General features: G+C 40.1%; 1 protein-coding gene across 1 annotated transcript; it reads left to right on the top strand.

Annotated features, from left to right (window-relative positions):
• The first annotated feature begins 22,835 nt into the window (after positions 1–22,835).
• On the top strand, positions 22,836–28,620 carry LOC147616886 (homeobox-leucine zipper protein PROTODERMAL FACTOR 2-like). The gene is made up of 11 exons (XM_086776529.1): positions 22,836–23,350; positions 23,524–23,726; positions 23,877–23,994; positions 24,141–24,326; positions 24,420–24,878; positions 24,972–25,073; positions 25,411–25,620; positions 25,856–26,018; positions 26,406–26,680; positions 26,825–26,914; positions 27,635–28,620. Exons 1-11 carry the CDS (start codon positions 23,147–23,149, stop codon positions 28,028–28,030), a joined length of 2,406 nt encoding a protein of 801 aa, XP_086632655.1. The 5' UTR covers positions 22,836–23,146; the 3' UTR covers positions 28,031–28,620.
• Positions 28,621–58,638: the final 30,018 nt, after the last annotated feature.

Raw genomic sequence — 58,638 nt, forward strand, 5'->3', positions numbered from 1 at the left:
AAACTGGTGTAAAACACCTCACGCCGTGAACTGGTCCAAAGTGCTTCACGTCATGAAACCGTTACTTTTTTCGAACCAATCGTAGGACAACACGTGGCATTCTTCATTAAGGCAGCCGCCCAATCCGACGGCTGCGCCATAAATTCGAAATTCTTTCCTTTTTTCGTCATTTTGCAATCGCCTTTCATCATGTGCTCAAACGTAATCGCGCCTTCTTTGCATCGCATCCCTCATCACTTCTTCGAATTCAAATCGAAACTTACGTATTGAGGTGGGAGATTGGGCCCTTCTTTGTTTTTTCTTTTCTTTTCATCTTTTCAAACTTTGATCATAATCAATTAAATGTCTCGGGCACACAAAGTCTTTGCATGTCGAACAAACTTCTTGCATTTTCAAAAAAGGACCTTTTTTCATCATTATTCATTGCTTTGTGATCGATCATCCTTACACTAAACTCCGCTAGGCGATCTGATCCAATCATGCATTAATCAAGTTTACAAAAAAAAAAACATAAATACTTCACGACCAAACCTGCAGTCTCACGGAAAAGGCCAAAACCTGCACTCTCACGAAACTAAACCTCAAGGATTTCCTTCTCAAGGAAATCCATCTCACGGAATTCCTTCTCACAAATCCGTCTCACGTAACTAACTCTCTTCATCATTCACGAAATTAAACCTCACAAATTTCCTTCTCACGGGAATCCATCTCACGGATTTCCTTCTCACACAGAAATCCGTCTCACGCAACTAACTCTCACGAAACTAAACCTCACGAATTTCCTTGTCACAGAAATCCATCTCACAGAAATCCGTCTCATGAAACTAACTCTCACAAAACTAAACCTCACGGAAATCCATCTCACACAACTAACTCTCACGGATTTCCATCCCATGGACATCCATCTCACAGGTTTTCCCCGGTTCATGGGATTACCCCTCATGACCTGCACTTACGATTTTAACACCTGCACTTTCACGTTACATAATTTGACCTTTTTAATATCTAATTTGACCTTTTTAATATCATAACTAACACACCTCGTTTATTGCTCACACCACTAACACCCTTCTCATCACAATTAACCTTCTTGCCATTTTTTAAAAAAAGAAAAAAAAAGACCAACGAGTGGCACATGCCCCACCAGTCTATAGACTAATCTTTTTTACATGTACAAATATCGACCTCAAACCCATAAGCCGCAAAGACAATGTTGCGGTAACATAGGACAGTGCTACGGGATCCCCGATGAGCCAAAAGAAAAGGCCAACACGGGGCCCAAAGATGAACTACCTGAGTCCATACGCCCAAGACTTCCATGGTGCCATCATCAGCCAAAAGGAGATCCACACGGCACATGGAAAGACGGTGTTGCAGTATCACAGCCCAAAGTGCCTTCAGATTCTGGAAGAGGTAGACGTGAAGGACAAGCTGGAGAAGGTGGGGCTCAGCAGGATGGCATAGGTTCTCCCTAGGAATATAAACACGGAGCTTTGTGCCGAACACATAAAGACATATGACAAAGCCACCAAGCAGGGTACAGTAACAAAAGCCGATGACACCACAGAACAAGTCTTCATCACTGAAGATCTAATTCGTGAAGCTCTACAGCTCCCACCACCAGAACCAACAGAGCAAATGCAATTGGCACTCCTCCCAGAGCAACGAGCACTGACTACTGTAAAGATACAAAAAGGGCAAGCTGTCCTCATGGAAACAAAGGCAATAATGAAGGATATCAAGAGAAGAAGAAAAAAGAAGACAGAAAGGAAGATGAGAGGCATCATACCAAATGTGGCTGAGGAAACACAAAGGATTGAGGCTGAGCTCGTAGAAGAGATCAAGTACCAAGAAGTACTTGAGCAGCAAGAAGCCACTGTTAGCGAGGCCACACTAGAAGAAACACAGCATATGACTCCTTCTCAAAGCCCAACTCAGCTAATATTCAAAAACCTGTCTCCACTCAAAAATTCTACTATGTTTGACACACCTGCGGGGATGCAACCAGAGACTGGAGCAGAAGCAGTGCCAGCTGAAGAACTCCAAGAGCTTGAAGAAGCAACATCACTCCCGGTGCAAGTTCCAACAGCGCCATTGGATACAGATAAAAGGCCAAGAGATGAAGATACAACCATTCCAAGCAAAAGAAGGCATATGGAGGACAAAGAGATGATACCAGAGCCATCATTTCTACAGAATCTAGATTATGAAAATTTCTTTCAGGAAACGGTGGAAGGATTGGATAAGCTACTGAATCTGCTACATGCAAAACTGGAAGGGGCAGCAACCACAAATGCATCACTGTGCGAGCAGGAGCAATGAGTATGGAGGCGCCATCTCCTCATAACACATATGCTTTATGATTGTAATGCTACACTCTGGAAGCAAATTCGAGAGTCCAACAAAGTACAGACCTTGCAAGAACACCTGACAACAGCAGAGGCCACACATAGGGATGTGATTATGAAGAGTTTAAAGGCCACCGAGGAGCAAAAGGCCAGGTACCAAGTAATGGAAAACAATAATTTGGTTCTCAGCAAAACTATTGTCCAAAGAATTAAAGAGAATACGGATCTAAGTAGGCTAAAGAGTAACTTCAGTAAGGAATTTACCCATAACCACAAGCCAGCCATCCATGCCCACAGCAAGTACAAGAGCTCTAGCATACGTCCCTAGCCAAAGAATATGCCTTGATATGTAGACTTCTAGCCATCCATGGCTTATAATCTGGTGAGTATGTAGACTTCTAGCCATCCATGGCTTATAATCTGATACCATTAAGTTGAGATGCAGAGAATGGTGATTGCACACCAAGAGGCAATGATGCAAGTCACCCAACAGATACAAGACAGTCAAAGATTGGCTGCTGAAAGACTTCAAAGAATCACAGAAGCTTAGGGAAGGGAGGCTATCCTAGGTGCACAAGAGGAAGCAACAAGGCACTTCGAGGAGTTAGATTCTACAAGGATGGTCAGAGAAACAACCATATCAAACCTCCTCAGTACTAATGACTCCCGTATACAAGAATTAGAATGACAACTAGACATACAGGACCAAAGTAAAAAATAAGAACCTACAGATGAATGCGCCTACTTCTTGAGCAAGCTTCGGGGATAGGTCAGTTGTTGCCAGTAACTCCTCGGGCCCCTCCTCAAACTATTACTCTTTTTTTGTCTACACTAACCCTCTCATTGCTTCAATATGATATAAATCTGTTTGAGGACCTTAGCCTAGGTGAACTAACCCTCATTAAGCAAAATACTGAGCATGATGTGGAATTTTGCATAGGGATGTAGTATTAACTAATCCACAAGATATTTACTTTTATCCATTGCACCCCATTGTGCCAAACCTTTGTAGTTGGTGTGAGGTGCTCTAAAACTTTGAAATCTTAGACAACAGTGTCGAAAATTAGACTTGTTTGTTCCAGATGATATTCCCAAAACATCGACCAACTACGAGGTGGTAGCACAAAGTTATCAATGGATTATAAGCCATGGATGGCTAGAAGTCTACATACTCACCAGCACTTAAACTAATGTGAATCTTCCTTATAATCACCCTTTTGGTATTATAAAACTATACCATAATATCTACAAACATTTAGAATCCGTGTTAACCAATGTCCTCTACACTTTTGATAAAACACATATCGAATATCCTAACATAAGTTCTGAGGACATCACTGAGCTCCAAGATTTTATGAAACTCCACAAGCCTAGCCACCCACCCCCCCAGCTTAGGTCATGGTCAAGAAGAGACATCCAATACATCATCTAACCCTAATTACCCTATGTATTCTAATGTAGCCAGCAAATTACTTAATCCGTATCCTAATGCTCCGCCTACTGATAAGTCTCAAGTAGAGTGCATTTTTTCTACTCTCTCTTCTCAACATATAGAATTTCCCACTAACCCTCTCGCCCCCCAGCACTGACCGGTCTCCTCCACGGCAAACTCAGGAAGTACGACATACTCTCCCATAAGACAATATTCAAGCTTTTACTGATGATACTAATTTGGAGTCCTTGAATGGTGCAGAGCATGAAGGCTTCATAGTTGGCAATCCACTACTAAAGCCAACACTAATACAAATAACACCATTTGAGCCAACTCTTGAGCCAACTCAAATGATTTTGCCAGAGGCCTACTCCGATGTCACACCAACAAAGCAATATTATGTATCGTACCCTCTCCGAGCACCTCACCCAAATTTAGAATTACTGCTACCTTTGGCTAGAGAGGGCACCTTGTGGTCTAACGTGGCACGACAGACCAAATTAGCCAATCCACAATATGCTGACCTGCTGGAAATCAGAGTGGTAACATTTATGTTCAGTTATTGCTTCTGCAGCAGCAGGTGGAGGAAAGCTCACCCAGTCCACACAAGAGGGGGCTATGCAACAATTATCACAGATAATGTACATCCCAAGTTAGAAGATTTTGGAATACAGCCAGACTAGAAAAAGGAATTCCTAACAATTCCAGAATACAGCCATGTATATATGTGTGCGCCACCAACTCAACGAGTTGATCCCTTGTACATGCCACTAAAGACGAGATGGACACCTTTGGAATTTCAAGAGGCCAAGCAGCAAGATTCGCATGTCTGTTATAACTTTCCAATCTTCATGCCAGCCACATTTACAAACATAAGGGAATAAAGAAAACAGATGCTGAATTGGATACATACATGGCGCTGTATCCTGGACCTAGCAATAGTGGCCAGTTTTAGATTCTTAAAATTGCTCGCGGTCTTGATCGATCAACCCAAGGAACAATATGATGGGTATGAGGCTGAAAAACTACAATTCGACATGAATCAAGGTCCATTTAACAGAGGCATGATATTGTACTATCATTGCCTAAGGTGTCTTCTCGCCTACTTGCATGTCACATCATTCAGAAGAACCCTCAAAAAGCTTCAATCCCGTTGAAACTTCTACCGTCATGAGTTCGACGACCAGGTCTTTTGACCTCAGTAATAACAGGTTCTGAGGACAGAACCTACATAAGGTAGGGGGGATGTTAATCCCATTTTGGATTAACAAGTATGTTCCTCCAATTTGAGACATTAATAAGTGTCATGTAAAGGCACTATAAAAGTTGTACATTATGAGTTATTGGCCACCCAAGGCCTTAGTTAAGTAAGCTTTGGGCGCCCAAGTATGAATAAGGGCCAAATGTATATAAGGCATTTTCTCATAATGAATGGACACAATCCCCCTTTGTGCTATTGAGAGCTCTTCTTTGTGTCTTGAGAGAGAACATTCAAGCACTTGTGCTCTTCTATGCTTATATATTGCATGCTTGTGTTGGAGAGTGAGAGAGAGTGATTGCCTTATGCAACGATACGAGCGACTCTACGGTGACAGCATGGAGGTGGAGCTTAACAAGTGAGCTTGGAGGCCTCAAGGGACTCAAGTTTGAAGCATTGGTAAGTGCCCTATGACAGTTGTGTTCTATTACTCTTCCCTTAGGTGAATGCATTGAGTTCCCTCTTGGAGGTGTGGTAGCCCATAACAATTGAGCCAGCAATTCACTTTCTAGTTGAGTAAAACTCAACTCATTTATCATGGGTGTTGGGTCATTAGCACATTTTCCTTTTAACTGAGCCAACAATTCACTTTCTAGTTGAGTAAAACTCAACTCATTTATCAGGGGTACTTGACTTAGAGCATCTGCCACACGAAAGTAAATTTTCTTTTTCTATATCTGATTTGAAAATCAAACTCTTGTAGGATTTCAAGTAAAATTAAACTCTTCAACTACCCCTAGAAGGGGGCGCCCTCTTACATATTTGAGATTTCATTGGGCGCCCTCTTACACTTTTGGGCTTCCATTGTGCACCATTTTACGCCCTCTTCTGTGTCCCTTGGGCTTCCATGGTACACCACTTACTTCCCTTTTTACTTTAACTTTTATGCTTATTAACCATTGCTTAAGTATTTTGCATTTGAAATCCCTTGAACCTTATTTATCTGCAAACCTTTTACATATAAATAATCTTTCCTAGTCTTATCTTTTAGGGTTTCCTATCAGTCTCATAACACCAAGTATGTGTGTCAGACTCTAAGATCATGACCAAGTCAATTCCATGGCTTTCACATATGGTCTTTGGCTTTTGCAAACTTCTCAATAGTAGTTTGTACATTCTCTTCTACTTTGGGCTTCTTTTTAGGTGGGGAGGAGTTGTGGAGTTTGCTTGTGTCTTGTTGGGGGGGGGGAGGGTCTAAGTACAGGTTTGCTCTTCTATAAGTCTTTCCATTGGTTTGGGTAGCTACTATTGGAGGGCTTTTAGTCCCAAATATATAATGTGTATGAGCAAGAGACCTCCACCTAAGTATTGTCCTATGCCCCTAAGGAATTACTTAAGAGAGTGATTAAGTCAATTCATCAAGGTGACAAGTTCCCTTTCTGGAGTGACTCTCACATGTAATTACTCTAAAAAGTGCCATTCCACCCCTATATTTGGGGCATAGTACCTAGATTTCCAGCCCTTTCTTGAGTGATTCCAGCATGTAACTACTGTAAAAAGTGCTCTTTTATCTCTATATTTAGGGCCTAGTGCCTAGATTTCTAGCCCACGTTATGTATTTGCCTTTTCCATCATTATGAAAATGACCCTTTTCTAATTTTTAAATTTTGGAGAGAAAAGGTGTCATCTCTCTTCTCCCTCCCTCCCCCACACTACCTCCCCCCCTCTCTCTCTCTCACTCGCTCACTTCCCACCATTTCTTCTCCCTCTTCTTTTGTCCATAGCTATCATTGACTCCCCCACACTACCCCCTCTTTATCTCTCACTTCTCCCACCATTTCTTTTGTGCTTCCCCTAGCTACTTTTGTATGTGTGTGTGTGTGTGTGTGTGTGTGAGAGAGAGAGAGAGAGAGAGAGAGAGAGAGAGAGAGAGAGAGAGAGAGAATGAATTTAAATTATATAAATTTAGTTAACAAGGATATATTTTATCATAAAAAGATATAATACACATGTATGAATATGTGTGTGTTGGGGGCCATGGGGGTGGGGTGGGGTGAGGGGCTCATGTAAGATTGAGTATTGAAATTATATACCATTTAGGTAGATTTGAACTTCGTAACCCGGTACTTTGCTTTGGGAGACATGAGCGTGGGATAAAGCGCGAGGGGCAAGTTCCCCGATTAAAATAAAATAAAAAACGAGGCGATTAGATTTATATTAAAATTAAGTGAGTGCAAAATTGATTAAAGAAGCATAACTTCTATCTCGGGACCAAAGCAAAGATGAAAATCTATAGTTGCCTTGACTATAGATAATTCCTTGGTGTAATTAACCAGTGATGTCTCCTGCTAAATAAACTCTATCTCTTCATCCACAACTTCTGAGGTCTTTCTGCCATCTCTTCTTGATCACTTCAACTATCTAGTCGTACTCCTCATGACCTTTAATGATTTGGAGAATCTCCTCAGTGTATCATTATCAGTTGGGGCTTTGTATGGCCTCCACTGTCATTTTCATCAACAGATGCAACCCATCTCTCACTTCGATGGTTTGGAGCATCTCATCAGTGGGCTTTAAAGTAGGCTTTGAAAGAGATACCCACCATCATTTTCATATGCACATGCAATTCACCTTTTAGACCCCACATCATGTACATTATTAAAGACCTTTTGATTTCTCTTTAACTAGATTACCCATAGATATTCAGACGTGATGGTATTCTCTATAGACGAGGAGCACCCAACATAGGATTTCTTCCTAATAAATTCATGTTTTTGCATAAGGTAAATGCATTAATGTAAAAAGATTATTGCAAGGATATGAGATAAACAAGTGGCAATTGTTTCCTCTACTTTCTAGAATTTGAGACATATTCCATCTCCAATTTTGAATCTTTTTACTTTGCTATTTGTGCACAAGGCCTTGTGTATAATGAACCACATTAAGGTTGATTTATTTAGGGGGATGATGGGTGACCAAAGCTTCAAAAACCTAAAGTTCCATTACTTCATGTCCACTAGCATGATGTGCCATATGTTATTCAGTTTACAATGAAGAGTTCTTTCAAGGGGGAGTGGGGGGGATGGGTAGGATCTTTTCCCTATCTTTCAATTGATTGTGCACAACTACAACTTACCTCTGATTTAGATCAACTGTGCATTATGGTCATCCAACATGGCTATCCTCCTCATAATAGCCTACACATCTTAATTGTCCATTCTCAACCTAGTTTTATGTTTCGCTTCTTGCAACCATCTTTGTTGGTCATGTAGTAGATGTCTGCCTATTTGTTTATGCCCTTTTTGAGAGTTATGAGCTCTTTTAAATTTAGCAAGTGGGATTGAATTTTTTAGGGCCGGTGAGAACCAGATTGAGTCCATGTGTAGCATCCCTACTTAAATCTACTCTATACAATTAGCCTAAGATTGCCTTTGATTCTATTCCATGCTTTTCAGAATGACTTGTTTACCAAGGCGCTCCCTATAGGATTGACCCAGAGGTCACTAAAGAAAAGGGAAAGGAAAGGCATATTTTTCCATCTCAAAAGACCCTTACTGCTAAATCTCAGAAGGTCCTTATTTAAGAGGATTTCACTGTCCTCTCATGAGAATGCATAACACTTTTGATAATCCATTTTATAGATATTCTATTTGTAATGTTCAGTATACTTGGTAGCCTTAGTCCTCCATTGTCCTTGGATAATGTACATATGTTCCAAGCAACTTTGGGGATTTTTGTAAGCCCCGGTATCTCCCAACCAAAAGAAGCTCATGCATATGGCTTCGAGTGCCTTCAGGTTGCTATAGAGGGTCTTTGATACGATAGAAAAAAATGAATGTGCTTTAAGACCATACATCTGCTTGCTAACCCTTGCTGCACACCTCTCAACTTATCAAACTTCTTTTGCACTCAATTCATGACCCATTGCCATCTTTGGTTTGGAGTGACCCCAAATCCCATTGGGATGACCCCAAATCCCATTGGGATGCCCCTCAAATGGAAGATTTATCCCTCTTATAGGGCCTTGCATCTCTAATTGAGTAGCCATCGAGGGAAAGTTTTGATGCCTTCAAATGATTTATCACTCATCAAGAGGCAATCCAAAACACATGCAGACAATTCTAAAAAGCATAGATGGACTCATCATCATTATGTAACAAGCTATTGTTGGTGTTGTCACCAAATCGTTCGGAGATTTAGCCTTTTTTGTTTGGCATAACTATGCCTTTTTAAAAGCCTTGAACCATGGTATCATGCATCAACCATCCCAATGCATTTGTATCAATTGTCAAAAGAAGAAAAGAGAGGGGGCATCTTGCACTAGCCATCCCAACGCATTTGGATCAATTGTCAAAAGAAGAGGGCCTTGCCCAATAGATCTCCTAAGATCAAAGCATTCAGTCAAAATACCATCTTACAAACACTCGAGCTTTAGCATTTCCAAACAAAGTTCTAACACTTTTAATAAATAGTGGCCCCAACCCCATGTCTTGTACACGACCATAGAATGAAGTCCCATTCTAGCCTGTCATATGATTTATCAACGCTAATTTTAAAGAAGATATAGTATTTATCAGTCTGTTGGCCTTCCCAAATAGCTATTATTAATGGCATCTAAAATGAAGTTGCCCTTGATGAATCTCTTTTGATCAAGGGCCTTAAAAATTTGATATATGAAAAAAATATTAGATTTATCAATATCCAAATAAGCACCAACCCCATGTCTTGTATAAGACCATAGAACCCATTCTAGCCTGTCATATGATTTATCAACGTTAATTTTAAAGAAGATATAGTCTTGATCGGTCTTTTGGCCTTCCCAAATAGCTATTATTAATGGCATCTAAAATGAAGTTGCCCTTGATGATTCTGTTTTGATCCAACCTTGCAAGGGCCTTAAAAAATTGATATATGAAAAAAATTATTCACAGAGCTCTCGCATGAACGACGCGTAAGAGCCGTTTGAGTACAGGTGTCGTTCATGCACCCCCTTCCTTGCATGCTGAAGCTTCCATCTCCCCCTCTCTGTATTCCAGCTCTGGTTTTCCTGCTGAGCCGTTCTTCGCTTTACTCGCTCCCCCCGAGAGGGGGGAACTCTGTACTGTGATGTCTCTTCAGGACATCGTCCTCGCCGGAGCTTCTTCGTCCTCTCAGGCAATACGCGAAGGTGCTGGCCCCTCGTCCCTTGTCCTCCATCAAGCGCCTACGAGGCTCCTCGGTGGCTCACTCTCCGCGAGCAAGTCGTCTGCTCCGCCCTTCCATTAGCAACACGGTTCTGGAGGCCGTCGTGATTCTGAAGGTGCTCTTGTGTCGCATCGTGATGTCGCCTCTCAGGGGCATCTTGGCCCTGCTGTCAACGGTGACCCAACATCCTTTGCTGATGCTGTCTGACTCCCTGCAGCCACACGGTCGCTCTCAGGTCATGGTCAAGCATCGATTCCCCCCAGGTTTGATCATTTGATTAATTTGTCGCAGAACCCGACATTTGAAGAAAAAACTGGTGAGTTTGATGTTAATTCAGATGGTGTTGTAATTTGTGATGATGAGGAGTTGGAGGCATGGCAGAACCATCTGTCTTCCCATGCTTTGATTGGTCTTTGTCATGGGGCCAGACCCCCGGTCGATACTTTGAAATTCTGGATTAAATCTAATTGGGAACAGAAAGGGATTAAGGTAGCTTCTGTTCAGCATCTTCCAAATTCTTATTATATGTTCCACTTTGAGGATACTTTAAGTGCGTCTTTTGTTATCAACAGCGGCGAGTGGATAATTAGAAACACGCCCCTTTCGTTCTTCAGATGGTATGACTCCTTTGATCCCAAAGGCCCCAAACCCACCAAAATCCCTGTTTGGGTTGAATTGACTGATATGCCCACTAAGTACTCCATATGGGCCAAGAGGATTGGGGGTGCTGTAGGGAAAGTCCTAGGTCAAAAACCTTTTCAAGTCGCCAATCCCCAATGGGCGCATCAAATGCTAATTGAAGTAGACACCGCCAAACCCCTTAAAGAGAAAGTCCCCCTGAAAAACAGAGAGGGCCAGATAATTTATGAGCAAACCCTGACCTATAAGAACCTTCCGAACGCCTGTTTTAACTGCAATAAGCAAGGGCATTTGATCAGGGACTGCCCTGAGCTCCAGCAGCCAGCCGTTAGTGAGAAAACCCCGGCCAAAGATGAGACCTTTGTTCTGCCCCAGAAAAAACATGTGTCCAAGTCCAAAAACAACAAAGCTAATTGGCATATCCCAGCCAACAGATATGCCCCCCTCCTAGCAGAGGTGCAAGATGGTCTTAGCATTCAGTTTCAGGTCAAGGAGGCCCCGACCTCAGCCCCTATAGGTGCTGATCTACCCTCCCCGGGAAGGGTCCCTAACAAGGACCGTGTGATTTTCAGCCAAGATCTTGATTCCCCTATGGAATCAGATGAGGATTTCATTGATAAAACTCAAAGTATTGATGAAGCTTTCAAAGCTCAACTTGACGAAGAAGATGCTGCTATGATGAAGAGGATGTCCCTCTCACCTATGAAACATCAAGAGGAGGGTGACTTCTCTCCCCTTCTCTTGGGTTCAAAAATGAAGAGGAAAAAGGATAAAAGTCAAGAAGCCCTTAGAACCTCCGTGTCCGCGGGCAAACCTTCCAAAACCATTAAAAAATGATGTCTAGTAAATTGCTCTCCTTCAACTGTAAGGGGCTAAGAACCCGGAAAGGGCTGTAGCCATCAATAATTGGTTAAAGGACTTAGCCTTTGATTTCGACCTTCTTTGTTTACAAGAGCTAAAAATCGGGGGTCCTCAGCTGCATATGAACCTTCAAAGAATCTCCAATAATGCTCGGTGGTTTTTTTACCAACCATCACTCTGGGAGAGGTGGGGCAGCTATTGGCATTCACACGAAGTGGGAACATGCTATTTTAGATGCTTGGTCTGATGTTAATCACTGTTGGACTGCGGTGAGACTGGGCAACCCTTTCAACTGCACTCTTGTTTCTGTTTATGCCCCATGCTTGGCCAACTTGAGAGCGTCTACCTGGCAGTCTATCATTGAGATTGAGGGTCCCATGTTACTTGTTGGTGATTTTAACATGGTTGAATCCCAGGGGGACAGAAATAGGTTTCTGGGTAGAACCATCAGTGGCCATGAAAAGGTTCAATGGGATTTGCTCAAGGTTGATAAAGATCTCTCGGACCTTTCTATCAAAACTGGTTTCTCCTGGTCTAACAATCAAAAAGGTTCCTATCACAGAGCTGCTAGATTGGACAGACTGTATGCCTCGGGTAGCCTGATTGATATGTGCTTAAAGATCAATTGCACCACTGATTCCTCCCTGACCATCTCTGATCACCTCCCTCTGATTTGCAAGCTGTCTCTAGGCCAGGCCAAAGGTAGGGCTGGTTGGCCTCATCTTGACCCCTCTCTCTTCCGTCTCCCGTGTATCCAACAAATGATTAAAGGATCCATCACTGAGGCCTTCAGTCTTTTCTCCTCCCCCTCCAAGGGATGGGAATGTCTTGTCAATACGGTTCATTCTATCTGCAAGGAGCATAAGCTTAAAGTTTTATCGATTCGGCTGAATCGAAGAGTCCAGATCAGGAACCAGATCCAGGACTTATATCTTTCTAAAAAAGGGGTTTTAGATCAATCCTTGATCGAGCTTAAGAATCAACTCAGACTTGAGGAGTTGTTGGCGGCTAAGGCCACAAGATTGTGGTACAGAGAGGTGTGGGCTGAAAGGTTTCTCCAACTTTAATAAAAAAACAAATGAGGATGCTCATTTTGCTACAAGGATACAAGGTTCCAAAAGAGATATTCAAAGGTGGTCTCCACTTCATCAACAATTTTCAACCTTCCATTTATGGAATAAGGCATGCAAAGTCTACCTTCCCTTTTTTGTAATAAAGAAACAAAATATCAAAGCTTGGTATTATCTCAAGATTTTCTTTGGTGGAGAAACCCATCACTTCTAGAAACATCCATGAGGATTCACTAAGCCTCTACACACCATCTACATATCCGTGGAGAGGCTCATTTTGGAGAATTACTTGGAGAGATCTTAGCTCATGTAACCCCAACTCACCTTGGATATCCAAAGTATCTCCATCTATCAAAATATCCTCATCTGCAATAGTGAGTTAGGGCACAGTCAAAAGTGAGTCAGGCCACACGCAATAGTGAGAGATTAATTTCATACATGAGAAAAAATATCTTTTTCATGCATTCATATGCTCTCTCTCTCTCTCTCTCTCTCTCTCTCTCTCTCTCTCTCTCTCTCTCTCTCTCTCTCTCTCTCTCTCTCTCTCTCTCTCTCTCTCTCTCTCTCTCTCTCTCTCTCTCTCTCTCTCTAAAGTACTGTTTCATTATGGCGCCATAGTTGTTTCACTTGTGCTTTGGGCCAACAATAGCAGTAAGGGTGTAGCGAGGAGTATGGCTAAAGAACTTTTTTTCTTTTGTGGAGGCTAGAAATTTGTCTTGTCTATCATGGCTAAGGTTCAAGTTTGTTACACACTCACTAGCTACTTAAAAGAGGTTTGTGGATCAACCTTGTAGATGGAAATTGTGGACGCTGATTTCTACATCCAGGCTTCGGAAAGCTTATGAGGGGTTCCGTAATCCCTCTAGGGCGTAGTTTGCTGTTCATAATGTTTTATCAGCTCCCCTCAGTGAATAAAAGCCAGTCTTTCTTCATCTGGGCCTTTCTGGCCGCAGCCTAGGTTTTCAGGATGTACATAAAGTCGTGTTTCTTTAACCGGCTCTTCAAACTCTGTTTCAGTTTTGGTTTATTGGTTCAGTTCTGTTTCTAACGTCAAGAAGGTTTAAAGTTTTCCCCTTCACCTGCAAGGTTTAACAGTCCGAGGCGTCTACCCATGGACCTTCCTCATGGGAACTTGTAACCTTACCCTTTTTTAATATATTCCGCTGTTTTAACTAAAAATAAATAAAAAATAAAAAAAATTAGATTTATCAATATCCAAATAAGCCAAATATCCTGTTGACACCCTGAAATTCTGGATTAAATCGAATTGGGATCAAAAGGGAATTAAAGTAGCCTCTGTTCAACATCTGCCTAATGCGTACTATATGTTCCTGTTTGAAGACCAGGTAAGCGCCTCTTCTGTTATCAACAGCGGACAGTGGATTATCAGAAATACCCCCCTTTCTTTTTTTAGATGGTATGATTCATTTGATCCCAAAGGACCCAAACCCACCAAAATCCCTGTCTGGGTGGAATTTACAGATATGCCAACAAAGTATTCTATATGGGCTAAGAGGATAGGGGGTGCTGTAGGTAAGGTTCTAGGACAAAAACCTTTTCAAGTTGTTAATCCTCAATGGGCGCACCAAATGCTCATTGAGATTGACACCGCCAAACCCCTCAAAGAGAAAGTTCCCTTGAAAAACAGAGAGGGCCAGATTATTTATGAGCAAACTGTAGGTAAGGTTCTAGGACAAAAACCTTTTCAAGTTGTTAATCCTCAATGGGCGCACCAAATGCTCATTGAGATTGACACCGCCAAACCCCTCAAAGAGAAAGTTCCCCTGAAAAACAGAGAGGGCCAGATTATTTATGAGCAAACTCTGACCTATAAGAACCTCCCGAACGCTTGTTTTAATTGCAATAAGCAAGGGCATCTTATCAGGGATTGCCCTGATCTCCATCAACCAGCTACTAATGATAAAACCCCAGCCAAAGAGGAGGCTTTTGTCCTGCCCCAGAGAAAACATGTGTCCAAGGCTAAAAACAATAAATCTAATTGGCATATCCCAGCCAACAGATATGCCCCCCTCTTAGCTGAGGTGCAAGACGGTCTAGAAGTGCAATTTCAGGCCAAAGAGGCTAGTAGCTTAGCCCTTATAGGGGCTGATCAACCATCCCCGGGAAGGGTCCCCAACAAGGACCGTGTTTTCGTTAGTCGAGATCTTGATTCCCCTATGGAATCAGATGAGGATTTCATTGACAAAACTCAGCGTATTGATGAAGTTTTCAAAGCCCAACTGGACGAAGAAGATGCTTCTTTGATGAAGAGGATGTCCCTCTCACCAATGAAACAGCATGATGAGGAGGACTTCTCTCCCCTTCTTATGGGTTCGAAAATGAAGAGGAAAAAGGAAAAAAGCCAAGATGTCCTAAGAACCTCCGTGTCTACGGGGAAACCGTCAAAAAACAAGTAAAAAATGAATTCTCTTAACCTTCTCTCGTTCAACTGTAAAGGGCTCACAAACCCGGAAAGGGCTGTAGCCATTAATATGTGGTTAAGGGACTTAACTTTTGAATTTGACCTTCTCAGTCTTCAAGAGCTCAAAATTGGGGGTCCTCAGCTTCACATGAACCTTCAAAAAATCTCTAGGAATGCTCGGTGGTTTTTTACCAATCATCACTCTGGGAAAGGTGGGGCTGCGATTGGCATCCACATGAAGTGGGAACATGCCATTTTAGATGCTTGGTCTGATGTTAACCACTCTTGGACCGCTGTTAGGATGGGCAACCCTTTCAACTTCACTGTGGTTTCGGTGTATGCCCCCTGCTTGGCCAGCTTGAGAGCTGCTACCTGGCAGTCTATCACTCAGGTTGTGGGACCCATCTTGCTCATTGGTGACTTTAACATGGTAGAGGCCCAGGTTGACAGAAGTAGACTTCTGGGCAGTACCATTAGTGGTTATGAAAAGCTTAAATGGGATGGGTTAAAGGGGGAGAAAGACCTCTCTGACCTTTCTATGAAAACTGGATTCTCTTGGTCTAACAATCAAAAAGGCTTCTATCACAGAGCTGCCAGATTGGACAGACTGTATGCCTCGGGGAGCTTGATTGATATGTTCTTAAAAACCAAAGTTACCACGGACCCCTCCCTAACCATCTCAGATCACATCCCTCTGATCTGCAACCTTTCCTTAGGCCAGGCAAAAGGTAGGGCTGGATGGCCCCATCTTGACCCCTCCCTCTTCCGTCTCCCTTGTATCCAACAGATGATCAAAGCCTCCATTGCTGATGCCTTCAATCAGTTCGTTTCCCCATCCAAGGGATGGGAAAGTCTGGTTAACAAGGTTCATTCTATCTGCAAGGAGTATAAGCTGCAAGTTTCTACGATCCGTCTGAATCGTAGAGTTCAAATCAGGAACCAGATTCAGGACATTTATCTGTCTAAAAATGGTGCTGTTAACCACTCTTTGGTTGAGCTAAAAAATCAGCTCAGACTTGAGGAGTTGTTAGCGGCTAAGGCCACTAGATTGTGGTACAGAGAGGTTTGGGCTGGGAAAATTGATACTCCTCACCCTAAGATGTTTGCTCTCCTTAAAAGGAAAAAAGGTAGAGATCTCATCCCTATGGTCAAGAAGCCCAATGGTCACCTTGCTTTAGATGATGTGGAAAACTTACAGGTTATTAAGGACCACTTTTTTAACTTGTTCTCCACAGCCCTCCCTCCCTCTCACGAAGTTTCTGCTGCTAGGGCCAAAATTGCCAGCATTAGGAGGAAGGTTGTTAACCCCTCTTTAGCCCTTAAGCTTGACTCCCCCTTCACTGAAAAGGAGGTCAAGGAGGCTATCTCTCATCTCAAAAAATGCAAATCTCTGGGTGAAGATGGGATTCCCAACGAATTCTTTCTTGTTTTTAAAGATGAACTGACCCCTCACATCCTTGACATCTGGAGGGAAGCCATGAGGAAGGGAGGTTTAGCTGGAAAGACAAATATGGGGGTTATCAAGCTGATTCACAAAAAGGATGTGAAAGAAGATCTTGGTAATTGGAGACCCATAACATGTCTCTCGTCCCTTTACAAAGTTTTTGCTCATATCCTGACTAGCAGAATCAACCCCTATATGGATGAGTGGATCCTCAAGGAGCAAAAGGGCTTTATAAAGGGAAGGTATATTCTTGATGTTATCATTAGTCTTTGGGAGGGTATGGAGCATGCTGAAAACTCTGGTCAGAACTACGTCTTCCTCAAAATAGACTTTGATAAAGCCTATGATAGAATAGACTGGTCGTTCCTCTTCCAATCCCTTCAAGATATTGGCCTCAATAGGAAATTCATAAAGTATGTCCAAACCTTGCTGGGGAATGCTTCTTCCAAGGTGGCTGTCAATGGGTCTCTCACTGATGCCTTTCCTCTGAGGAAATCTATAAGGCAAGGTTGTCCCCTGTCCCCTCTTCTTTTTGCTATTGTTGCGGATGCTCTGGGGTGGCTTGTTAACAAGGAGATAACTAACAATAATATCAAGGGTATTGAGATCCCCAACAGGGCTGATCCTTTATGCCTGCAGCTTTTTGCTGATGACACGAATGTGCTGCTCCGGAATGAAGTGCAGACTGCTGCCCACTTCATGACCTGCCTGGAAACCTTCTGCCTTGCCAGTGGCTCGCAAATAAACCACTCCAAGACCAGCTTCAGAGATTTTGAAGGGGTTCCCCCTCCCTCGATCCTGTCCGCTGGTTGTAAGAGTATCCCGGATGGTGTTGTGTTTAGGCTTCTAGGAATCCCCATGGGCTTCAATATCTCTTCCAAACAAAGGTGGGACTATGTGCTTGATAAACTCAAGAATCAGGTCAAGAAATGGAGTCACATCAACACAGGGGTGGCATCAAGAGCCTTTGTCCTCAATCACTTCATTATCCCCTCTGTTGTTTACTTCCTGGCCTGTTGGAGACCCTCTGAGACCCAACTCCAATCCCTTAACTCGATCATGGGGAATTATCTGTGGGGGGGATCTCTGGAAAGGAAGAGGATCAGCAAAGTAGCTTTTCAGGCATGTTGCTTGGAAAAAGAGCAAGGGGGTCTTGGCATCATCAACATTGGGTTGCTTGCTGAGAAGCTTGCAGCTAAATGGGTGCAAAGAGCCATCTTGTCTAATGATGTTTGGGCAGACTTGCTCAAAAGGGATATTAATAAATTTTGGCTCAAAGGTAAAAGATCTTGGAAGGGTTTCTCTCTCAATGAAGTTTTGTTCTCAAAGGCCTATCTATCCCCTATAGGCAGTAAACTGTGCTGTAAGATGTGGGAGTCTTGGATGAAATACAAAAAGCTCTTCTGTTTCTAAACCTTCACTAAGAGAGGTAGGTATGCTTATGCTGCTGACTCTGTGTGGTTTGGGCATCTCATGTCTCCGATCTCCAATGAACAGGTCCAGATCAGTCTTTCTTGTTTCAAAGCTGGTATTAAGGTTTGGGGTGACTTATGTGACTCAACTGGCATGTTAAACAGGGAACAAATCTGCAATAAATTCATCTTGTCCCGTGGTGGAGTTGAGTTGGTCATTCAGAGGTGTAATGCTCTTAAGGTCTCCATTCCCCCGGGGCTGATTTGTGACTGTATTACCTTTTCTAAATCCATCTGGTGGGGCGGCTCCAGTAATCTTGTCAAGTTACCTAACACTTTTCATGCAAGAAATCTGATTCTTAAGCTTAACAAGAGATGGTCCTTGGCCTGGAACAAACATCAATGGGCCTTCCGATTTAAGCTTATTTGGGCCTTCTGAAAGAAAACACGCCATTTTGGCCTGGCTAGTCATGCACAAAGTGACCTGGACCCTGGAGAAGGCTCTGAAGTTTGGACATGGGAATGGTCTTTGTCCCCGCTATAATACCAAGCTGGAAACTGTCCCCCATCTCTTCTTCTCTTGCCCAGACACTAGACAATTCTTGGATGTTCTGAACAAGGCCTTTAAGAAAATTAGGAAAATCCCTCTGAGTTGGAAAGAAGTCCTCCTAGGAGAATGCCACTCTCTGGACCCCTTAACGTGGCAGTCCGTCAGAATTTTGTTTCTTTGGCATGTATGGAAGCAACGTAATGAAGCGCTATATGAAATTAAAACTAATCACCACTTTTATATTTTTCTTGACAGTGTACTCAAGCTAATCCATCAGCTTCAGCCGAGTGGTGTTCCCATGGAGGTGGACCGTTGACAAGACCTACCTTGGAGGAAATGGAAGAGATTCCATGGCTCCTCGCATGGCCAAACAAAGGAAATTATGATACAAGGGCTGCATCTGGAATGTCAAAGAAGGCTACAGAATTCCGAGTACTACGTCCAGGCATCGGAAAGCTTCTGTGGGGTTCCTTAAGCCCTCATGGTCTCAATCTTTTGCTCATGATGTTTTACCATCCTCTCTCCCGGAATAAAGACAGTCAAGCTCCAACTGGGGCTGGTTGGCCTCTGCCGAGTGCTTCAGACTGGTCATCAGGATTTGTCTTTCGAACTAGTACATCAGAGTTTTTCTGCTACAGTGTTGCTGTTGTTCCTTTTTTCTGAAGATCCTTACCTTTACTGGTGCTGGCTGGCCGAACTGTTCATCATGATATGATTTAGCACAGTTTCTGTTTTGTTGCACGTACCTTCGAAGTTTCAGAGTTTTTACCCCTTTTTCTGAAGGGTTCATCAGGTCGTAGTGTCTCCCCATGGACCTTCCGCATGGGATCTTGTAACCACATTTTTTTAATATATTCCACCGTTTTAACAAAAAAAAATATATCCATACTTTGTTGACGGGTTAGAAGCGTAAGCATTAATTAGGAGGCATTCCACCTCAAATTAACCACATGAAATCTCGTGCGCCTCAAGTTAAATGCTTAAGAAAAGTTTACGGCAAACTTTTAAGGCTTCTCTGCCATGGCCTCAACTCCTGAGTCCCGAGTGAGTCCTTGCAAAATGGAAAGGTCAATTCGGGAGATCACGCTGTATTAAGTGCTGTAATTTTTGCGGAGAAGTGAAGTTCTCGATAAAGAGAGACAGCATTAAGTCGTTGATTTGAAAGGCTAATCTAGGTGTAATAAGGCTCTCTACCAAGAGGAGCTTTTTGGCATTAGAGAGAAGTAAAGAGTGACATAACCGTCAGGGCGTTAATGCGGTACAAAAGTAGCTGAGGGTCACATGAATTTATTTGCGAGGGGATGGATGGATGCAGGCTAGGTGGGTGCAGGCTAGCCTCAAGAAGGGGGTGTGCACTGTGGACTGTGGAGCCATTGCCAATGCCCGTGTGCAGATAAAATTGTGTGAAAAAATGGTAAATCAGGAAGACCAAGATGGCCAGCTCGGACAAGGTTATCTAGATTCTACAGACGTAAGGCTAAGAGTGGAGGTTGGTGTTGTGAGCGTCAATTTTCGTACTCTACTTTTAGAAATTTAGATAAATACTAGTAATTCAGGAGCGCTCCTTAACCCTTTTGTGTGTTGAAGGCGATTTTGAAGAGTTACTGCATGTGGGCTCATTAATCGAAGGATGACTCAAAATTCGCTGGCCAGCCCATTAAGCTAGAGTCTATGATTTGCCTACAGCCCCCATCAATGCTGGTTATATCTCACTCAAATCATGGAAATTTGAAATATATATATATATACACTCAATTAATTCATGGGAATTTGCAATATTTAATAACGCTGAGGCCCTCTCCTAAAACGCTCCTGCTCTTCAAGACTAAGCGCTTGTTAATTAGTTCTGATTATAGTTGTAATTAGGAATTTAGGGTTGTGTATAGTCTATAGAAGAAGAAGAGACAGTGGCATTATTGTTTTTTTTTGAAAAAAGATTGGAATTATATTAGAAAATAGAAGAAAAGAAACGTTACATTAAGCCTTTTGCCTTAAGATATCAATTAGACAAGGGTGCATTAGTAGCATTATTGTTCTGTGATTATTATCGTTAGTTTTTATTTCATTGTTTCAATTGACGTGGGGTGGCAGCATGGGGAGTGACGTGGCAAGTTTTTGAATATTTAATATTTTCCCGTAAAGCTCGGCATTATTTGAACCGCGAAGTTGAACGGGAGACGAAAATTAACCAAAAAGCAGGAAATGCGCCGGCTGAGAGGACTGTGCTAATGGCGACTTTCCAGCAAAGTCTTCGGGAAAAGGGCAAGAAGAGCTGCTGTAATTAAGATAACTTACAGGTGCGAAGTTTATTTAATTGCGAAACGAGAAAGGTCGGCTACATAGTAGAATAAAAAGAAAGGATTAAGAGCTACAATTAACAGGAGCAGCGACGGATTAGGTGATTACCAATACGAGGAAAGAAGCCAGTGGATTCACTCCAGTGGTGTTGTTAAGGGAGTAAGAGCTGGCTTAATTAAAGTAATTAACAGTACGCATACACACACCACTGTCACACACACACACGCAAAACCGCCCATCGAGGGTGGTGAAAAAGTCTGTGGCCATGTGGAGGCGGGAGAGGGGAATTTTGGGTGTTGGCAGCAGGGCCTTAAAACCTAGCAAATCTTTGCTTGATTGAATCCCTTTAATGCAGGAGAGACAAGACAAGGAGGCCGGAGGCGAGTTAATGAGGCAGGAGTTACGGGTCCAGCGAGAGTTTAATTAGGATAGGCTGACGGGCCACGGCTCACAACAGGGCAGAATCCAGATTCACAAGCTCTTTTCTTTTTTAAAAGAATTTAACACAAACCCAATATGCATATTCCAGATAAAACCAATAATTAGAAGCTTAAAACTAATAATTGCGAGCGAAAAACTCTTTGATATCTTGAGCGAATCTGGTATCCGAGGCCCTTTTGTCTGCCTGGGTTTTTATTTTGAGTGCCTAATCATAGGGCGCATCCAAGATTTGCCATTCAATTAAAAGTCGCCCCGTGGCGTTTTTTGGCGAGCCTCCAAAAACCATTCACCGTCCACGCCCTTCTCAACGTGTTTTGCCAACCCTCGTTAAATTATCTTTTTGGCCATTTTTTTGACCTATATACATATATATTTTGGCCAATTTCTATATATTATATTCACGTTTCACACTTTCTTCTTCACTTCTACATATTTGTCCATTTTTTCTTTCCCCTGAAATTTTCCTTAATTTTTCATTATTTTTTTGAATAAATTTTCATATATATATATATAAAGTTTGGGCAATTAAAAATTACAACTCATACACCCAATATTTTTTGTCCTTCTACAAAACCTTTTACATCTTCTTATTTGACCTTCTGAGAATATAATCAATCTATAATGATATTATAGACCCCTTTAAAAAATATTATGGACCCCCGAGTATTTTCCTTAATTTTTCATATTTTTTAAGCCCTGCAAAATATAATCAATGAATAACTTTTGTAAAATAATTCAATAATGATATTATATCTTTCATCCTCACTAGTTTTTCTCCTTGCTACTATATCATCTTGAATTATGTTTCAAGCAAAGTTTTTCAAATATATTGTTTCAGATTCCTGAAGTTCTAATTTTTTTAAAGAGAAAGAAAAGGTACATGAAGAAGTTAAACTTCTGCAGAAGACTACGCACATGAAACCATTTATGCACTAACATGGGCTTGAAATTCCACTAGCATTCCTGTGGATAGTTCTAAACTTGTATTTTTTTTTTCTTTTCGAATATAAACGCTGCTTTAAAAAAAGAATTTCCACTAATATAATTCCTATGTTAAATGAATTATATACAATAAACACATTGGAAATAAGAGAATGTCTAAAATAAAACCGATGTTTGGTTACAAATTTTTTTAATCAATAATAATTATATACATTAACTGAAGCTGTTTACACATTTTCTACACCCTAGGAACTAGGTTACCATCCAAAGATTGTGAAATTTAATCATCCATCTTCACGAGGGGCCACCACGTCTGGACCAGAATAGCCCTTACTTAATTGTGATATAATAATGAGATAGTGAGGGTGCATGGATATTCTTTAACTATGTTGGAAGACAAAGGCCTTAGGATTAGTAAGAGATTTAAATAAATAATAACTAAAGCAGCGATTTAGGATGTCACCATCTGATATTATTAAGGGTCGTAAGCTTAGCCTTATGAATTAAAATTAATTAAGTTTGGGCATCCCTCTCATTTATTAGGCTCTGCAAGCACTCCCCACTATTATTATCATCCCTTGGACCTCTCATCGTCCCCATCCCTTTCTTGACTTGCACATCAACAGACTAGAATCGCTGCGTGTGCGCAAAGAGCCAGGCTCTTCCCTCCTCTGCTCTGCTCTTACACTGCCACATAACGCTTACATATATCTCCTCCTGATTGATGTATAGCAGAATAATTAACTGACTGCGGAGTCCTCCCCTTGTGAGCACACTCAGTGATTAGTGCAGATTGTGTATAGCTAGTTTGTGTTCGTAACCTGCGCTGAGTTACCATCACCAATACAATGGCAAAGAGCTGCTAACTCACGCTCCCTTGGGTTGGTGGTGAGGTCAAGCGCGTGATGAAGCTTGGGGGTTTTGGCATCGCAGGAGCTAGTAACAGTGGGCCAGGAGCTAAAGGATTTAGCGAATCTGCAAGCAGAGCGTTTTGCGAGACGGCAAGCATGCCTGTTGGATCTATTGCAGCTCCCACCATCACTGGCCCGAGCCTGTTGTCGCGCCAAGCCAGGAACGTTTACACAACGTCCGGTTTATCCCTTGCCCTGGTAAATCGCAATCTAGCAGCACTCTTCTACTTAACGATAACGTTTGCCTGTGATTTCTTTGGGTCTGATGTTTTTTTGCCGTCAATTATGATGTATTGCACTAACGAGCTGTTCAGTCACTAATCATGTTTTTACGACTCGGTTTTTGGTGCTTTGCTTGGGTGTTGTATTAGAGCCACGGCTTGGAAGGGCAGCGTGACATTAGCAGGATGGGTGATAACGAAGCTGTGAAGGCCAAGGAGGAAGGTTACGAGAGCCGGTCTGGGAGTGACAACATGGAGGGAGCTTCTGGCGACGAGCAAGACCCCGAGCTAGCTCGACCTAACAAGAAACGATACCATCGACATGCCCCCGCGGTTATCCAAGAACTCGAAGCGTAAGGGCCAGACACGTGTGCGTTTTTTGATCAATCACGACGCTGTGCGCTATTATCAAAGGATATCTTCAGCAGAGTCTGACCTGTTGTCTTATTTAGGCATGGTGGTATGTGACTTGTGATGAGCCAGCGTTTGGAACATTTTCGCAGGTTTTTTAAAGAGTGCCCACATCCCGATGAGAAGCAGAGACAGGAGTTGAGCAGGCGTTTGAACTTAGCGACACGGCAAGTGAAATTCTGGTTTCAGAATCGCCGCACGCAGATGAAGGTTGAGTTTTTTGACCACAACTGTAGAGTTGCCGGTCTCATGGTGTGTCTATGGTAGCATGTTGGAGTGAGGAAGACTTCCTACGCAGGAGGTGCAGTATTCTTCGGCTTCTAAGCAGTGGCGTGCCTTTGTTTTCGTATGTGTAGGCGCAGCAAGAGCGCCATGAGAACAACATTCTCAGGCAAGAAAATGAGCGACTCAGGGCGGAGAATTTTACCATCCGCGAGGCTATGAGGAGCGCATCGTGCCCGACATGCGGAGGTCCTACCGCCATTGAGATGTCCCTTGAAGAGCAGCAGATTAGGTTCGAGAATGCGCGCATGAGAGAAGAGGTTAGTATGGCAAATCATATTGAGAGTCGTAATCGGTATTAAACTGAAATGCTCTTGAACAAAGCATAATCAGCCGTTAGTCATTTGAAGCAGCTGGAGCGCCTTTATTCTCTCGGTGGGAGGTCGTTTGGAGGGAAGGTGGTTTCTAATGCTACCACGGCGCTACCTTACGTTACTGCAGCTGCTCCCACCGATGCTCTAGTAGGGGTGGCAAGCACCCTTGGTATCTTTCAGAGTGGTGCCTGCCGTGACCTGCTTGCGGGGTCTGCAATCCCTGAGCAGCCTAATTTCCTCACACAGTTAGAGAAAAATATGATCACTGAGCTTGCCGTAGTTGCTATGGAAGAGTTCATGAAGATGGTATACGCTAGTGAACCTTTGTGGGTCATCTCACCTGAGACCGGCAAGGAGACGTTAGATTTCAACGAGTATTTGAATCAGTTTCCACGAGGTATCGGGCCCAAGCCCGACGGTTACCGCTCAGAGGCTACCAGAGAAACAGGCGTCGCCATGGTGGACGCCCACTTCCTTGTTGAATCTTTTATCGATGTGGTATGACCGCTTGCTTTGCTTTGGCAATGCCTTATATTGAGTCTATTAGAGCATTGTTTTTGTTCTGACCTATGTGAGGCTTTGGTTCCTCAGAACCGCTGGATGGATCTCTTCCCTTGCATTGTCACTAAAGGAGATATAGGAGAGGTCATCACTGTTGGCACCCCCGTTTCTCGCAATGGCGCGTTACAGCTGGTAAGCTTCCATGAGCGGATCTGGCTAGCATATAATTATGCATTTGTGCCTGCATGCTGGCAGTCACTCTAGATCATATATATTTTTGAGTTACTTAAAGTCTGATCTAATTGACATGCATGATGATCTAAGTGACATGCATGATGGAACATGTAATGGTATGCATGATAGGAATTGGTACGTAGGGCTTATGTGGTCATGGATTATGCTCATGCATTTTGCTTGGCTTGGCACTGAAAAGTTACTTCTAGCTAGTAGAGGACATGATTTATCAACTAACCAATAATTTCCTACTTTGTGCTGATGCCTAGTGGATTTTCGTTGCTTGTGGCTACAGATGTTCGCCGAGCTTCAAGTGCCTTCACCGTTGGTACCAACGAGACAGCTCTACTTTCTGCGCTTCTGTAAGATGTTCGGAGAAGGTACATGGGCAGTTGTGGACGTGTCAGTTGATAACCTTAGAGGGGATTCTCCCCCTGCAGCGAGCAAATACAGGAGGCGGCCATCTGGTTGTCTGATTCAGCAGCTACCGAATGGGTTCTCCAAGGTAAGAAAAATAAGAATTTGGCTTTGATCTTAACATAGATAGTAGTAGGCTTCATATTTTACCTATCGTACGACCTGGAGAGGTTAATGATCTAATTAGGGTCGGGTTTGGCTTTGGTCTTAACATAGATAGTAGTAGGCTTCATATTTTACTCATCGTACGACCTGGAGTATAGAATATAGGTTGTGGCCGCAGAGGTTAATGATCTAATTAGGGTCATCATGTGGGTTAACAGGTGAGTTGGGTGGAGCATTCTGAGTTCGATGATAGTACCCATCACCATCTCTACAGACCCTTGGTGATAAGCGGAATGGCTTTTGGAGCCCATCGGTGGGTGTCAACATTAAGAAGACAATGCGAGCGGCAGGCAGTGTTGATGGCGAATAGTCGAGCTGGAGGTGCGTAAAACGTTGGGAGCAACCGCCCATTTAAGAGAAGTAAATTGGATAGTAAAAGCCTGGCCCTGAATCTGTTTCTGATGAACTCCCTCTGCATGTTACTCTTCTGCTTGCTTCTTATGTACATTTAATGTATGATGAAAGGATTTATGATGCGATAAGGGTACAGTGAGTGGGTCAAGCCTGCCTGTTTCGCAGAACTCATGCTGATGGTAGTGTACGCATTTGGTTAAAGCTTTATGTACTGTTCAGCGCCATCATCATCAGCTTGCTGATGCGAAGTATTCTCAATACCAGAGCAAACGTTCTGTGTTTTAATACTGCTTTGTGACTGTTTACGGTGCTTACGCCCAACATGCATTGTAAAAGGGTATATGTGCCGTGCAGGGCTTTCAAGCGAAGAGGTTAGCAAGATGGGCCTGCTGAAGCTCGCGCAGCGCATGACAGCGCAGCTTTGCAACAGCGTGAGCGCCTCGTCGATCTGGACAACGTTATCTGGAAGCAATGGTGAGGATGAGGTGAGGGTGATGACGCGCGAGAGTTCCTCTGTCAGCCCGTATGAGCCCTCCGGCATGGTCCTCAGCGCCGCTACGTCCATCTGGTTGCCGGTCTCTCCACAGCGGGTCTTCGATTTCCTCACAAACCCCAACGCACGCAAACAGGTGACATGCAGTTTTCTCACTATCTATGCGTTTTAAGGATCATCTTTCTTAAACAACGAACCCAAGCTCTCAAGATCTAAGCAACGTCTGTCTCCTCCGGCTGAGCTAAGTCTCGTGCGCTGTGATGTTTTTTTCCCTTTGCAGTGGGATGTTCTCTCTCTTAATGGCCCCATGGACGAGCTGGTGAGCGTCTCTAAAGGTCAAGAGCCTGGAAACTACGTTTCGCTATTGCGGGTAAGCACGACGCGTTTAGAGAGGTTTAACTAGTTAGCACTAACAATATTTACGCTAGCTATCCGAGAGTCAATAATATTTATTGTAAATAGGGACCTACAAACTTACAATGAGAAGAAAATCCATTACATTTCAATTTATTTAATAGAACCGACTTCTAAATAAATTCGAAAGCATTTGAAGTAGGCAGTGCCTTTAGGGGATAGTCACGATTAATTTTTTTAAAAAAACTAGCCACTAATTTGTAACCTTCCCAGTGAATGTGAGGTAACTTCTGTAGTTTAAAACACAATAAAAGATGATGTATTTTAAAACACAATAAAGATGAAGTTGCCAGGCGGGGATGTATATTGGAACATTTGTTTTTTTATAAAAAAGAAATAATATTCTGCCAATTCAAGTACAAGGTCATATTGCAATTCCCAACTTCTAAGGCGTCATCAATGTACAATTGACCAACCACGTTAACCACCTTTGAAGATAATTGAAGACTATCGACCATGGTGGTGCAGTAACCGTCTTTTAGTTAATTTTTGAACAGGCTAAAATTCAAAAATGTCTTTTTTTCCTGTAGAACTGCTGCAGTGCATCTATAGCGAACAACAAACCCAAAAAATAGAGTTAATTACGAAATCATATTTATAAAAAACAACTGCTTAAAGAAAAATTGTGGACTATTAATGAATGATTTCTCTTAACTGTTTTTTTTTTTGCATGCAGCCCATGAAAGGTGGTGGCAACATGCTCATCTTCCAGGAGTGCTGCAGCGACGCCTCTGGCTCCTCCTTCGTTTATGCACCGGTGGACATCGCGTACATGGACGCAGTGATGAGTGGCGGGGACCCGAGCTTCTCATCGGTGCCCTTCCTGCCCTCCGGCTTTGTCATCATGCCAGATGGGCCCGAGTGCAGGCCACGTGGCCTGTTGGACGAGAATGGGCGCCCCTCGAGGGTGGGGGGGTCTCTTGTCACCGTGGCATTCCAGCTCCTCGTCAACAGCATGCCTAAATCTAAGCTAACTCTAGAATCTATCAACATTGTCAACACTCTCGTATGCAACACAGTCCACAACATCAAGAGCGTTCTTTTCCCGAGTGAAGAGACTAACAACCCATGACAGCAGTCACAGCATGTGGTGAAAGGGGATCTCTGTCTGTGTGTGTGTGTGTGTGTGTGTGTGTCTCTCTCTCTCTCTCTCTCTCTCTCTCTCTCTCGCCTTGCGCAGTCGCAGAGATGCCCCGTGCATGCAGTGCCAACCTGCGTAATGTCTTCTTTTTTGCTACTACCTTGAGGGAAATCAACATCGTCAATCTCTGCACTGGAGAACGGTGTTGATTCGTCCCTCAGCAGTATGCCTTAACAACAGTGCGCCCCCCCGTCTCCCCCCCCGCCGCGCACAGTCTCATGCCAACTTGTACTGGCGCTTACCCAGACACGATGTAGGGAGAAGGAAGTCAAGAACGCACCACAACACTGCACCCTTGCGAAGTGGTAAACATCAAGGTTGAACTCAGGTATATACCCAACCAAGGCTATGTATACAACCACCTAAGTATTTTTTTCTGTTTTGTAAAGCACAGGCACCGAAGCAGATTTTTGCATGTGCTTTACCACGTCGCAAGGGTAGTGGTTCGGGCATTGACTTCTCCCACTCCACAATGCTTTATTAATATCAACTTTTTCCCATATTCATTTTGATGGATGCTTGTAACTCTACCCTAATGATAATTAGGGATCCCCCCAGTGTTTTGGCCGCAACTATCTAAGTTTTGCGTGGAATTCACACCTTTTTAATCCTTCTAAATTCATGAATAGACTGGTACATCGTGGATCTAGGTTGTCATTGTGGTTCTGAGTTATCGATTTCTCGTGACTGTTCTGTGCGGAGTAATACTAAACATGCCTTGCCCTTCATTGGATTCTGCCTTGTCATTGCGGTTTGGTTCTCTGTCTCTTCTATCCCGCTGAAGAGTTTTATGTCATTGTTGTTTTGAGCTGTTGATTCTGGCTATACATCTTTAACTAATGGTCAAAGTCTATTGCCCTCTTCGCGCATTGCGTTTTGATGCTGCTATCGTGGCCTCCCAAGAAAGGTGGGTCATTCATGTCGTTCTATGTAGAGGATAAGACTGATACAGAGGGTTAGTGAACTTATATCCTTTGAATAGCATAATGATTAGAGGTTGCATGGCGGTTATTGGGTGTACGTCCAGAGGGGCCACTAGTTCCAGACCATGTCTCCAAGTACGAGATCTCTTCATTTGTATATCAGTACAAGTTTAATGGAGACCTATGAATGAAAGGGTAGAAGGAGCCAAAGGCAGGAAAAGCCTATCCAAAGAAAATAGTCGTTCCTAATCTTTGGCGATTCTCTTTTGTTTATTTACAACAGTAAAAAAATAAATAGAGAAAATTTCCCCTCATGTTTAACCACCACATCGAAAAAAATGAATAGAGAACTTGTCTTCTAGAAGATGGGATAGAGAACTCAATTTCATGATATATGAATGACGCTAAATTCGAAAGTATCCTATAAAACAAAAGGTTGGTGCCTTTAAGGGAAATGCTTCTCTAATCCAAGTACAAGAAAAGCTTCATTTCATTATCAAAATTTGGATAGACCAATCGAAGATCAATAAATTTGGCAGAAGGTCTTTTAAATGGCAATGTTGCCTCTTGATTTGAGAACAAGAAATTCTGGTCCTTGTTCATTCACATAATTTGTGGACGAGCTCGTAGCAAAATGCCCTTAAGTTTCTTTTTGCAATCCCAATCCAAGAAATGGCCAAATAATTATGATGGAGAAATTAATTACTCTTTTAGACTAAACTATTAATGTTTTATTTGATTTCTCTTTTAGATCAAATAAATTATATTAGAAGTAGGAATGGTTGTGCATGTAAAGGTGCATATACTTGAAATAAAATGGTCGGATAAGTGATATTTTAAGTGAAGCATATTAGTTCAGAATATGTTTAAGTGAAGCATACTACTTCAGAATAGGAAGTCGTCAGCATTTCATAAGTGTAGTAGAAATAGTTGTGCATGTGATTGTAAATACTTGAAATAAAATGGTCGGATAAGGGATGTTTAAATGAAGCATACTGGTTCAAAATATGAAGCCTCCGCATTTGTAAGCTCCAAACAAAAGTAGGGCTCATTAGAGATGGTGAAGAACTCGTGTCTTTCTTGTAGCCTACTTTACTTAGCTTCATGCATTTCAAGAGTAGTCATTTTATTGATGTAATGCTAGTTTACTTATATAGTGTCATGGACTCATATGATCAATCTAAATATGTTCCAAGTAAAACCTTTGCTAATGGCAACATGCGACGATGATGACGGAAAAGGAACATAGCATAATAAAAAGATGGATGCAAAACAAATATGTATTGCATTACATATATAGAATGCACATAAATTAAAATTTTGAGACAGGTATAATGTGATGGTGCTATCCACTCGTATATTCTTAAGTAGGGTTTAGATGGCGATCTAGATAGGCCTTGGATAGAGGATATACACCTCTATCCAAAGTGTTAAGGGTGTGGATACTCACATGCATTGGATGCTTTAGCTTTTGATAACATTGTCTATATATGGTGTTGTAAGTGGTGTGATGGGTGTGTATATAACATACGTGGTTTTATGAGGTAGATATGATCATCTTTCTCAATGCGATGATCGTGTCAATAGTGTTGGGTATAATGCGATGGTTCTATTCACTCATGCATTATCAAGTAGAGTTTAGATGGTGATTTAGATGGACTCTAGACGGAGGATGCACTAAGGAGGCACTAAGTGTAGACTAGAGCATTGGATGCCTTGGTTTTTGATAACTATGTTCATATATAGTGTTGTAGCAGGTGGTGTGGTGGATATATGCATAAACAACGCAAGTGACTATGGGATAGACACGATCATTGTTCTCAATGCGACCAATTGATCATCGTCCATAAATAATAAACCTATACAATTGAGTCGAGGACTCTCTTTCAAATTGATAGGCTCTGGGAGCTTTAATCCCAGCTAATGCTTAAACCTTTGACCATCCTCCCTCTTAACTGTAAATGGTCACAATAATGATCCCATAGACGTCTCTCGGGATTCTCAACAGACACGTGTACCAATGGCTCTTCATAGTGGGGATCTTTTTAAGTGTGCACTAAACATTGATGTGTTTTGTGCTTTTAGCATAGGTTTAATAGCATATTACAAGGCACATTTTGTAGTGGTTTATAGGTCTTTGAAGGACCTTTACAAAATTATAGCATTTTCATTTAATGAAAACTTGGAAGTTTGTAACTAATTTATAGTTTGTGTCTATCAATAATCAAGCATGATGAGTTGAACAATCTTTTCGAGCACGCGAATCTTTTTCTCCCACGTATTTGCCTTGGGGATCTTCAATTCTTCCCTTAGTAGCAAAAGTCTCTTTTTTATGTATCCCTTCTCCAAACCACTATATCTCGAACTTTCTCTCGCTACTTTTGTGCGAGATGGAACGGTTGCAATCATGGTCTTCTTGGCATATGAACTTTCTTAAGATGCACCCAAAGAAACCATGGAAGTTTTGTAAGACGTTAGAGGATTTCTGTGAGACTCATGGGTGGATTCTTGGGGATGGAGTCAATCCATGGGGCATTGAGCTAGATAACATTAGCGATAAAGATTGGGATTCAATTTTGAACATGCTCTAAATCCCTTTCTTAGTAGAAGATGAAATGTTACAATGTAAAGAGAGAATTGTACAATAGCTGATGCTGTTGCGCTTCAAGGTTTACGAGGTTGCCTAAACTTGTAGATTGTCCTTGCATAAAGAGCTTAACTTTGCAACACAAACTTAACTTATCTTCCTCGCAAGGTAAGAGTACTTGTCTTACTAACAAGGAGATTTCACATGCATTTGCAAAGGGATTTTCTTGGGACAATTGCATCTCAACTGTTTATTTAGCAAATAAATCAAAGTATAGGGTGAATTGGGCAACCTTTGCTCAACTTGTTATGGTTACAGTAGTCCATATGCATGACAACTTAGATAGCAAGAGGAGGAGGTTTGGTATTCTGATGCTTAGTGTTAACTTTGTTGCACCTTCATATGCTTCACCCCAGCAAAGATAATAAATGTACAAAGATCATGGCTACTTATGGTGATGCATAAGGATGCAATATAAGAAATGTACACTATAGTTGGAACACTTCTTGCTTATTATTACAAGGGTATGGTGGAGGAAGCACAACATGTAGCTAACAACGATTTCAGGAAGCATCCGAAAGTTTAGAATATGTCATAGTCATCTAAGAGATAATGTTGATCATATTAAAGCCACAACTATCCACAAAAGACAATGTTCTCGGAGGTTGGCAAGCTTATGGAAATGCAACCGGAATCTTATTCTAGGAATTGATTGTGGAAAGATAGAGAATTAATTCAATCATAAAAACCATTGCTTGTAAGCTTCAACTAAATCAAAGCAATTGAAAAATTAAACACTTAAACAAAAATACTTAGCTCCAAAAAGACCATATTGGGTGCAATCTTCCCCCCTCTTGTGCGTGGCCTCTCCCCACACAAGAGTATTTCTTTATTAGCTGTCCTTTTTACCAAAATTAGGCCATAGCCCCCAAAATACAAGATGTGCTTTTTAGAGAGCACGGCACTCTTCTTTAATAAAAATAGAGTGTCAAATTGGGACTAGGGTAAAGCCATAGGCTTTAATAAATTCCACAAAAATAAATGTATCTTTCCTAAAGTTCAAAATGGAAAAATCATTTAATAAGATTACAAGCTACTATGCTTGCCAAAAATGAAATGTGATGATCCAAGACATTTCTTCCAAAGTAAACTCTTCAATTTCCATAGTCTTCATCACCTGAAAATATAAGCCCAATTAATTATTAAATTAATTTCACAAATATTAAACAGGCACAAATCATCACCAACTCATGACTACCAGGCGTAAGTACCCCAGGAATCACCCTGCCATACAAACCTAACTGAAATAATCATAGGTGGCCTCAAACATACGTCATATACCGCACGTATTAATATTTATAGTGGTATCACCCACGATATTAACCTAGCCGGCATGACGCAAGAGTAATCTAGGCGTCTCCAAATTACTCAAGAGAGGATGAATAATATTTTTCTAGAGGACTAAAAATATATTCTCATGACATCCCTCTTGCTTGAGTTTGCAATTGTCCTCAATTGCGGATTTGCTGGGTTTGAAAAGAATGAAGAATTTCAGGGTAAACTCGGAAAAATTTCTCAGGCATCCATTTAGCATCTTCTTGTGGATGATTCTTGAAAGTCAAAAGATACTTGAAGTATTGTTTACCTGTTCTTGTTGTTGTTATCTCTTGGTCAATGATTGCATCAGAAACTAAGACTTCTTCCTCTCCTTCAATAAGAGGTGGTTCCTCATATGTAAGAGATGGATATGAAAAGAATTGTGGATATTCCAATTAGATGGAAGCTCTAGTCTATAGGCCACATCATTAATCTTTTGAAGGATTTTAAATGGCCCATAATATCTAGGCGCTAGCTTCACTGCAGGGAATTTGTCCACACTCTTTAATCGACGCTTTTCAATTCTCAAAAGTACATAATCACCTTCTTGAAATGAAAAATCTTTGCGCTTCCTATTTGCTTGAGATGTATACTTCTCTTGAGCTCTTTGAATACAATCACGCACTTCAGATAGAATGCGATCAAAGTCTCTAACATATTGGTCGGCTGCTTCAATCTTATGAGAGAGTCTAGTAGCCGGAATAGGCAATGCTCTTCCATAGATAATCTCAAATGGTGCTCGACCAGTAGTAGTATGAGGAGTATTATTATAAGCAAATTGGAGTAGGTGTATGTACTTATCCCATGCACTAGGTTGCTGGGAAACATAGGCTCTAAGCATATCTAAGATAGTGCTATTTGTAACTTCAGTTTGTCCATTCGATTCCGGATGGAATGCCGTGGAAAAATCTAACTTAGTGCCTAAGTTTGAGAAAAGAGCAACCCAAAAGTGACTACAAAATTTAGAATCTCTATCAGAAACTATCACTTTGGGTAGACCATGATGAACAAAAATTTGCTTAACAAATATGTTCGCGGCTTGCTGAGAAGTTAGTGTCTTTTTACATGGAATGAAATAGGCTTGCTTACTAAATCTGTCCACTATTGTCCAAATCATGTCATGGTGACTGAAAGTAGTAGGGAAGCCAGTAATGAAATCCATAGACACTTGTTCCCATGGTCTATCAGGAATAGGTAGAGGCATAAGCAATCCTAAAGCTTTGCCTTTGTAGCTTTTGATTGTTTGACAAATGTTACATTCAGCTACAAACTTAGCTACATCATTCTTCAAATGGGGCCAATAAAATTCTCGAGAAACTACTTGAAGTGTTGCGAAAACTCCTCTATGTCCCACAAATGGTGGTTGGTGCATCTCTTCCAAGACAAGCTGTCTGTAAGGTTGAGTAACACACAATCTTTTCTCAAAGAAAAGATAGCCATCATTATGTGAATAACTTCCTTGAGGTGTCCAATTGTTTTCACGCAATTTGATCCATATTTGAGAAAAATCTGGATCAACTTCGTAAGTTTCTTTCATGAGAACGAATGGTTCACTTTCAATTATAGAAATGTTGTTGATATTTGGTCTTCGACTCAAAGCATCGGCAACAACATTTTCTTTTCCAGGTTGATATTGAATCATAGGTTGGAAACTTTGAATGAAAGCTGCCCATTTGATATGTCTATCTAAAATAAGAGGTTGCGTAAGCAAATGCCTAATGCTTTGTTGGTCTGTCTTGATAAGAAATTCAGAGCCCATTAGGTAATGCTTCCAGATTTTCAAAGCATGCACTACTGCTGCTAATTCCTTATCATAAGTGCTATAATTTTGCTCTGCAGGCTTAAGCTTTCTACTTTGATATGCAATAGGATGGTTGTCTTGCATAAGAACAGCTCCAAATCCTTTGCCACTAGCATCAGTCACTACTATAAAGAATGGTCTTTGAAAATCAGGTAGTGTAAGAACTGGTGCTTGTGTTAAAGCATTCTTGAGTGTTGCAAAAGATTTATCTTGCTTATCAGTCCAATTGAAATTTGTAGCTTTCTTAAGGAGTTCAGTCAAAGGATTGGTAATACAAGCAAAATTCTTGACGAACTTCCTATAATAACTACATAAGCCAAGAAAAGATCTAAGATCATGTATGTTTCTAGGCGTAGGCCAAGAAGCAATACACTCAATTTTCTTAGGATCTACACGAATTCCTTCGGCTGATACTATATGTCCTAAGTATTCAATCTCCTCTTGAAAGAAAGAACTCTTTTCAGGATTGACATACAATTCATTTTCTCTCAAAAGATTGAACACTTGTTCCAAGTGTTGTTCATGCTCTTGTCGATCCTTGCTGAAAACAAGAATGTCATCAAAGAACACTATAACAAAACTTTGAAACTTAAGGAATATACGATTCATCATACGGCTGAAAGTAGCTGGAGCATTGGTCAAACCAAATGGCATAACCAAAAACTCATAATGACCAGTTTGGGTTCTAAAAGCTGTCTTGAATATGTCAGATTGAGTCATACGAACTTGATGATACCCAGACTTTAGGTCAATCTTGCTAAAGACCTTTGATCCTCTAAGCTTATCAAGAAGATCATCTACCCTAGGAATAGGATATCTGTTCTTGACAGTAATCTTATTCAATGCACGATAGTCTACACACATTCGGTAAGTTCCGTTCTTCTTCTTAACAAGAAGTACTGGAGCTCCAAAAGGTGAACTACTAGGTCGAATAAGGCCTCTCTCTAGCAAGTCTTCTATTTGGCTTTGGATTTCTCTTTGCTCTAAATTGTTGACTCTATAGGGAGCTTTACAAGGCGGGGAATTTCCAGGCAATAAATCAATGCTATGATCCTCTGGCCTAGACTTAGGTAATCCTGGAGGCAGATCTTCCATGAAACAATCACTAAATTTGGAGATAAAAGAATCAAACTTTGGTCTTTTGGATGTGTCCAACTCAGCATCAAGCTGGTTAACCCATACCATATAAGTCTTGTCTCTTTTTCTTAGAGCTCTCTTTGCTTGAGTGTGACTCAACAAAGGACTCATTTCTCCTTTGACTTGACACTGGAGGATAATATTTTCATTGTCCTTCCTTAGAGAAATACTATGAGTGTCATAGTCTATAATAGGATTGTATTTGTGTCTCCAAGGCATACCCAAAATTATATCTACCCCTTGTAAAGGTGCAACTAAGAAATCCCTCTTTTCTGTTAAAGGTTTGATGCATAAATCCAAATCTTTCACTACTTGCATGCAATTATACTTTGTTCCAGTAAATGCTGCTTTGACTTTATAGTGCGTAGGTAAAGAATGAAGATTTAATGCTCTAAGTACCTTTTCAGAAATGAAATCATGTGTACTACCATCATCATGCAAAATAAGAACTTCATGTCCATTTATCGTTCCTTTTATTTTAAGCAAAGAATGAACATGAGGTTTACCTTCTTGTTCTGAGTAATCTGGATCGGAATTACCCTCTTGCTCGAATGATTCTTCTTCATTGTCGTCTTCTTCAATCATGTTGACTCGAGCTGCTGCTGCTGGGGTTGAATTCTTGGTACGCTCCGGACAATTTGGTGCTATGTGACCTTCTTTGTGGCACTTGAAACATTTGATAGGAGATGTCTTCGATTTGCCACCATTGACTTTCTTATTGGTACTCAGGTTGCCTTTAGCTTCGTCCTTGCCTTTGTCATAACCTGGTTTATACATCTTCTTTGAAGTATAAAAAGATTTAGTAAATGGTTTAGAAGAAGTACCCTCATGTGCTTTAATCTCTTTAGGAAAACCATTTTTACGTTCTGAATTAGTTGCCAAAGATATTGCAGAAGATAGTGAATGAGGTCGAAACATATTCACATCGGCCCTAATGGTAGATCTAAGGCCCGATATGAACTTCCTTTTTTGATCCTTCTCATTAACTCTATCCACAACCTGCACCTGTAATAAAGTATTCCAGAACTTTTCTACATACTGTGACAGTTTCCTTTTCCAATTGATGTAAAGTGTCCCATTGGTGCCTAACTTTGGACTTGAATTATGAGGGTAAAAAGTGCTTTTTAACCAGCCGTTGAAATCTTTTCCAAGAATCTGGCTTGTCACGACCTTGCTTAACTACACTCCACCATAAAGCTGCACTGTCTACCATATGATTGACTGCACATTTAATCTTATCTTTCTCTGAAAATTTTTCTCCAGAAAAATAGTCATCTAGTTGACTAAGCCAAGCTAAAATGACCCTAGCATCCTTCTTTCCATCATAATTTTGAAATGTGAAAGCTTTCCGACTAATCTTGGATTCTTTTTGTGACCTTTGTGCTTGCAATGTAGCATTTACAGCCCTTTGAATAGTGTCATCTTCGTCATCAAAAGATAGCGAAGAATCACGCTTGCGTCTACGATTTGAGAGCTGTCTCTCCAATTCAATACGCTTCTCTCTTTCTTCTACAATTTGATGTTGTAAAGAAAGGAGTTGCTCTTGAATTGATGGCGAGATAGGCAAATCGGCCATAGTGCTTGTGCAAATGATGTAGATAAATAAAATTTTACTTTATTTGATGTAAATAAATAAAGCAAAAATGAGTACTTATCTTATTTTTCTCCCGCAATTCGATCTTGGTTGAAGCTGAACAAGACGTTGTTCAATGGCTGAATTGAATTCTCGTCGCCTCAAACAAATCCCGAACGATTCCGCGTGATTCGAGAGTCTTGGGCTAGTCGAATTGTTGATGAAATAATTTTTCTGCACTTTGAAACCTGCTGAAACAGTCCTGTAAACCTTGCCCAAACTCTGTAATATTTTTTCTGAAATTTTCAGAATTTTTCAGAAGTGATTTCGGAATTTTCTAGCCTTTTCTAGGCAATTTCCAAGCTTTTTAAAACCTGTAAATCACTTTTCTGCACCCAGAAATTTTCAGAATTGGAAAACCTTTGAATTTCTTCTCAAATTTGGAAATTGGGAAAAGTAGAGGTTGAAAAAGGAGTGATGTGACTTGCATAGGGATTGGGAAAAGTAAACTTGATTAGGAATAAGAGAAAATCAAGATTATGGAGTGATTAGCTTATGAAGCTAATTTTTTTCTCTTTCTTCTCTCCACGCGTTTTGCGCCGACAGGCTGCCGCCGGGCGCCTCTTGCTCCAAAAGCTTGTTGAGAATTTTAAGATGGCTTTTGCATGGATTTATCTCCCCCGTCCATTATAGATTTGCTCAACCCTGAAGCTTTCTGATTTCTGAGAGTTACCCGTGAGGTTTTTGGCTATGAGGATTTCATCCATACGGTCAGATTCTGATTTCACAGAGTATTTAGAAAAACCGCTTTTTGATAAAGAGGGATGGTTTTGCAGGGTGGTCAGTGGGTTTGAGAGTAGATCTAGTTTTGAATCTTTGACCTTTGGGTAAAGACCTGCAAAACACCCTTCTGTCCACTGGATAAATTCCTGCACTTTCTTGATTTTTGAGAAGTTGAAGCCCTTTCCTACCTTCTCCACAAATCTCCTAGCCCAAGCTCTGATACCATTGCAACCGGAATCTTATTCTAGGAATTGATTGTGGAAAGATAGAGAATTAATTCAATCATAAAAACCATTGCTTGTAAGCTTCAACTAAATCAAAGCAATTGAAAAATTAAACACTTAAACAAAAATACTTAGCTCCAAAAAGACCATATTGGGTGCAATCTTTCCTCCTCTTGTGCGTGGCCTCTCCCCACACAAGAGTATTTCTTTATTAGCTTTCCTTTTCACCAAAATTAGGCCATAGCCCCCAAAATACAAGATGTGCTTTTTAGAGAGCACGGCACTCTTCTTTAATAAAAATAGAGTGTCAAATTGGGACTAGGGTAAAGCCATAGGCTTTAATAAATTCCACAAAAATAAATGTATCTTTCCTAAAGTTCAAAATGGAAAAATCATTTAATAAGATTACAAGCTACTATGCTTGCCAAAAATGAAATGTGATGATCCAAGACATTTCTTCCAAAGTAAACTCTTCAATTCCCATAGTCTTCATCACCTGAAAATATAAGCCCAATTAATTATTAAATTAATTCCACAAATATTAAACAGGCACAAATCATCACCAACTCATGACTACCAGGCGTAAGTACCCCAGGAATCACCCTGCCATACAAACCTAACTGAAATAATCATAGGTGGCCTCAAACATACGTCATATACCGCACGTATTAATATTTATAGTGGTATCACCCACGATATTAACCTAGCCGGCATGACGCAAGAGTAATCTAGGCGTCCCCAAATTACTCAAGAGGGGATGAATAATATTTTTCTAGAGGACTTAAAATATATTCTCATGACAGGAAATGCTATGATCTCTTTGTCCACCAAAGAACAATGAGGGTTATCCAAGAAAGTATATGCTGCAAAGGTAAACCCTCTACCTTGTCATCAATGTTAGCTAGATTGTTAGAGTGATAATTAATGCCATATCATACATTGGCTTGATTGTTCTCACTTAGCATCCAATACATCACATGTGAAGCTCTTAGATAGATAAGCAAAGTGCTATATAGCATTTACCTCTTATGTATTACACACTTGCCATTAGACCTTAACTTTTTTCAAATGCAACTAGATGTATGGTGATGACTATATATAGCACTTGTTATATTGCTCTTTAATTTGTTATTGTTATATGGAACATTTGAGGGAAATATAGCACATGATATAAGATTGTCGAGGCACCCAAATTTGGCACCTTCATAGTAGCCTTGAGCTACAAGTAGCTGCTTTTTCACCCACATTTTGATACTATTAAGATATCGTGATTGTGGTAGTCTTGGTGGAGTTTTCTTTTGGGTTGATGTGAAAGGTTTTGGGCCCTCCTTGACTTTGGTTGGCGCAGAGGCTAGAAGTTTGAGACTCATGGACATTATTGATGATGATGAGGTTAGAGTCTCTTGTGGAGTGGTTGTCGATTGACGAGGCCTTTGAGCATGTGGTTGTCTCCTTTGATGAGGTTTGTCGATGAAGATGCATAGGTTTCGGGGTCTTTCCTTTGAGTTCCTTGTTTTAGAGATAGATGGTTTGGCTATGGGAACTTCTTCTGGAATAGCTTTGCTGATTGCAAGATTTTGGTATCTAATTTCGTAGGGGATGATGGGGTTGAAGGAGTAGATGCTTTATCGAAGTCGGTCATTGACGCAGATGGTAGGGCATTGTCTAGAGAGGCTTTTGTGGTGGAGAAGAGGCATGTATCCTTTTGTGTTCAGCATCATAGATATCCATTAAAGTTGGATCCTCTTCCTTGCAGTATGGTATTGTCAACTTTTTATTGTTGACCATCATGATGACTCTATCGCTACCAAAGCATAGTAGTGCTTGGGTAGCAATAGTCCATTTATGCCCCAAGATCAAATCTTCTTCCAACACATACTTAACCACAAAAAACTTGCAAGTAAGGAGGTTAGTTTCAATACACATTGTATGTTCAAAGTACCCCAAACATGGCATGTTCAAGTCTCGTGTAAAGGTAATCCTTTCCAGGATGTGCCGTGAGTGTTGGTTGACCTAACAAATCCCATAGCTTGAGGGTCATGAGATTGTGTTCTCGTGTAGGATAAAGTTGTGCTTGAGATGTGGTGATTTTATTTGAAATTTTCAATCCCACCAAAATCCTAGGGATCTTTTCAGTTAGATATTTTGGAAGTTCTAGCTCTTACAAGGTCTCTTCCTCTCGTAATAGCAATTTTACATTGCTTGCAGGAGTGTTCAAGGTGACTATTTGCATGGATTCATCTATTGAATACAATGATTCACCTATCCAAGTTCCGCTAAGGATGACATCATACTCAAGGGAATCTAGGGTAGCATGAAATGTAAATTCCATATCGCTATCGATTGTTTGAGTAGTGTATCTAAAGTAACCTGGAACTTCAATGTTTTGTCCATTCGCTCCTCTTGCAAGACTATTGCTTGTAGGGATGAGTTTAGGTTATCCCAATGGCACCCAAGTGTCTATTGTCACGATGTTATGACTAGCTTGAGGGCTAATCAATGCGCGTTTGCGCTTAACATCATTGCTTGTAGGAAAATCCAACCATACCATGATAGAATCTTCCAAAGGAACCATGGGTGTTTCGGTTATTATTTCAGCTTTAGATCCTATTTTTGTTTCATATTTCCATTCACTTTCATCCTCTGTTTGGGTCTCATCTTTTTCAAGAGTACCCAATGCGTACACTGGCTTTGACAATTCTTAATGAGGGCTGTTTGAAAACTTGCGAATCTTCACAGTTCTATTTTATGGAGTTCGTTATGTCCTTGTATAACTTAGGTTGAGCTCTTAAAGGTGCAAGTGCTGATGTGATGCTGGCTTTATCATGAGAGAAGAGTATTCCTCCAAATGAGGTTTTGAGAGACTGTTTTAATCTTATAAGGGAATTATCAAATTCATCACGTGCTTTCTCAAGCATATAGTTCGTACAATCCGTTTTAAATGACTCTTCTGTAGAGAGTATATGTCTTCCTCTTGAAAGGGAAAGCAGTACTCCTCTAGGCTTTGTATCTTAGTTGCTATTTTAGGTTTGGTATTATGAGGCTCAATCACAACCGATGACACTATAAGACATTCAACCAAGCTAAGCATGCTCTCCTGAGCTTTTTGCATTCTGCATATGTTATGTGATCATTATTATCCATTTGGGGTGGTTGGGTGGGTTCTAGTTTCTTGATTGGTCTATGTGGTGCAATGAGCAAAGAGTAAGAACTTGTTTCATCCTCACTTAGTGATGTACTAGAACTTGTTTCATTCTCTGACTTTCTTTGGTTTGTCAGTTTTTCATTATGTTTACCAATGCGACGAGATCAAATTTTCTTTTGGGTTTTTGTATCCTTTGTCGCACATATGGGTGTTGAGGTTTGTGTGGTGGTTTTTGAGGTGGATGCTTCTGCATCATGTATAGCTTTTGGCTCTTTTGTGTTTATGTCCCCTTTTGAGTTTATGTTCTCTACATGCTCCTTTTCTTTGTCTTTTAATTCGACCTTGGTTTCGATAGTTTATTGTCCTTTGTTTTTCTTGGTTTTAGAAGGTTTTGCTCCTTCTGTTGGGTTCTATTTTGAAGCATGTTCTTCTACCCATGTTGAGGTATCATCTTTTGCGTTTCTTTTGATTGTTTCTCGTGTCTTGGCTTATAAGCGTGTAAGCACATGCAAGGGCACCGTGGACAATTAACCGTTTTGTACACTTAAGATGTTAAGAGTTGTATTTTGTGAGACAAGTTGCATTGAAGCAACTCGTCTTGGGCAATCTTGGAACATGTGATCAATGCTACATCGTTCACACATGGGTCGCAAAAGGTGTCAGTGACTATGGACATGGAAGTATTCCAAACTGTGCAGTCTACCACCTTGTGAGGTCCACGACAATAGAAATACTGAAGTGTTTGATTAATTGCTTCCTGAGCAGTTTCTACCCTTTGGATCGTTTCTGTTTAGTGCACGGGAGATGGAGGTTTTGAGTCCATTGTGGATGAAGCGGAACATTTTTTAGTATCATGGTCAAAGGTTTTACAATATATGCAGTATAGAAGAACAAGTGCCATGTATATGCACAATGAGGATTGGGATGGTCGTAGTGATTGCATTCAACACAAGGCATTTCGTTTCTCACTTTTAAAGGCATTACGAATGTATGGTTTTTGAAGGTTTTCATCCTCTCTTAGAGATGTTGGCTATAAGGTTTTAAGCAAGGATGCATAAAATTTTGGGAATGTCAATTGCGAGATCGATCTTTCTTTTGCCATTGCTTCACTTGGTTTAGATGAGGGACACCTCGTAGCATGATCATCTTCTAGCATATTGTCATCTAAACGTATTACTTCTTTACAACATTGATCGAATGTTTCTTGATTGGTTACAATGATCAAGTTGTATAAGCTATTATTCTTTAAGCCCATCATGAAACATCTCTTTAATCGAACATCATTTAATTTTTTCCATGACTCACAACGTCCAAGAGTTTTATCCTAAGGATAAAATCTCTAATGGATTCATTTGGTTGACGCTTAATTGAATAGAGTTCTGTCACTGCACTCCACCGATCACCTTGTCTGGAAAAGCGATGTATAAAGGCTGATTTCAAGGTTTTGAAGTTGGTCTTGATCGCCGGCATCAATGTGATGAACCATCGACTAGCTTTTCCCTCTAAGCTAAGTTTCACGCATGTACCTTAGTGAGGCAGTTGGGATTTCCAAAGGCTTCACATCTCTGTTCAAACATTTGAATGAATTGAACAGGGTCTGTTGCTTTGTCATATTTGCCCATAATTTTAAAAATTTGTACGGTCGTATTTCTGTATGATTCACCACACTGAGGCCGTATGTGAGTACTCTTGTTGGAAGAGACTGAGTGAGTCCTTGGGCCACCCCCTTCCTAGACTAGTCAGTATGTCCAAGGTGTGGGCATCCAGGAAAGGGTTGGTACTTATAGGATTTGCGAGAATATTAGGCAAGGGGCCAAAGCCCGGTGAGATGGAAGTGATAGGGCGTGTAAAACCTGATGATACGCTTGTTATAAGCATGGCCAATGGCATTGGGAGGTGAATTTGATGCATAGATCTCAATGACTGTGTGATTCTTAGCAATCCCTCTATCGTGGCCATGTCGTCAGAGTGTCTAAATGCTCCTTAAGAGCATTTAGACACTCTGCTTCTTATACTTTTCCACAGCCGGTTATAGCCTCAAGAGGCTTGGCATACTCTTTGTTGGATCAAACAGGTGTCCGTTTGTCCTAATTAGCTTAGGTGCTATACGCATGTGAACCTTAGAGATATTTTTTGGAAAAAGTCTATGCTAGGAACTTCCCAGATGGAAGAGGAGGTCCAAAAACCTATTTTCCATAACTCTCAAGATGAAAAATTTTTCCAACAAATTTTTTCATGTTTCACCACATTTTGAAGGGTGTTCCAAAAGGAATTTTAAAACACTCTGTATGAGGGAGTCGTAGTATTTTTGGAGTACTACAACTTTGTTCTCCTTAGTCGTCGGTGATTTTGTCATTTACACTCTCAAAAAGTAGCCCGAATATGGCTTGTCGTTTTTACGCTAATTTTTACGATTTTTCATGGTTTTTGGGTTGTTTTTTGCCTCGATTTTCGGGTCGAATTTTGAGGTTACTATGGTCAGAGGCCAAAATGGTCGATTTTGACTTCGAATGGCCGAGTCCAAAGTCAAAGAGCTCGATGTCAGCTTTTCGGAGCACCTTCATCGGATATACGGTGTAGGAGATACGAGCCTCCAAAGTTTCACACAGTGAAACTTTAAATTCACCCCGTGAATCGGACTTCACGAAAAATTTGATTTTTTTAAAATACCAGATTCTTCACGGCCGGAATTTTTTTCACCAGAATTTCTTTCACGTCGAAATTTTCTTATGGTCAGAAATTTTTCATCGGAATTTCTTTCACGGTCGGAGTTTTTTCTCCAGAATTTCTTCGCCATAATTTGTTTCAAACGGTCGGATTTTTTTATTGGAATTTCTTTCACACGGTCGAATTTTTTCATCGGAATTTCTTTCACGGTCAGATTTTTTCCACCGAAATTCCTTTCACGGTCAATTTTTTTTGTTTTGTTTTTATTTTTTTAAATTTTTTTTTGGGAGTGTAGTGGGAAATACGAATTTTTTCTTTTTGAGGGAGAATATTTTTTGAAGTTAAAATGAAAGGGGTATGGGTATTTTCCCAAAAAGGTAAGTGGAAATCAAAAAAGTCAATCTTTTAATGACACCCCCTTCATAAATGACTCCCAAAATGGGTAATTTTGACAACTCATGAGCATCTACTCATTGAATGCTCATTAGCGTTAATGAGTTATGTAAAAAAGTGATTAAAGATTAATCCTTTCACTAATCTTTTCCTCTTTTACACTAATCAAGGACTCTTATTAACCACTAATTCCTAATTAATTTACACGATTGAGCACATCATTGGATAGAGCAAGGGAATGCTAATCTTTGTGCATAAACAATTGTGTAAATTAATCTAAAATAAGAGATTAATTAGACTCTTAATTATGGTCTCCTCTTTAAGGTAAAATTAAGCAAAGAGATTCAAATTTCTCCAATTGATAAAAAAATTGAGGTGATTAAGTGTTTGATGCATCTAGATGCTCTCAAAACACTCAAAAACACTAATTGCGACTACTCATATGATCCATTTAGACCCCAATTAACACATTTTCTAAATTTTTAGCTTTTTGAACAAGATTAATCACCCTTAAGATAAAAATCAGTCCATTAAGAGAAATTAGTCAAATTTAAGGATTTTTTGACAGTTTTAAGAAAGTTTTTGAAAGATTAAGCTACTGCTAATGTTTGCTAACACTCTAATCCAAACAATTTCAATAAAAAACACACAATTAAACTAAAATTAATGATCTTAGTTCTATGTTTAAACTAAAGAGAGCTAACATTCACTAAGAATTGCATTCTATTGCATTGTTTGATGCAATGGATGCAAACTAAGCCTAATACAAACTATGTGCAAGTCCTAAGAACATGAAAAACCACCAAAACAACAACAAAAATAATAAATTATTCTAAAAAATAAGCAAAAAATATTTTTTTTTTCAAAAACAAAAAAGAGAGCTATTCTACACCAAGTCTCACACAAATCACTATCAAATCCACATCTTTTTCATGGGAAACCATTAATCAAGATAGTGGCAACGGGTTATGCATAGATTAGAGGTAAAACGATGGAAAAAGCCAAAGGATGATTCCCCGGCAGAAGCGGTGCCAAAAATGTTATGGGTCACCCTAACCCCCCTTGGAAACACATCCAAAAAGAGATTACTTGGTGAACCGCAACTGTCGTGAGGATCTTTCCAATGGACGAGCTTGTAATTCTTGAGGTCTCCAAGCTCTACAACTCCTTGAGAAGCAATTCCACCGCGTCTCCCGCGAGCGTTGTCACACCGCCGGTTGCACTACGGGTCCTCGTCCCTTCTCTCACCTCACTTCACTCATACACACTCACTAGCATGCATTAGGGAGAGAGATTAGTAAGAGGATTAGCAAGAGCAAGACTCAATTGCACAATGGGAGAGTATGTTGTATTATGAGAGAAATTCACTTATATACATAGCCATAAGTGTTCACACTCACTTAAATTGTGGCCGGTCGGGCACTTTAGGCTTATAAGAGGCCTACTGCTATTACAAGGACTACTCTCATAATATATCCATGAAGTACATCACTTAGGACTTCATCATATCTTGCTACCACACGCTCTTGAAGCGGGAATCGCCATAAATACTCCGTCGTCACACGATTACGGTGCTCGTCCAAGTTGTAACTTTGGACACTATTGCTTCATATCTTGAATGTATGACCCTTTGGTGTATCTACCGTGACTCCTTGATGTAAGATAATGGCGGTAGCTCTTGTTAATCCTAGAATTGGATTAACAATGTGAGGTGTTACAAAAATATTATCACCCTCCCTTAGTGCCAACATATCTACGTAAGGTTGTAAGATGTGATTGCCTACACCCTCCCTTAGTGCAAATAGGGCTACTTAAGGTGGTAAGGTGTGGTGGAAATAATGCAATTCATGTCTACTCATTTGGTGACCTTTATAACATTTAAGTTTACAAAACATAGGCTTGGGTAGTGAGTTTTTGTTGATGTAGCTCTTAGAAGGGTCTGTCATTGGGAATCTCCTCATTTGTTTACCTTTATAACATTTGAGATTGAAAAACATAGGCTTGGGTAGTGAGTTTTTGTTGATGTAGCCCTTAAAAGAGTCTATTATTAGGAATCTCCTCTTTTCTTGATGAAGACTCCATGTAGTTGGTTTCTTGGTTCTTGAATCTGTACTCCTCTTTTTTGTGTCCTAGCTTCTTACAATGGTCACACTTTGGTTTATGCTTGAGTCTGCATTTGCTTTGGTAATGTCCTATCCTTCATGATGGAAGCATTTCTTGGTTATTTTGCTAAAGAGTGCTTGTTCCACAGTTGTGCTTCCTTGCTTTAGCTCCTTTTCTTCTTTGAGGGGAGAGGAGACACATTCTTCAAAGGTTGGTTTTGGTAAATTTTTTTAGTATAGTCACCAATGTATTGTACTCTTTGAAGCTTTAGGTCTAGGGTTAGGCAATAGTGGTTATTACTGTGGAGGATGAAACCCATCATGGGTGAGAGAGAGAGAGAGAGAGAGAGAGAGAGAGAGAGAGAGAGAGAGAGGAAATGAGCTATAGAGAGAGACAAAATTTGCATGAACTCAATGATATTGATTAGATGTTGTAGAGCCTATACTAATTACATGCCTTTTGCAGGTTGTAAACCTTATCTTTTGACTCAATCAAACACACTAGGTGAGTGACACATGGCATGGCCATTGACATCACAACTTACTTTATACACACATAATATCTTATCCACTTAAGGGTGGGTTCACACACATAAGCACACTTCCATATAAGTGAGTGTTCACATCTAGTTACACACTTTGACTACATGCTTACCCTTTGATTTTGGAACTCGTACAATGATAAATGGCAGGAGAACATATGTTGTCTCAAATAAACCCCCTCCAATAGATGTTCGAATGCCTAGAGATTGATATAATGTTTGATGCATAGATGTTCTAATAAGTGATACATATCTAGATACATCAGAGATCTAATACCCATAGGATTGATACAAATCCTAGTTAGAGGTTGTCTTTCAAATGTTAGGTCAAGAGGTCCTTAGTAGCAAGCGTAGCCTAAAAGGAATCTCGCACCCTAGGGGTGTAATGTGATATTAGAGCATAATTATTGTCACATAGGAAAATTCACACAAGGTTTTTACATCTCATTTTTGGGGGACTTTTGAGCCAGAGGACCCTCGATATGCACACATAAAATTTCAAGGTGAATCTCCCCCTTAATGGTGAGAGCTGCCTTGCGCGCCGATGTTTCCAAGCCATGAATGCTTGGGCTTTACATATCGATGATGAAGATCTCATTGATGAAGCACATGTTGATGAAGGCCACCACATGAATATGAATGCTTGAAGAAGATTTTTCAAGCAACCCCCCCACACATAGTAGTCAAAGCACCCATGTGAACAAGCCCCTTATGACCTTAGAGTTTATGAGACATTAGAATATTAATTTATAATGTTATTTGTAAGGCTATGGGGGAATCTTGATTTATAATGTTGTCTAAGGCTATGGGACACTGCTTATGAGTAAGACAATGATGACTATGACCGATTTGCCACCTATGGTGGTAAGCCGGTGAGGCTATACCAGTAATATACAAGTGTGTGGCTTGCGGGTGGCTGAGAAGGGATATCCACTTCACTATCAACAGCAACTCTACAATCTGGTGTTGTTTATGAATATAGGCGGCATAGGCAAAGTGAAGACAACAGGAGGTGGCTATGGCTAGCAGCTCAAATGATTGTTGGCCGTAGCACTTTCATGTGCATAAGGTAGTCGGCATATCAAAGCTATGGCAACCTTAGCACCAGATGCATTCTATGCAAGATTAAAAGGTCTACAAGATAGTTGTGCTCTGGGCAGCACCGAAGGAACAAACAACATAGAAGACAACAGAGCATGGTAAAACACGATATGAGGGGGAGTTCCTTTGTGGCTTGGCAGTAGTCTTGTGTTGGCAGCAGGATGCGACACATTGCTCTAATACCAACAATTAAAGCTTTAGGTTTAGGGCTAGGCAACAACGGTTGCTATGGAGGATGAAACGCCATCGTGGGGGTGAGAGAGAGAGAGAGAGAGAGATGAAACGAGGTATAGAGAGAGAAAAATTACACGAGCTCAATGATATTGATTAGATGTTGTAGAGCTTACACCAAGTACATGCCTTTTGTAGGTTACAAACCTTATCTTTTGACTCAATTAAACACCCTAGATGAGGACACATGGCATGGCCATTGACATCACTGCTTACTTCATATACACATAATATTTTATCCACACTTAAGGGTGGGTTAACACACATATGCACACTTACACATAAGTGAGTGTTTACACCCAGTTACACACTTTGGCTACATGCTTATCCTTTCACTTTGGAACCTATACAATGATAAATGGTAGGAGAATATATGTTGTCTCCACTATTTTGGCGTGCTTTTTAAGAGAATAGCTAATGCATCTTTATCTCCTATCTTGGCATCTAAACCATCTAGTTTTGCCATTATGCTTTTAATCTTGCTAACAAATTGTACTGGTGACTTTTCTAGTCCATAGAGCAATTTTGAGATGAATTTCTTGATTTTTTACTTTATTCCTAAACACTTGATTCAACTCTTCCCATACATCTTTAGCACGCTCCTTGGAGTCTATGTGATGGATAAGGTGAGGCCCTAGGTGTAATCTAATGTGAGTGAAAGTGCTTTCTCATCCGTTTCTACCTACTTATCATTAGCACGTGCATTTTCTTTAAAGAATTTTAATAGTTTCTTGTGTATAAGGAGATAATTCATTTGTGTAGCCTAAGTATGGAACCCTTTCGTATTGAATTTTTCAACATGATTTATTGTGCATTTGAGAGTCTTAGTAATGAGTACTACTCACTTGCTAGTGTCTACTCTCATACAAAGTGTGAAGTGGCATGTGAAACTTCCTTCTAGTATGTGCACAACCCTCATATGCATGTGAACATGGGCTAGATAAACCTTAAACATAAAATAAATGGCGTGGTGATTTTAGTTTTGTCACCAGCAATATGCAAATTGTGCTCCTTGTGAAGATACTTGCACTATTGTGAAGGTAACTTTTTACAACACCTTTATAGTACTTGCTACATGTGGTGATGAGTGGAGCTAGATATTGACTATTGGTGGTGATGGCACTGTTGAAACTATCAAATGCACGTCTCTATTTATAGCGGCCCAATGTAGTTTCTTTTCTTAGCTCTGTTGGCTAATGGAGCTCTGTGAAGACTCTTCCTCTCAAAGCAAGAACACTTTCGAATATGCCTTCTATTCAAATTCAGGTAGAGGTAACGGTAAAGGTAGAGGTAGAGGTCGTGGTCGAGGCCAAGGTGGTGGCTATTTTGGAAATGAGAATTATGGACATCAGTAGTCCAATGATTCACAACATCAGTAACAAACACATATAGGTGGAAGAGGCGAGTCTCAAGGCAGGGGAGCAAAGGCAGGGGAGCAGTGCTTAGAGAGGCTAGGAAATTGAAAAAGATAGTAATCTGGATCAGGTTCAAAGGATTGCATAAACCAGGTCACTTTGCAAAGCAGAATGTCAAAAAAAGTAGAGTGACATAAGAAGTGGTAGGTTGTAGCAAAACAATTATACATCTTCAAGGCAAGCAGGTTGAAGATAGATGTAAGAAGTTGTTTGTTATGCAGCACATGTTGAATTTAGTGACTGTAGATATACCCATAAATGGTAATGATGTATGATATGTGCATTTGGGAGTCTCTTACCACATGACTTGTCATGGTGAGTGGTTTAGAGATGTCAAAAATTTAGAAAAACCAAGTTATGTAGAGATAAGGGATGAACAGCTCATTCTGTTACTCACATTAGGAATGTGCCATTGGCTATGTAGGATGGAAAGATGTGGTACTTGGCTGATGTACTTCATGCGTGTGAGATCCCACTGCCCCCTCTGCGCACTGGATTCCCGGTTGCTAGCAGTGGAAGTAGCTTCTTCTTGCGCGGGGCAGGGTTTCCCACTCGGGGCCTCGCCCTTGAATGTCCGGGCACGAGACTAATCTGGTGGTCATTCCGAAACCGAAACCGGGAAAATTTCCCTTGCTCGGAAAACAGGGACGATTCCACCTTTTTTGATTTCCTTAACGAATTTTCTAACAGGGTCAAGAGATTAAACTAACCTTCACCTGATGAAACCAAATAGAAGGAAAACTATTATAGACTTAACTTGAAGAAATCAATGCTTTTTTCCTAACTGAATTAGGCACAGCCGTTGATCTATTCATTTGAGAAGTCTTCAGGTTTTTATTTAACTACTCGAGTTCTAATCGTATTTCTATTAATCAATTTCATTATTAAAACTCTACTAATTCCAGCCTATCCGGTCCATGGGTTAGCCACCACCCAACCACTGGAATTGGTAGAACCAAACAATTACTTACCCACCCATAATTGAATGCCTTTCTTAACTTTTGCTTTCGAATACAGATACGCACACACTCCTCTTTAAACTTTAACTTATAAAACAATCCATTGACAAATAGTTATTGATTATAGATGTCATAACTCAAAATTTTCATCCAATCCTTGTTTCAAAAAAAAAAGTATCACTCTAGACTCTCCGTTGAGACCAGCTGGACAACGAGATCTAGTAACAGATTACAATAATCATTGGTCCATCATACAATATCTTCCCGCGAGCCTGTGCATCGCCTGGTCAGAACCCTCCAGGATCCTCCTTAGGTGTCCTAGCACTTCACTCAGGGAGACCGCTTCGTCGGCCCTCGCCATCGTATCGAAAGTGCACCATTTTAACCGTACCGAGGCTGGTCGAGACCTGGGCGGCAGGCTTTGCCGTGTGAGCTGTCCTTTGAACACTCCCCGCGCCAGCTGTTGCAACTGAACTTCCCTTAGAAAAACACATATACCAAATGCTCCCTCTATAGCATTCTGGCGTAAGATAGTCCTTTAAGAAAACAGGGTTTCTATGCAAGTTTTCAGTTTGATTTTCTTTTGAGTACAATGAGTATATCTTAAATCAGTATTCCCAAAACTTCTTGATCGTAGGTCTGAATTCCAAAACAGAATTCCTCGAATTCTGTAACCTTGATCCTCCGATCAATTCAAAGGGTCTCAACTTAGTTTCAGATTTGGTGGGAGATTTAAAAGTATTTTCCTGAACTGGTCACATCTTCTTTCCCCGAAACTGACGAAAGAGTTTGGTCTTGGTCATAGTTTGATTCTGGGTTCGAGTCTGATAAGGTTCTTCCTAAACTATCTTTCTCAAAAAGGGGGGGTGATATTTCAGTTACTATTTTACTGAATTTCATTCATTGAATATTCACTTAACTGATTTCTAAATTAATCACGAATTTCGATGAGAGATTAATCATTTATCTGAAATTTCGACTACGATAGATTTTCTGAATTTTCTCTTTACAATCCGAGTGAATATGAAACGATAGAAATTTCCCTCTCAGAGTATTTACTTATTCATTTATTAAATATTCATGAAAATTAAACGTAGAATTAAAGAGAATCTAGTTTTGATATAAAAATTACTTTATGCATCTATTTATGCAGAAAATCCATCCTCAATGGAAATAACACTTTTATATAAAAGAAAATCTTTTTATGCATCTATTTATGCATAAAATCAATTTAATAGGAACAACTCTTTTAAAATAAAAAAAATTTCTATTATGCATCTTTCCATGCATAGAAATCAAATCTAATGAAAATAACACTTTTATAATAAAATTTTTTAATATGCATCTTTCTATGCATAGAAATTAAATCTAATGAAAATAACACTTTTATAATAAAATAATTTCTATTATGCATCTTTCCATATATAGAAATCAAATCTAATGAAAATAACACTTTTATAATAAAATTTTCAATATGCATCTTTCTATGCATAGAAATTAAATCTAATGAAAATAACACTTTTATAATAAAAGAATTTCTATTATGCATCTTTCCATGCATAGAAATCAAATCTAATGAAAATAACACTTTAATAATAAAAAATTTTAATATGCATCTTTCTATGTATAGAAATTAAATCTAATGAAAATAACACTTTTATAATAAAAAAATTTCTATTATACATCTTTCCATGCATAGAAATCAAATCTAATGAAAATAACACTTTTATAATAAAAATTTCCAATATGCATCTTTCTATGCATAGAAATTAAATCTAATGAAAATAACACTTTTATAATAAAAATTTTCAATATGCATCTTTCTATGCATAGAATTTAAATCTAATGAAAATAATACTTTAATTTTCAATATGCATCTTTCTATGCATAGAAATTAATTTCAATAAGTAATATCAATGATATCCATGCATATTCATAGATGAATATGTACATGGAGTAAATAAAAATATTTCTTTTAGAATGCACAAACGGTGGGAATTACTCTTTTAGAATAACATAAAGATAAACTTTATTTTCCACAAAATTTAAGAAAATTTTGCTATAACCTCCTTTGTATGGCTGACCATTTCTCAATTTTTACATTCTAATAGCAATTTAAAATTAATCCCAATTTAAAGTAAAGTACTCTAATCTATTCAATTTTCACTTTTTAAAGAGTAAACAATAAGAAAAGTTTAAATCAATTTATTTGTTACTCATATTAGGATAAAGAAGGGCTGAATTCTTAAGGAAGAGAAGGGGGGTAGCCTTTTCATCAAGGCATATCATCAAGATTCACTAAAAAAGCAAAGAAATCAGAAAACCATAGGTTAGAAATTAAAAAGTAGAGTTTTTTTAGCTTACATGGAGTTTTGTGAGATTTTCTTTGGCTTGAGGGATTGAGGGTTCTACTCTTGTTTGGATCAAGAGTGGCCACCAATCCTTTTGGAGAGGATTTAGTCAAAAACAATTGAATTATCAAGTGAATTCAATGTATTTGACTCTGGGAAGGAGTAAAGTAGCAGTGCATAAATACTATTAAGCTTTTACAAAGGGGGAGGCTTCTATTTATAGGAAAAAGTGAGCCTCAAACTAAGCAAACTGATTCTAGAGTTTTTCAGATCAGTTTGGTCAATTTTTAACCATTTTTGGGTCAGTTCAGCTTACTTTTTGGAACTAGACTTGAAATAGTAGAGAGGAGAGATGAAATATTTCATTTTATTGATTTAAAATGAAAAGCAATGATGAGAAAAAAGGCACCTCCTTCATGAGGGGGGAATCCCCACTCTGAGGTGTCAAAAACTCATTTTTTTAATATTTCCTTTGGTCCTTAGTCCACTCTTCATCTTATGTGAGTATTTACTCATTTTTGGGGAGGTTTTTCTTTATTTCTTCAATTTATCTCCTCCCTACATTTGGATTAATCTTATTTGCCTCTCAGAACCTTAATCCAAAATTTTCAGAAAATCTAGACCCTTAGGCTAAGGTCTTTTGAGTAGATTATAATTTATTTCTAATGCACCTTAGGAAATTCTAAACTTCTATTTCGGGGGAATTTATTTTAATAAGAGGATATTTTTCCATCCAAAGATATCTACTGAGTTATCTCTCTCTAGAATATTTTCTCTCTCTAGATCAAAATAGGTAGAAACAAGATCTTTTATTATTCTGAAAAGGGGATTGATTACAGGGGAAGAAACTGGACATCTTGAGGGGCTGGGGAGGAATCTTACAATGTGTCTAATATAACAAAGAATTTAGTTTTGTTGGGTAGATGGTAGAGTACGGTTTGCAAGTATACTTTAACCCTGAGAGTTACTATGTTGAGCTTTAACAAAAAATATCATTTGGTTTTGCGAAGAAAAAAAGAGTGGACATAATGTTTACTTTGGATGTAAGCATGCGTGAGGTGAAAGTAGCTATATTTGCACAAGGTATATGTGTTGTGTTGATATAAATATTTAGCAGAAACATATTGGTCATGTGAATGAGCAGCGAGATTGAAGTTTATACAGAATTCATAAATTGTTACAAGTTTGCCAAAGTTTAAGTTAGATGGACCAAAGTTTAAGTTGAATGGAATACATAAATTATGTGAAGCATGTCAATTTGGAAAACAAACAAAGAACATATTGCCACATGACATGAACATAAGAGAGCACTTGATGTGGTATACTCAGATGTATGGGGAGGCTGACAAAGATGGCCTTAGTGGGAGGATGTCATTTTTACTATATATCTTCATTGATGACCACACAAGGAAGGTGTGGGTCTATTTTATGAAAGAGAAAAGTGAAGTGTTTACTCACTTTCATAATTTTAGATTGTTGGTTGAAAAGCAAACAGGTTTGTAGGTTAAGTGCCTAAGGTTGGATGGAGGTGGAGAGTACTTCTACAATGAGTAGTGTGTACTTGAGAAAGCATAGAATTTAGAGGTAATTTACATACAAAGGTTACTTGCGCATTGATGGGGGATGAGAAGAGCATGGCTCACCATTATTGGGCTGAAGTAGTTATGGACTATAGTTTACATTACGAACATGACTCTCACAATAGTAGTTCATGGTGTGACTCTAGAGGAGAAGTATACTAGAAAAAAACCAGATTTGTCACAATTGAAAGTGTGAATGCATTGCATATGTACATATTCTTGATGAGCTATGCAGTAAGTTGTGGATCCAAAGGCTGAAAAATGTGTTCATTGGTTACTCTCTTGAGAAAAAGGGGTATAGATGTTATAACCCTGTCACACATGAGATGAGGGTGAGTAGGGATATTGTCTTTAATGATATAATCAGTTGGTATACTGATGTAAAAGACTTGATTGGGGCTGATGCATAGGAGCAGGTGGTTGCACAGAATACAAGTCAATAATCACAGTCATTGATTGGGGATGATATATAGGGGCAAGTGGCTACACAGGAGCAGGTGGTTATAGGGGCAAGTGGCTACACAGGAGCAGGTGGTTACATACAATACAGGTAAGCAAATCACAATTGGTATACTGATGTAAAAGACTCGATTGGGGCTAATGCACATGAGTAGGTGGTTGCACAAAATATAGGTCAGCAATCACAATCATTGAGTGGATTGAGAGAGTCCTCTAGCAGTGGGTCTATTGATAGACCATGGAGTCGGTAGGCTACATTAGAAAATCAATTGTGCAGGTTCAACGCATCACATAAAGGTAAAGAGAAGGTTAATAAATCTCTTAATATGCCTGGCATTTCAGTAGGACATTCATATGTTGATGGAGAGACTAGTGGCTCATCAGAGGCTTGATGAGAAGTTTGGAATTCTAGCTATCAGGACACCTAGTGCAAGAAAGGCTAAGGTAGCCATCTTGCAAGGATACCAAGGATAGATCTAGGATCATGCAAGTCGAGTAGGGTCAAAAACCTTGTTTAAAGATTGATGTATGATGGTTATGTAGCTTACTATTATGCATACATGGCAAAGATTGTGCAGGAGGTTGAACCCACATGTTTTGAGAATGTTGTTTGGGAATGTACATTGGGAGAAAGCCATGGATGAAGAAATGGTTGCATTGTATGTAAATAAGACATAGGAATTGGTGCCTTTGATCGAGGATAAAAAGGCTATTGGATGTAAGTGGGTCTACCAAGTGAAGCATACCTCAAATGGAAGCATTAGTAGGTACAAGGCAAGATTACACACCAAAGGGTATGCTGAGACCTACGGCAATGACTATGAGGAGACATTCAATCTTATTGCCAAAATGGACCATGAGAGATGTTGTTATAGTGGCCATGGGTGACAAAAGGTTGGTTTTTGCATTAGATGTATGTAAAGAATGTGTTCTTGCATCGTGAGTTGTAAGAAGAAGTATATTTGGAATAACCACTTGGTTATGAGGATTTGAGTCACCTAGATTAGGTGTACAAGCTACGTAAAGCCTTGTATGGCTTAAAGTAGGCACCGAGAGCATGGCATGATAAGATTGCACATTATCTTATCACCATTTCCTTTCATATGGTAGATGTTGATCATTTACTTTATATGTGCAAAAGAGTGGTAAGGGAATTGTGGTGATCACCATGCATGTGGATGATTTGATTGTTGGGGATTACAATGAAGAGGAAGTTGAGAATGTAAAGGGTCTCCTCAAGAACAAGTTTGGCCTGAAGGATTTGGGTGAGCTAAGATACTTTCTTGTATTGAGGTCATTCAGGACACCTGAGGGTATATGGCTCAATGAGACAATATGCATTAGACATGTCCAAATATGGTATGAGCTGGCTATAAGTCCATTTCTATACCCTTGGATCAAAATGGCAAGATGAGTGCAAACACAGCTCATATTTTGGAGAAAGTCACTATGTATAAGAAGATAGTGGGGCAGCTTGATTTACATGATGATCACCAGGCTAGACATGAAGTACACAGTTGGGTTGGAGAGTCAGTTTTATACAAGTTCCTCAAAAGCCATATTTAGATAGTGTGAGGTACACACTTCACTACGTGAGGTCCATAGAGTGGATTATGGCCTCCTCTATGAGGCTGATATATAATTGTAGGTATATGGATACACTGATGCAGATTGGGCTGGTATACAATTGCAGGTGTATGGAAACATTGATGTATATTGGGTTGGTAGCATCTTGGACAGAAGATCTACTAGTAGGTTTATGTTTTCCTTTGGAAGTGGTGTTGTTAGTGTTGTTACATAGAGCACTAAGAAGTATCCCACTGACAATTTTCTTATCGGGTACAAAGGAAGAGTATAGGGGTGTTGCAATGAAAGCATGTAAGGTAGCTTGGTTACATAAGCTACTTGGAGATTTAGGGTTGTATGTTGACAGGAAAGTTGTTATCTATTGGCGACAATGTTAGTAGCATACAGTTGGTCAGGAATCCAATGTTTTATGGGTGAACCAAACACATAAAGGTGCATTATCACGTCATCAGAGAGAAGGTCTTGGCAGGTGATGTTGATCTCGTGTACATCAGCATAGAGGAGCAGATACTTGACATTTTCACCAAGGCCTTGGGAGAAGAGAAGCTTCACAAATTACGCACTATGCTTAGAGTCTTGGAGATAGAGTTGATCTTGAAGGAGAGTGTTGAGATATCAAGCTCAACATAAGCACACGAGCTGACACTCTCATGACCTAGGTGACCATTTCACATTTACACCACTGGTGTGTTTGGTAGTTGACATGATGGGGATCTTCACCACCAGTGATTCTATAGCTCAACTACACATACGTAGTCCAACCAAGTTATGGCATACTTATCTTGCTAAATCACCTACTCAGCGTGTTCACATTATGGACCGCTTATTCATAGTATTGTAGTACTTATGTTGGTCTTTACTTTTTTGTAGATATCTTTTGAGAGCAATAAGGAAAATAATATTTCAGCCTTTCATCATTGTTGTGAGAGTGTGTGTGTGCCATTTGCAAAGAGGTTAAACTCTCTCTCTTCCCCAAATTTTTTTAACGACGCTTGAAGACTTCATGCAACAATGTCCAAAGGCAAGGATCCTAAAAAATAAAATCATTGACTGAAAGGTCCGATCAGACAATCTAACTCTTCAATCGATCGATTCCTCTCTTGAATAATTGATTTGACACTTTCGATCACTAATCGCGTTCGCAAAACTAGGTAAAAGAAAGTTATATCAATAAGGAGAGCTTACAAGCAGTAGGGGGAAGCATCCTTAGTTCCACTTTTGGGATCCCCTCACCCAGCTGAGTTATTTTTGTTATGTGCCCACATTGGAATGTTTGTTATATACCTACACTGGAATGCTGAAAGCTTGCATTGAAAAACTCGCAGACAAGGCAAGCCTTGGACAAGATTGGGATGCTACCCATCTTGGACATGTCACCCTAGGGCATGGATCTCAAAAGATGCTACGAGGCCATTGCTATACATAATCAAAAGATAGAATATGTGGCTATAAGCTCATTTGAGATAGAGGTAGAGAAGCATATCATTTAAATCACCCCAAATTTAATCCGACATGCACTAAATCTACCCCCTAGTGGCAATGACTAAAGAGAGGGACAAAAAGATCAATGCCCTGGTAGAGAAAATTGAATGCTTCAAAACC

The sequence above is a fragment of the Cibotium barometz genome, chromosome 37 (assembly GCF_041138505.1).
Source record: "Cibotium barometz isolate CiBa-2024 chromosome 37, ASM4113850v1, whole genome shotgun sequence".
NCBI classification, from domain to species: Eukaryota; Viridiplantae; Streptophyta; class Polypodiopsida; order Cyatheales; family Cibotiaceae; genus Cibotium; species Cibotium barometz.

Excerpts from the sequence above, each read along its gene's own strand:
- LOC147616886 (XM_086776529.1), top strand. The coding sequence starts at position 23,147 with ATGAAGCTTGGGGGTTTTGGCATCGCAGGAGCTAGTAACAGTGGGCCA. Across the intron at positions 23,995-24,140 it reads ATCGCCGCACGCAGATGAAG|GCGCAGCAAGAGCGCCATGA; the intron begins GTTGAGTTTTTT and ends TCGTATGTGTAG. Across the intron at positions 26,915-27,634 it reads ACTACGTTTCGCTATTGCGG|CCCATGAAAGGTGGTGGCAA; the intron begins GTAAGCACGACG and ends TTTTGCATGCAG.